The sequence below is a fragment of the Chinchilla lanigera genome, unplaced genomic scaffold (genome assembly GCF_000276665.1).
Source record: "Chinchilla lanigera isolate Chin_1 unplaced genomic scaffold, ChiLan1.0 scaffold00043, whole genome shotgun sequence".
NCBI lineage: Eukaryota > Metazoa > Chordata > Mammalia > Rodentia > Chinchillidae > Chinchilla > Chinchilla lanigera.
The window spans coordinates 5,644,344-5,716,432 of record NW_004955444.1 but is presented as its reverse complement, the minus strand read 5'-3'; the positions used below and the strand labels follow the sequence as shown (position 1 = coordinate 5,716,432).

The 72,089-nt window shown below is 37.6% G+C and overlaps 1 protein-coding gene across 1 annotated transcript; it reads left to right on the top strand.

The window, feature by feature from the left end:
• Positions 1 to 41,962: 41,962 nt before the first annotated feature.
• On the top strand, positions 41,963 to 68,571 carry Pi15 (peptidase inhibitor 15). The gene is made up of 6 exons (XM_005392074.2): positions 41,963 to 42,104; positions 42,632 to 42,938; positions 58,339 to 58,457; positions 59,451 to 59,583; positions 59,693 to 59,808; positions 62,997 to 68,571. Exons 2-6 carry the CDS (start codon positions 42,666 to 42,668, stop codon positions 63,130 to 63,132), a joined length of 777 nt encoding a protein of 258 aa, XP_005392131.1. The 5' UTR covers positions 41,963 to 42,104; positions 42,632 to 42,665; the 3' UTR covers positions 63,133 to 68,571.
• Positions 68,572 to 72,089: the final 3,518 nt, after the last annotated feature.

The window sequence follows — 72,089 nt, the reverse complement described above, 5'->3', positions numbered from 1 at the left end:
TCCTGCAGAGAAACATTTTATAAATGACCATCTTGTACTGGATGCATTGGCAAGTACTATTTTTCAATCCCCAGAAATATTTAACAGATTTATAGTATTTCTCAATTCTGAAGGACTAGCTTACTATGAGGATATCGTGTATCTTTCAAGTAAATTCTGAGCTCCGGTTTTTCTTTCCCTTTGCAAAGGTCATGAGAAGAAAAGATGACTTACAGAAGCTAGAGAGATGACCAAGGGCTGTCAGTGGTGGATCCCTAGACCAGAGAGTTGAAGAGTCTAGCTAATGCCATGTTTGGAGTCTTGTTCAAAATTGGTTTGCTTAGCAGTTTGTACTATTTTTCCAAGGACAGTGGCCTGGAGCATTGCTTTGCAGATGAAAGGGCAGACAGAGTTGAGTGTAACGCTCATTGTATTTTATCATGTAGGACATGAGTCCAGGATATGATTTAAAAAGTTTGAAATGAAGAATATTGCCTGATGATTTTTCTTACATGGCAACATACCAAATTTACACTGTAAATATTTAGAAAAAGGTTAACAAAAGAGATAAATTTAATGCCGCTAGAAATAAGAATAACTATTTGGATGTTCTCTGATGTTCTACATACAGAGAAAATAAAGATTTAAATGTTTAACATTTTTTGATAATATTAGGAATTAAAAATGCATTTCACATTTTGTAAGCATGTGTTATAGCAATAGTAGTAAAATGTTAATTTTATTTTATTGCTGTAAGTCTTCAAAAGAAAATTCAGTTCATTTTCTGATTATGAGTAAGAAAACACTACCCTATTTTATATTATTTGCCTTATTAAGAAGACTCTTTGTCATAACAATCATAAAAATAGCTAACAAAGCGAATTAACATTTATTGAACATTTACTAGGTGGAATGTACTATGGTAGGCTTTAAACATGAATCATTTTAACACTCTCAATAACATTGTGTGGTATGTATAATTATCACACAAGTTCAAAGAGTTTTGACGTCTTTTAAAAAGTCTCAGGCTACTAGGGTCTAACAAATTATGAAACTCTTTTGAAAGCTGAATTAAATCTTTTCTAATTAAATATGAATACAATTTTAAAATCATGTTAATACATAGGTGAAGTAATGACCAAACCATTCTCTATATTACACTAATTCCTCATGTAGCCTTTGAGGTAAAAACAAGTCTAACTGGTCTACCTTGTCTCTAGAACTAAGAAGCAGATGAAAAAGTAACAGGAAAAGAAAGCACTTGTCTGCAAGTGCCCCACGTAGCGTACAAGTTAGAGAACTAACTAGGTTACTCATCAGACATGAAGTGTATCCAGACCTTTTCATCCGCTGCTCCTATATCCCACCCTATTAAGATGGTTAATTTCTTCACTATAAAGGCACTAAGCAGTTTGACCCTGTGCTTTTGTTATTGTTTATTCCCCTCAAAAGCAGATTGATTTATTGCTATGAGAACAAATTTAATTAATCAATTTTTCCTGTTCAGCCAAGGTTTCCTTAATTACTAACTCATGGGCTAATCACGGAAAATAAGTAACAGATGTAGCAGTGCAGATTGCAATGCAAACCTCAGAAACCAATTTTTTTTTTGAAAATGAAACCATAGACACAGTAAATCTTGTCCTCTTCTGCCAACTATTTTATAAGTATTTAAGCTAATCTCTGATGACATTATAACTTACCAAAATCCACTGAAGTGGGATCACTGGAGTAATCTGATTTTTCAGAACATGGATAGGCCCACCCACCCACCTGTCATCAAAAGTAGCTTTAAGTCCCTTGACAATGTGAACTCCGTGATGACAGGGATTTAGTGTTGTTCACTACATGACCTTTAACACCCAGAAGAGAGCTCAAATATTTATTGAATTAGAAAAAAAATGAACATATAGTTTATAGTTATACTACTAGTTTCTCTTAGTTCACTGAAAAGAAACGTTTGTGCTAATGTCATTTGGACAATTATCATGCCTATATCTTGTAGTCTGAGTAACTACTTCAGAGATAACAATATGCAATATATTAACTACTCAATATGCAACATATTAACTATTAACTAACATATTTATTATTATTTGTCTACTATGTTGTTTTGAAATTTTGCTTCGTTCCATTAAATAAGAAAAAAAGAGTATGTCAGAAAAATAATTTTAAAACTGGAAAAAATGAATGAAAGGAAGAAAATTTGTTGTTTTAAAAATATGTGCTGAGTTTGTACCTGTGGTTAGACTGTGCAAAGCACTGAGGGTACATACTGTTGTGAAGGAGGTGGACACTGTTCCTCCCCTCCTGCAGCTTGCAGTCTAATCTCATTTCACACCATGGGAAGGTAATTTTATTGCCCATTTTCCACACCATACCGGATTTAAGCTAAACAGTTTACACTGGTTATCTTTATAGGGAGATTTTTGCTTTATTAATTATTTTGTAGACTCAACACCAGCACGCTGTCTTTCCTTTTCTGGAATATAGTAGGTGTTCATATGAAATAAAGGGAATATGGGACAGGAGCAAATATGCTGAAAATCAATTATACTAAATGCTTTATAGACGTATTCTCATCCTAGAATTGTCCCCAGTCTATTTTTGGATTGCTATTTCCATGTTACTAGTAGGGAATTAGACCGAGAGACTCTAAGTTAATTACCCAAAACCATGCACTGGCAAATGGTAAATGGCAAAGACTGATTTCAAATGTGCCCTGACGTGTACCCTCTGACCCATGTGCTCTCTTTAGCAAGTAAGCCACGCATCCTCAATCTTTGGCACATACCGCCTTTTGGTTTTCTACTTGAGCTTGTTTTCAAAGGGCTGATACCAAACTCATGTCTTTTGAATTTAGAGCTCTGGCATAAGCAACCCTGTTAATCAGAAGAATCTCCAATGCTGTGGTTATGGAGAACAGCACGATTTTTACAGTTTGCCCAAACAATGCTCATTTCTTGCTCAGATAAGGTTGAGTGTAGGACCAGGCGACTCTCCGGGTCAGCGGTTCACACAGTGCCGTGGAGGCCCAGGCTGAGTGACACGGCCGTCCAGGCGGCAGCACATCTACCACGGTCTCCACTTGCAGTGGAGTGTGCCCAGAGAACATGCAAGTCTGCACAGCAGGGCTGCGATGTATCTCAATGGCACAGGGCCTGTCTGGCAAGCGTGAGGTCGTGAGTTTGATTCCCGGTACCGAAAGAATTTGCACAGCAGCTCTGAAACGTTTCTACCTAAACTTGACACTCAATGCTTCTGTTCACCGTTCATTGGCCAGCACTAACTACATATCCATGGTTTATTTAAAAAAGGTAGGGAAACGTGATTCCTACACATCTGGGGAAATTGGACATGGGTATTGACAAGAGGTTAAGTCTGTCATACTGACCCTCTCTGCATATTTATGTCTATCCTGTGTTAATATTCTATATTTAAAGGATTGTGTCTATAGCACTGCCTTCCTCTTGATTAAGAATAGAATACACGTTATTTAACGGGGGGCGTGGGCCTCCACACAACAGGCCAACGTGAAGGATGAAGTGCATTTTGTTTCAGGCCTGGGGATTGAACCCGACGCCTTCATAGTGAGATATGTCCTCAGCTCCCCCTTTTTAAATTTTTTTTTTAAATTTTGAAACAAGTCTTTCTAAGTCACTAAGCTGTGCTAGTTGGGCTTGAACTTGTGACTCTCTTGCCTCAGCCTCCTAGAGGGCTGGGATTACAGACCTGTACCACAAAGCTTGTTTTTTTAAATAAATAATCTAATTAGTATTGGGAAATTAGAAATTATGGAAAATTTAAAAAATCACTTACAAACTTTCAATACTATCATTCTTTAGCAACAGTCTTCTCCAGCAAAAATTAAGGAAGATGCTATTTATCATGTTAGATTTTATCCCCTTCCCTGTGGGTCTATGCTTCCGGTTAGAATTGGAAATCCTGGTTGATTTTTCCAGGTGATTTCACAGTAAGAGGCCCCTTCAAGATTTTAAAACTGAAAAGTGATCTAAAATTTTATCCCAGAAATAGCAAATACTTTTAGTAAGCACACAGTTTATTTCTGATTTAGAAAAATAACTATCTTTGCTTTATGATGCATTTCCACTTAAATTTCATAATATCACTTTTTGTGTCATTTTCTAACATTCATTATTAAATTAAAAAACTTAAATTTTATTTTTTATTGTTTTCATGTAGTCTAAAACAAGAATAATTATACAATTAATTTTTTGAAAATTAGAATTGGGACCCAGGACTTCTGGTTTCATCCATTTTTCTGGTTTCCTATTTCCTTCATATAAAGGTTCCAAATGAAATTTTTGTCTTTCTAGAACTTGAGTATCAAAATGAAGCTGTCTTGATAATTGAGAGGTATATGTTGAGCATTTTCAATGAGAAAAATAATGTATTAGGGACTGGAAGAATAAAAATGAACTATGAAGTTTCTTTTTGAGAAATTTTTGAGGGGGCTGGGGATTTAGCTCAGCGGCAAAGCGCCTGCCTGGCAAGCGCAAGGTTGTGAGTTCAGTTCCTGGTACCGGAGAAAAACCAAAAAAAAAAAAAAAGAAAATTTTGAGAACTCCACAATCTGATGGAGAATTTATATATGGAATATAATCACAGTGAAAGAAATACTTATTGCTTTGTGTATAACTAAGAAATAGTCTTCAAATACACAGTAATAGTTTTTCATTCCCTTCCAGTCCTCTTCTGTGAACTGATCCTAAAATTTATAGCTATCTTTCTTTTGCAGTCATTTATCAAATATTCATTAATTTCAACTATGGGAAAATAATTTTAGGCATTTTCTGACTGTTTTGATCTGGTTAAGAATGTGTTTCAACATTTCCTTTTCTGTGGCATCTTCTAGAATCTTAATCCTGTTTCTGAGTGTGATTGATGTAACCATTGTCAGATACATTGATCTACCAAAGCAAATAGGACAGGAGTGAGTCTGTGGAATATAGGAAATATTTTTTGCAATGCCTTTGAGCAATTAAGTAATCAAACATTGTGGTGCTATTTTGTTTCATTGGTGACATAGTAGTACAAATTTTTAAAAAAAATTTCTATACTTTCTTGAAATTTATTTCTAAAATTACTATATTCTGGCTTTTTCTTTTTCAGCACTTTGAATTTGACTAAAAAGAAAATAACCCCGAGTGTGTTTGTCAAAGAGCTACTCAGGGCCTGCCAAACGCAGGAGGATTCCTGGATTTAGATGAAAGTTGAAGTCTCAAAATCAGATCTTGTTAACCAAAATTCATATTTGTAAAACATATCATTTCATTCTATTCTTTCTTTTGAAGAGATAACAGATAATTTGTGGAAAGTTAAGTCTGAAGCACAAATGCATTTATAAAATGATATTGCCTTAAGTCAGCAAAAATTTAGTAAAATCTTTTTAATGAAGCTTATTTTATATTGCACCCAACTACTGGATGAATTAAATATTTTGATTTCTTAATTCCTTTAAATTTCCTACATATCCTGGGAAACTGCCACATCAGAGAAAGGAAGATGAATACTTTCCCATTTGAGTTCCTTCCTTTCAAGTTCTTACACTGGGGTTTGGATACTCTGCCACTTATAATTTTGATTTCTTCTTAATAATTTAACTGTATTTAAAATTTCTCCTTTCCTTGTAGTTTTTGCTTCAGATTTTAGTTGTAGAGTCCCTTAGAGTGTAACTTAAACATTCAAATTAAATATTCAATTCAGTGAAACACCCTTAATATTGATAAACCCTAACTCATCTGTACAGGTACTAACCCTCAAGGGGGACTTGTAATCATGTAGGCAATGAAAGTGTCATTAAAAGATGCTTTATTTTAATAATCTTATTAGAATATGAACCAGTCAAAGTCCAGTAGTGTATTAAATACTATATTTAAAAATTATTATTTAAATTATTATTATTAAATTATTATTTTTAAACTATTCTTTCATTATAGGTAGTTATGTTTAGACTTTTAGAATATTATATTCTAGTTTGGCAACACATTTTAAAATGAACATGAAAAATTTAGAATTAAACTGATAAAAATGTATGGAAAGTCAGGTAAAGTAATAGATTAAAAAGTTGGGGTGCTGGGCTGGGGATATAGCTCAGCGGTGTGGTGCCTGCCTATCAGGTTAATAATATCCCTTAGTTATTGTGGGCTGATCAGGTCTGAAATCTCCCAAATGAGTGTAGTGTGAATGTTAAATAAAAAGAGGCAAATGGAGTGATTTCAGGGCTCCAGGAGGATCAAAGCCCTGTCACAGAATTTGAGATTCTCTCAGGGCTGAGACTAAGACCTTCTCTGGGTGGCCCATATTTATTTGGTTATCAGAAGAATGGAGGGGAGTAGTCAAGGAGGGCAGAACAAATGCAGAACTTCTCCAACTAAGTCACTGAATAATCCACCCAGGAGTGAGATACCTGAGGCTACAGTCTTTATCTAGTTGAGGTCAGATCCAGGTATTCTTGGCTGTGATCTTGTCTTGTCCTTTGAGGCGTCCAGCCTCATCCACCACTACAGGTTTTAGTAGGGACTAGTGACTCAGAGGTTCACTTACTATGAGTCTATCACTGACTTACAGAGAAGTGGCCTAGGCTTTTGACAGAATCACAAGTGAACATAAAAAGCCGATTGGTTAATTTAAGTCCTGCTTGGAGCTGCTTCATAGTGGTCTCCATCACCTGCCTGACAAGCGTGAGGTCCTGAGTTAGATTCCCAGTTTCCCCCCAAGAAATTAAAAAAATAAATGGGAGTGCTGAGCTTCGGAAGGAAGAGGTATGGGAACTCATCAGCAGTGTGCAGGAGGAGAGAAGATCGAGAAGGGAAGTGCACCCCACTGCATCAGTTACTATTTGTTTTTTCATCACTATGGATATTCAAACAAAATAAAAAGATCAAAATGTTACCAACAGAAAGTTTAGGTAGATACACGAACTTAATTCCTGTATAAGGCAAATGCACTGTTAAAGAACATCACAGCTCGCATCTTACTTCCTACCACCCCCATTTAGGGGGAAGAATACCTCCTTGTTGCTGTATGTAAAACTCTGGCAGGACTGTGACTTTTCTATAGAGCCCTAGGTAATAGGTAGCTGCACATACAACCTCGGAATACCACTTCCAAACAGATAATAAATCAAACCGCGAACTTGATGCTAAATCTCTCCTTCCCAGGGGGACCCTGCCTTGGCTGGAGACCCTTACCGGGAGCGGAAGTTGGATTGGCTTGTTTGTGTCCTCACTCGACATTTTGGTCTCCTGTTCTCTATTTCTTCAGCACTGACTGTGTTTGAAGCTAGGAGGAGAGAACGGGAATAAAGAGGTAAGACCGGTGTCATTCTTACTGGCGCAGTGGCAATAGAGCTTTGCACAACCTGTATTTGAAAACCTGACTTTTTCTGTTCGAAGACTCTGGCTCCTTCAGGAGTTCCCTGCGGCGCCACTCTCCCCCGCAGTTCCTGCAAAGCCCTCCAGTTCCCGGTCTCTCTGGCAGCCATGCGTAGCCGTTTCCCGCCTGCCCATCATCCTATTAGGTAGGAGACAGCACTGTTCCAGCCTCTTCCCTCCGATGTGGCCTGCTTCCTACCTGTGGGAAACGATCAGTCATCCTGTGTTGGAAACACTCCAGGGAGAGCCAGTTCTTAAACAGCAACCCTGGGGATGCGACTACTGCTGACCTAAGCCCGCCATTTCTATCACTCATCCTGGGTTGGATTGCACTTCATGGCCCTGACTTTGGGAAAGACATAGCTAACGTTCGGAGGGCCTTGCGAGGGCCCTTCCTTAGGTGTGGATAGTGAAACACTTACTCTGTTTCAGGGTGTGAAGATTCACACCCTGTCACCGCTTTCTCCAGGTGCAGTTGGAGAATTAGTAAATACCGAGCCACTGCTCCCCACAGGAAGTGCACGATTCGGGTCTTTCAACACCTGTCGCAGTTGTCCTCGACCCATCAGTACACACCCCTTCACGTGTGCTCACGTTTAAAGTCACCTTATCTAATAAATACTGTAGATTCATGGACGTTATGCTCACTGCCAACGACACTAGCTCAGGCCGGAGTATAGTTTATCTAACACAAGCGGTTTTCCAGCAAGGTCCTTCAGAGTCTTCTGAACATGTCAGCATTCTGCTTTGGGCCAGTTTAGTAGCAAAAATCACCAAAACAGCACAAAATAAGAAAAACCTAGCACTAAACATACCCCGAGAAAAAGCTTTAAGGATGAGAGTTGATATAAGAAGGTAGGCTGTCACCTCTTTAGACCTCAGCTGGCAAAATGCGCACCGGGTGACTTCAATTTCTCAGTGCTCTGCACATGTCCTGTGTGACCACAAAATTGCAATGAGCATTAATTTGAGAATTATACACAAATTTTAGTGAGTAGGCAAGTTTGAAAACGCAGGATCCATAAATAATGATGATTAGCTATTAATATTTTCAGTAATATCATCTCTTCTTTGTTTTTTTTTTATTTGTGTAGTTAATCTGGCTTGAGGCTCCCAAATTTACGAATGGGGTTTTGGGACCACTTTCTTAGAAAAACTGAAGATCGTAATTTTTTGGCTTCTTTTTGAGACAAGGTCTCACTATTCACTTCAGGCTGAAATTGAACTCACTGTGTAGCCAAAGCTGGACTCAAACTCGCAGCAATCCTCCTGCTCCAGCCTCCTGAGTGCTGGAATTAGAGGCATGTGACACCATGCCTGGCTGCTGATCATAATTAAGATCCTCACATGGAATTTGTATCTCAGTATTTCATAGAATTTTTAACATTAAGTTAAAATCACTTTAGAGTGCACCAATCAGGGTTTGTGCTGCAAAAAATAAAAAATAAATCTGGATAATTTAAGCCAAAAATACATTTATCAAGAAGACATTAGAGGAATACACAGAATTTAGGGGGCAAGCTGAAGGATTTATGCTAGAAAACAAGCAGGACTGAGGGAGGCTGGGCTGAAGCCAGGGCCATAATTGAAAGGGAGTACAAATAAGATCAGCACTGGTGCTGCCCTCCGAGCAGAGCTGCTGCCACAGCCCAGCTTACTGATTCCGGGGTGGATGGGGTCACCTGCTCCTAAAAGGCATCCCTTTCCCTCGTTAGCTCTTCATACAAAGTCCAGGGCAGGAAGCTCTGAACGACTGAACTAAGTTATGATTTCTATGTCCTTGATGCTAATGTGGCTATTTGGTACTTCAAGTTTCAGTCGTGGGAGGAAGGTCCTGTCTCCCAACAACTGGGAAAGTTAGAAATTTACCTCGTATAGAGAAAGGGTTCAGATATTTGGGAGCTAGAAATAAAAGAAAGGATCATGAGGCTTCATGTTTATAGATTTTTATGCCTATTAGAATTAGAAGATAATGCCAAACTCATTTGTGTGTTTGTCCTCCCTTCAGTTGAGAGATTTCCTTGGAGAGCACCTTGAACGGCCTCTACTTGAATTTTCAAATGATAGAGAGCTTTTCATATCTGAAAGTAATGCATCCTGATCTGCTGTCATTCTTGTCTGAAAGGTTTTATATTGCCAGGTCATGGCATCATATCATTTGGATTTTTATCAATGCACAGTTTGTGTTTATCTAGGTGCATTATAGTTAGTGCCATACTTCTGATAGGGCACTCTTATCTGAAGTGCAATGCTCTCCACATGGACTGCCAGACCTAGAAACTATTTATTACACTTGGTGAATGTCAGATTGTGTTAGCTCTTTTATGTAACCATGGCAAGATGATGGCTTGCATTAAGCTGAAACATTTAGGTGTTTTCCTAAGAACTGCTGCCAAAGTCAGCTCTACAACTGGGTCTCTAAACATAATTATTCAAAAGACCAAACTGGTGTTCCTACATGTGTCTTTTTTGTTTTTATCTATTTTAGTTTAGATTTGGTTTGTTGAGATCCTTTTGTATGTTTTTTATTTTCTCTGATGGTGCAGTTTCCTTACACGATCCTGCCACCTGTTAATTTATGTGCTTCACCCAAGTTATTAATAATTATTTATTAGGAGAATATTATAACAGAGAACTGTAACATTCCACCAAGACTTTAAGGCTCACACTGTATCGTTCAAATATACTTTTTAAAATCCTACTACTCATCTTTGTCTTAAAACAAAGGTGATTTTGTCAGTAGCCTTGTATAAAAACCATCAGTGGCTTTCTCTTGATTAATTGCAAGATAGATTATAGACCCTCATGTGATTCAAGAAGCACAGCATTGCCTGCTTTTTGATTTCTTCAGCATCATCTGTACCCCTTTCCCTGTCCTCTAAGTTCCGTGACAAGGTGCTGGAGGCAGGATATTCCTTCTCCTGCTCTTCACTGTGTTACTTCCTGTGTCCTCCTCTTGGACCTCAGATTAAGCACCATTGTCACAAGGAAGCTTTCTCTCCAAAATTCAGCACCATAAATTTTTCGAATTTCCTCTCTTAAATCTTGTCATAGAGTTGAATTCTGTTCCTCTCAATGTCTCTGCAATTGTATATACATTATTGTCATAATTGGATCTGACTCCCCCAGTAGGCATAAATTCCATAAGAGTGTGGACAAAGTCTGTGTTTGTTAATCATTATCTGATCAGCGCCTGCAACACTAAAGATCACTAAAACTTCTTGTTAAATAAGTGACAATCACTGAAGGAAGGACTTGACCAATGATCCTACTCAGACTATCGGCTTGCAAACAGGTGGGGTAAACCTGAAACGTGAATCTTCCCTGCCCTCCTTGATGGTTCCAAGTGTCTTCATCCTGACACTACTGAGGTCAACAGCAGGGATGGGGGAGCAGCTCCTCTGCACTGTGGGACGTTTCCTTCATTCTCATCACTCACTACTTAATCATGATGTGACATATATCTCTCTGGATATTTTACATGAATGGTCAGCATCGGATTTTAAGAAAGAGCCCACCGCCCCTTCTTATTGTGAGGCACAATATGTATTGCACATTGAGCATCAGGGAAGTATAGTCCTGAAATCTTAACCCTTGCTTCCATTTACTAACTGCCAGAAGCATCATACTTCCTAGCTGTGACAACAAAAGTGACTTCAGACATTGGTAAATATCTTAGGGACAGTAGGAGAAACCCCGACTGAGAAGCACTGCTGGAACTATAAGAACTTCAATCGATGAACAAATCGAGAAGCACATACCATTTGCCTAATTGTAATGACAGAAAAGCGTACATGAAAGGCCTGCACAGTTGTGGGAGTTAAGTGGTACATGTCAATACTCAGTAGACAACGGTCTGGGCAGAATGTCCATTCGTACTTCGTTACCACCAGAATAACTACGAAGTCTACAAAGATCTCCATCTCAACCTTTTGAAAGTCACTTAATTTAACAGTGAATAGGAAGTGTTTTACCCAAATCTTCTATCTATATTTCTCTAAATAAGCCGTATTTCTTAGGAAATTGTGTGAAGTCCAAGGCCTCTGTTCAGGGTCAGATAACTAATAATTTGCTAGTCTCTAAGCTGCAAGTTATAGGTTGTGGTAGACAGTCTTCAAAATGATTTCCAAGATCCCACCTTGACTTCTACTGTCGGAACACTGATCAGACTTCCTTGAAGAAAGAACAACTCTTCGAGTTCCCTGGATATCTTGTTTCCCTTAGTGGCTGTGGGAATGACCTGGTAAATGATCTAGGGTATGGAAAAAGTCACCATCACAAGGAAGATGCCCCTATTGCTAAAATATCCTTTTCCTCACTCTCACCACTAACTAGTCAGTGCAATCACGATATGAGAGAGCTCTCTGAATATTTCACATGAATGGACAGCACCTGATTTTAACAGAGTCCATCACCCCTTCTTACCCTGAGGTATAATATGATTAAACATTGAGCATCAAGGCAGTATTGTCTTGAAATCGTAGCGCATTCTGCATCATTCATTATGACACTACATCACTATGTAGAGGAAACGTTCCTTATATTACAAAAGAAGAACAAAAGAGTTGCCATCATTACCCAGTTGAAACAACTAAAAACCAGGAGCATTTTAATTATTGTTGTATTTTCTTGCCACTCCTGGAAGCATTTATTTTCAAGGGCAGCCTTTTTTTTTTTTTTTTTTGCTGAAATAACAGGACCAACAATGCTGGCAGCTTGCTTCACTATATCTAATATGTTCCGGAAGCTTATTCTTCCAGCAAAAATTCAGGGAGATAGGAAGTTTAGCGCTGCCATCAGAGCACGTCCAATCATAGTAACAAGGAGAAAATGTTATACATCACAAGCCTTAATGTTTGTGTTGATTGGCTGTAGAGCACTGGAGTAAAACATAGAGATGCCTGTGGTTTGAGGTACTTATTTGGAACTTGTAGGTTGAATTTAAAGTGGTGAACCGAAAGTGTCACCTTGAAAGCAATGGGACTCTTAGGTCTCCAAAGCACAGATGAGATGTGAGGCATTAGAAAATTTCATGAAGGACTACAATACAATGCAAACGTGGAGAGATCCATTGTCCTGGCAAGTATTTTACTTTTAATGGTGCTCATCAAACATTCCACAAGTTTAGAAAAAGATCTGTGCCAATGTGCTCTTCCCAAATGGGAAAGGCTAAAAAAACTTTTAGCCCCTTGTTGCTAAAACAAACTGGCAAGAACTTTCACACTGGGTAAAACAGTGTGATCGTCTTCAATTAAAACAGAACAGACCCAGTTTCTGTCAGAAAGGTACTGGGGACTCATGTTTGCGTGATATCACCATCATAATATTGCTAAAATCCCGTCATCAGCACACTGTGGACACTGAAATCATGATTCAGCGTTACTAGGAAACCAAAGTAGTGAAGAAAATAGTTCTTCATGCGTGTTGAATAAAAGGATGTTGTGTTTGTTTTGACAGCAAATGGCGGAGACACTCACTATAATTAAACCACACAGACTGTATCATTCTACTCCATTAATTGGTCTGGTGGGAGAGAAAGCCAATTTTGTAGAGCAGTGGAATTGATGGTTATAAAAACCGAATTGACTTGCTCATTAACAAGTTGCATTAAAAGGACTTTTTTTTTCACTGTATGAGTCGTTTGTAAAACAAAAGACAATGATACAGGGTGGAACAACACTGAGAAGAAAAAAGGGACCATTTAAGCAATAAAATGATGCTTATTCTCTTGGTATCCAGCTAACCAAACATCGTTTGCTTTGGAATGATATTGGCAGTGAGGACATTAACTCATGTCAGGGAGAGGGAAAGAAATAGAAGCGCCCATGTGGAAATCTACCAGGAAAGATCTTGTCTGCTTGTGGGTTGTGTCTAGGATAACCTTCATAGTGATCTTCTCAGATAAATGCGGGCACTTAGCAAAATCAGTAATATCATTGAGCTTGTGCTCTGACTTAAGCTCCTGCTAGATGACTTATGGATATTATTAAAATTTATCCTAACAAATAAAATCATGTAAACATCATTACTCAAATTTTACAGATCAGGAAGATAAAGGCTAAAAAGCTTGTTGAAGGTTAACTAGTAAGTAACAGAGTTAAGACAGTAGAAGATCTGTTTCGTTGTGCAAAAGCATATTGCACAAATAGATATAAATATAGGGAGAAAAAGAAAAATATAGGTATATACACATACACATATCCAGATATATATATGTTTACATGTGTATATCTAGATATATGTGTGTAGACATGTATACACATTTCACAGTAGCAATTAGGACACTGAAGTCAATATATATATATATATATATATATATTATAGCTGTATGGCACAATGTACAGATGTTGATTGAGTGCTCATCTAAGGACAGATGGACACTGCATCTCTAATTGTCCACATAATCTTTTCATATCTTTGGCTTTTATTTCCTTGGGTTTTCAAAATAGGAACAACTTGCCACCAAATAATGTTTCAAACTATTTGAGATTGTTGGCTTCGAATAACCGTCAAGCTGCAGAACAAGGCAAGGCCAAGGGAAAACACACCCCAGGAGAGAGAACAGGTTCCAAAAGCTGGGAAAAGATCTCCAGGAGGTTGTGCATGCCTCTCCAGCCATGGCAGAACCTTCGAATAGCGAGAAAAGGGTGTCTATGATTCATCTGTGTGTTCTGCATTGTTTATATAAACACAGTGGAGTTTGATGACAAAGATCTTGCTCTACCCTTCGTCCCTTCCTCTGCCAAATTTTTGGAGAACCAGTGTGTTGGACACAAGTCAAAGAAATTCACAGGCTCTACTTGAAACTAAGTGAGCATGGTCCCTAATTGTGCACAAAGAGCATTTATGAATGTGTTTATTTACAATGATACTTTCTAAAGACCTTTAGAAACCAACTCTTTACACTGAGATTTTTGAGATGCTTTACTTTTCTCAAAGCAAGCAGTCTTGGCATTTGTCTTTATTTCTCTTTCTCAATTGCTCCTCTAGGATTTTGTCACTAGCCTGGATCGCTGCCTCTTTTTCCCCACCCTGCGCTTTCACTCTGGGGCTGAAAAGCCAATATTATGAGTCAAGGGTACTTTCAGTAGAAATATCAGGAGAATATTCCTTCTAATGGTATGCAAAAGAGCAGGCAGCGTCAAGGTGAGTTGTGCGGGACTATCAAATCTAGACCTCAGAGAAAGGAAAGTGTAAGAGAGCTGAACACAGTGGGAAGAAAACTGCTGCTTTCCAATGGGAAAAGAATTAAGGTTATCTCTTGTCACATTTCATATTTTCAAGTAAACACCGCCAGAGGAACTTATCAGAAAGTACAGTCATGAGTAAGTACTTCAGGGTCTTAACATCTTTGTTAAAAATGTAGTTGCCAGTTGTCTGAGTATTGTGATGCACTTTCGCAGACGTAGCAGCTCATTCCTCTCTTTCTGCCCTGCAGAGATTTCACATTATTTGTCACAGCCTGTGTGCACATGCGGCTCTCCCATCAGGGCAGGAGAAGGTCCACTCCACTTTTGCTTTCTGTAACACAAGGCGTGTTCGGTGTGTCTAAAGCCTCAGATTCCAGGGCCTTACCATTGTGCCGGAGAGCTAAATGTCTGTGCTAATGAGCACACATCGGGTCATAAACTATTGAACCAGGAGAGGTGTGTGGCCAGTCTGTGTCCTTCTGGTTCACAGACGGCCAATGAGGTGGGAATGAGGATACCAGGAACTGTTCAGAAGGAAGTGATGGTGACAGTAAAGGTTCAGAGACAGGTAGAATAGGAATGAGTAGAAGGGCATGAAATATGCAGGATATACAAGAAGTGGGAAGCTAGCCCTGTTCTGTGAGCTTTCACGAAGTGCAAGCCTAAAGAGGAGTTTCAGTAGCACGTTACAGGGGAAAACCCGAACAAACAACAAACAAGTTTTTGAGTCAGACACGTACAGCTTCTTTGCTTGGTACTGCGTTTCACTGAGGGCTGCTCGCCACCTTAGCTGCTCTGCCTACCTCTGATGAATGTAGTATCTTCAGCTACAACACAGATCCTTACATCCACAGCTGCAACGGAAGACAATGGTACTGTGACAGTTAATTATAGTCCTATTACCTTGAGTATTGTTTTCTCAGAGACAAGGAGGTTAAAATATTTCATGAATGAATGCCTGCCAAAGTAATAGAAATGAAATAATATGGAAATGCTAAGTAAAAAGTATGTAGTGAATTTATTGGTTGTGGCTGCATGTGGTGGTGCATACTTATTATCCCAGCTACTTTGGAGGCTGAGGCAGGAGTACTCGAAGTTGGAGGCCAGCCCGGACAACTTAGCAATAGCCTGTCTCAAATAATAACTAAATAAAGAAGTGAGTAAGTAAAACTAACTAAATTAGTGATGTAACTCAGTGGTATATCACCTCTGGGTTCAACCCTTGGTGCACCCCACAATTGGTTCTTTAGTTGTCTTCCTTTTCATTTCCGTTCAGAAAATTACTGCTTTTTGCATTGCATAATCCAGCTTCTATTTGCCTTTCCAAATGTTTCCTGAATTATTTTTCTATAAACAACTTACACTACTACCAAGTATATTATACAGGTAATTGTAAGTTATCTATGGTCTGTGCCTTAATTTAACTATTTCCTTTTGTATCTTATTCTCTCTCCTTACTTCCAAACATGCCAAAATCCCCACCTCTTGTTTAAGACACAGGTCTGACTCTAGCATCACAAGATATTCCCTGATGTCTGATACTCAGAACTAGTCCTTCCTTTCTCTGAAATATCTCAGCAATGCACGTGCACTTTTCTTTGTGGCATGTCCTATTCACAAGTTTATGTTGTGTTTACTTACGCAAATACTTGGATCTTTTTCTCTTAAAACTTGTACTTCTTACAGATAGGGTTTGATTCATGAAGGGATCAGGGTTAATGTTTTGCACTGAAAATTATTTGAGGAGAAAATTAAAAGTTCTGGCAGAACTTTAAGCAATTGGAAGTATATTTTGACACTTAAGATGTATATTTTGAAATATTTTTCAAATACTGAAACAATTTATAATAAGAGAATAAAGGAGCATTAAAAGAAGAGCAAAACAAAAGTATAGCCAAATGGACATTTTGATATAATAAAAAATAATTACTGGTATGGTGCAGTAATTATTTGTAATGTCCTATATTCCCACAGAGATAGCCAATATCATCTAAAATACAGGTAAAATCTATATTAGCATCAGCACTGGAAAATAGGGCAGCATTCCACCACCTGTAAGAAATTGAAAACACAACCACCACTCTAGACATTTGCTATTTTACTTTATTTGTTATATGATCAGTTGAGGTTCTTTTCATGTTTATATATTTAAACACATATATCTATATATGCCTACACATATGTATGTGTGTCCATTAGTATAGATGTATGTCTCCATATGTATATGTGTATGTCTATAAATGAAATAGAATCATTTACACTATTAGTATCAGAATTGGCTCCTGTGATCAATTATGGAGGCCAAAAACCCCACCATCTGTCACCTGCAAGTTAGAGAACAGGGGAGCCATTAGTTAGTATGATTCAACCTGAGTCCTCTGGCCTGGTGGTGGGAATGGGCAGAGTGCTGGTTCTCTGCCTTTTTGTTTGACCCTGGATGACACCTATACACATTTGGTATGGATGCATATTTTTATCAGTTCACTGATTCAGATGCTAATTTCTTTTGGAAAAAATACTCAGGAATTTTATTAGCTACCTGGGATTCATTAGCCCAATTCAAGTTGACACATAAATTTAATGAAATTAATGGAGAGAGAGAAAGAGAGAGCCAGGCAGACAGACAGACTTATTTTAAAGAATTGGCCCATGTACTTATGGGGCTAGCAAGTCCAAAATCCATAGGCCAAGTTGGCAAGCTGGAAATTCAGGTAAGAGTTGACTTTGCGCTAAGTAGTTCAACATACTCAGGATAAGTTGGCAGGTTGGAAATTCAGGCAGAAATTAATCTTCACACAGAATTCCTTCTTCTCTAAAGCCTGCAGCTGATTGGACAAGACCCTCTTATATGATGGAGGTTAATCACTTTACATAAATTCAGATAATTATAAATGGTAATCATATCTGAAACAAGTCTAACCTCAGCAACGTCTAAACTAGAGTTTGACCAATCAACTGGCACCATAGCTGAGGCATGTTAATACAAAAAGTTAGCATCACGGATACCGCTGACCCATGGAAACCATCATCCTAGAAGACTTACATGACCCTGGCACTTCAGAAAATGAATGAGAGCTGAATTTGAGTTCTTGAAATTTGTTCTGAGTAAGAGGCAAATGTTAGAGGTGAAGGTGTACTGAGAATCAGAAAGGAGACCCCATCTAGCCAGCAGGGACTTGCAGACCTAGACCGCAGAGCAATTCATAAATGTCTTTAAAAATGCTGCTGGAATTTGTGACAACCCTGAGCAGAGAACTAGACTGTAGGAGACCTCTTTTTGAAGGAATTCTATTTTTATAAGATGCACATCCATAGTTACATTTCACTTAGTCATACTTAGAAAAGGAAGTCTGTCTATGATTCTTCAGCATGTACCTGAAATTTCACAGGAAACATGCTGAGTTCTTTTAAGTACTGTTGAAAATGCTAGCCAAAAATATGCAAGGAGGTACTTCCAGATTCAGAACAAAGGAATCCACAGTGTGCTCTGAGACACCCTTCGGAGACAGCGTGTGGAGGTACAGTGGGGAAAAAGGGAGGGAAAAACAACCCCAGCCTGGAGCTTTGGCACTGTGATGTTCGTGAAGTGTCAAAGGGCCTTGACTCCTGATCTTAGGTGACACTGGCTGCATCCCCTGTTAGAAATCGTTTTAAAGAACAAACAGTACAACTGCCATGAAACTGTAGAACTGTCTTCAAGAATATCAATAATGTAAAACAACAACAGACCAGGCTGGATATCAGGAGAGCTGAGATGCTCTTTATAGGAGTTACATTTTTATGTGTGTGTAGATGTATATAACATGGAAACAATCTCAACTAATATATTATCATAAAGTAAGATGGCAGTGTTCTAGTGTGATGGCAGTGTTTCAATTATTGATAATGCTCATTTTTACTCTCAAAGGGATTCTGTTTGAATGGCAACTTATCCAGTATTCTATTTCTATGGTCTACAAGGCTTAGGCTGTTTGGCCTCAAAATGCCTGCTAAGTTCGGTTCTAATTCTTCTTTGTGCTGCAGTCCTGCTGCTGGTCTTGTCTTAGACTCTTGCTTATGAGACTCTCTTCAGACAGCATGTGATTTGCGGGGGAGAGAGTGATATTGTGCGTTGTCTTATGGGGTAATGGCTAACTTGAGAACAAAAGAATGAGCTGGAGGGAATTGATTATTTTTTTCGTTACATTTAAGTCCCTTGGAGAGAAGATAGTGCAGAATTTGAAACTTCAGCAGAAGACAAGTTATGCAAGTTTCCTGATTACAGAGATAAAAGTAAGTGCTGTATCCCCGAGGATCAACGTGTATAGCTCTTTTGATGAGATTACATTCAAGACCAGTTACGCCAGGCCTCTGCAATCAAGTTGAAAGAGAGAGAAGGAAAGGAAGAAAATAATCTAGAGCAACAGGAGCTTGGGAAACTGACTTACCAAAGTGGCTGGTACAATAAGAACAGGATGGTCAATTGTGTAGGACACATGGAGTGGAGGACTTCAGACCTACATCAAGTTTCCCAGAATACAGGAAACAATCAGAGGCATTGAGAAAGCATACAGTTTACAAGGCAGGCTCATGGTGCACAGCATTCTGTAATGCTCCTTGCATTAACTCACAGTGCACAGAATTTGGCCCACAGGAGAAGGAGGCTAGCAGAGCTACAACCTGGGCTCTGGGTGAATTTTCATTCCTTAAGGAGGATGAGCTTTGCCAGGAGGAGCTGTTCCCCGGGCTGGACTGGAGTGGTGAGAAATCATCTAGAATCTTGAGTCCCTAGGAGAGACCTGATCACTAGAATTCACCATCGTGGGCAACAAGATCTAACTGCATGGCCTGTTAAATACAAAAATGCAAGGCTTCTGATGTACTAAGTGCCCAGTCTGGAAAACATCAAGGTCCACAGATAGAATGGAAACATAAATCCTACTGCGAGGGGAGAAATGGAAAGAAGTGAAAGAAAGGAGGTCACAGCTGCCAGTGACGAGCAGGGGGAAGAGGGAACAGAGCCCAGGAAACCCTAAGCTAAGGACAAGTGTGCAGCAAAGACAGCCGTCACCATAAGGCTTCCCAACGTGTTGAAATCAAGCAATTGACGAACTGCTGTAGGTTGTATATTCTCTTGCTTTATCACTGAAATGAAAAATTCTTTCCTATAAATGCAAAACATAAAACTGCACTCTTTTTCCCAGTACGACATGTCATAAGCATTTTTAAGCACAAAATTAGGAGATAGGATAAAATAAACAGTGTTTTTGAACAGATGTTTTGTGCTGCTCTGCCTGGGAACAGCTGATATATATGAGGGTCTAATCTTAAACTCGGTTCAAGAATAATATTATGGTTGGATGAAATACTTTGATGATTTACACCTAACATTGCCCTCAACTCTGACGAAAAGCCAAGTTTTAGTAACAAAAAGAAACCCAGTGTAATTTCCTGGTTCTGAGCAGCTTTGCAACGCTCACAGGGAAATGAATCCCACAGCCAAGCGAGAGTTCCCATCTTGTCGTCAGATGTTGCGGGTTGCTGCACTCCAGTTCTGACTCTTAAAATCTGCAGTTTCCCATGTTTATTGCTAGTCCATTTATGATAAGTACCCGAGTTAAGAGAATGAATCATGTACCTCTCTTCATAAATCTTGTTTCATTTGCAGTAATGCTCAGAAGTTGAGCAAGCCACAGTTTGAAAATGTTAAACAACTCAGTTTTTTTTACGAGTTCTCTCAATTCGTTCTGTGGGACGCTTTGCTGTAGTCTCCTGAAAAACTGCACGTCCTTGACCGGACTTTCCCTGCAGGGCTCCTCTTCGGCTCTCTCTCAATGCTTTCTCTGAGGACAGGACTCACTCTCCGGGAGTTTCTGCAGCCACCGCTGCATTCCATTTCTACATCCAACTCAGATGCGCAAAGTTACTGAATGGATTTTGGTGGGAAAAATCTGAATGCTGTATTCAGATTGGGCTACTCAAGTAGCCAGCATTGATTTTAGTTAATAAGCAAAGAAGAAATGAGAAAATAAAACTTTTACATTTAAAACAACATAAAATCTAATGCTGCTGGGCGTGGTGGTGCGTTCCTGGAATCCCAGCACTTGGGAGGCTGAGGCAAGAGAACCACTGAGAGTTCAAGGTCAGCCTGTACTGCATAGCCAGACCCTGTCTCAAAACAAAAACAAAAACACCGCATGCCAAGCTTGCTTTTGTTCTAGTCACTGGATTAACTATAATATTACATCTGGCTTCCATAATGTGAAAAATTCAGAATTAAATGTATTATCTATCAGCTTTACTTTCAAATGAATTAAATATAAGATTATCCCTGTTTGAAAATAGTGATATTTATCTTAAGTTTTTTACTAAGTAATATGCACTTAAGGAAAATACTTTTTAGATGGAGATATATTCCTAAAGTTTAATTGGCTCTAGAATAGGATGAATTTGGCCCTTCCCTCAAGAAATTTTTAAATGCAGTTTGATGAGAGAGTGCAAGGGAGGTAAGTCAACGGGAGAAAAAAAGGAAAAGAACCTGGTGGGACAGATTGGAAGAGCCAAATACAAGGCAGATTTCAGCACCCAAATAATGTGATGGTGCTGGCTTGTGTGGTTCCACCTCATGAGAAATGAGTTTACAACCAACGTGTGTTCCATTGGTGTTCGCGCAGTTTTTCTGTCATCTGGTTATGCAAGCATCAAGGAGGCTTTGAAAGCATGGTAGCACCCACTGGTCAAGTATTTATTTCCTTGTAGTCATGTTTTCCTGTAATCACTGAGTTGCATTTAAAAAAATTTTTTTTTTTCTTAACAGAATCTAGGAAAAAACAAATAAATTGATTAACTTGTCATCTTTGTCAACCTAAGGTAATTTTACTATGTTGTTTTTTAATGAATTTTGAGGTAAATTTAGTGCTTCAGGCATTATATTGCTTTTTAGGTCATTATCTTATTCTTAGAGCTCCTCTTGGTTGTAATGAAGATCAAGTTTTATTTTTTAAAAATTTTTTGTAGTTTTTTTTTTGTTTGTTTTGCTTTGTAATGCAGGCTGGCCTTGAACTCACTATGAAGCACAGGGGCCCTCAAACTTGCAACAGTCCTCCTGCCTCGGCCTCCCGAGTCCTGGTAGTACAAGTGTTGGCCACCACTCTTGGCTTGACCATCAGTTCTGAGTAAGGGCTCCAACTGACTGAATAGAGACTCACCTACATTCAGAAGAGCAATTTGCTTTTCTTGGTTCATGGCTTAAAATATTAATCTCATCTAGGAATACCATCACAGATAGACCTGGAGTATTGTTTGACCAAATGTCTGGGCACCATGTTGACTTATAGTCAAGTCAGCATATAAGATTAGCCAGTACACCAAGCAAAGTCATACATTTATTATCTCTGGGTAAACCAGACCTTTGTTACTCATTTATCTTCCTGTCCATCCTTTCTTACTTAAGCCTTTTGACATGGTCTTCCCATTTTTTCTTGGTTCTTCTAGCCCTGTGTGCTTTCCTTCCATATTATCGTGATTCCCTTCCATATTATTATTCTCCATAGTACAGTGATTTGGGATTTCTGAATCAGTTTGAGCAGCTACTTCTGGGCTGTGCACATCATCTTTAATGCCAGTCCAAATTATATTTACTTTTCAAGGCCAACCTTCATTAAGACTCACCTCCCTTTCAGTGAACTCTTTCTGTGATTATTTAGATTATCAGTCACATCTCAATTTTCCTAGCATTTATAGTCTTCCCACTGTAGTGCTCAATCATATCTTTCTATTGCATTATGTGTTCATCTTCTTTTGGCTTTGCACCTCTTAAATAAAATGTCTAGACAGTATACCTAATAGTACACTTCAATAATTTTATTAAGCATTGACTAACTGGTAAAGTTTTGTTTTTTACTTTTCAGTATTATAAAATATCTCAGACTGTTCTAAAGATATTTTCAGACATTTGGACTGCAATAGTTGTGTTTTTTAAGACCATTTAGCATTCTGCTCCCAGAATATAATATTAGAGCGGGAAATGACCTACAGTATCTGTGTATATAGCTCATGAGTCATGAAAGGCAAGGCATAATGTCCCAGTGGAGAGAGAGCAAGACTAAATACTCACATCTGGGATTTAGCTAGTAAATGAAAGAAAGAAGGAAGGTGGGAAAACCAAATGTGCACCTTTATACACCTTGCCTTCCCTCCATGTTGTCCGGGTGAAGCAGTTTAGCATATAACATACATATATCCTAACCAAATGCACACACTTGAAGAATTCATCCTATTTTTATACTCTAAAATGTTTCTAAATAAGTAGCTTATGACATGAATCATAAATATAAGCAGTTAAGAAAAAGAAGATTATGCGATCTTAATACACACATAAATAATCGGATCAAACTTGTGGGCCAAAGTAGAAGATTTCTCATTTAAAGGGAGGGAGTTAATTAGCAAATAAGCTGTGAGTTATTGAGGTAATCGCTGCATTATGAAAACCACCTTTCCTGATGGGTTTGCTTAATATAGTACTAAGAAGAGTGTTAGTCCCAGCAGTAACCTCTAAACAAAACCCACATACAGTATATAACTTTCCTATCCCTGTTAAAAGTGTATGGCTATGGTTTTCTTTCTCTTACATTTTAAGCATGTGTGTGTTTTAATTTTGATTACAGTTTTGGTTTCCAGTATCATGATTAATTCTCTAGTTAGATAACTAAGGAAGTATTGTGCTTTGGCATCTTTTAAAATTTATATGTGAGCCTCTGTAATTAAGGAAGTAGAGTATTTACCGAGTAGATTTTTCACTCCGTCTAAATGAAGCCGCAACATAAATTATGTTGATAAACACTATGTTTGCCACATAAATGTTCTATAATCTCCCCGTGCGATTAAGCTGTGTATGTGTGAGTTGCTTAGAACACATCTGCACTTCCTAACCGTCAACAGGAGGAGCTCAGTTTAGGATTGAGTAAATTAACATTTAGCTGGGAGGAAGTGGAGGGACTTGTTTTCAATGATAAGAAGCTCTTCAAATTCATCCTGAAAGCCATCTTTGGTAAATACTTCAAAGTAGGGATTGTTTCTGTCGTCCTTGCAATAGACCTGGGCTTTTTCCATGTAGTATTGATAGTCAGTTGAGTTAATTTTATTACTCCAAACTAGCAAAGAAGTTATTTTACAGTCCTTGACATCTATAAAATGTAGGGATTCCTTCTTATAGTCGCCTGATTCCTGTAAGATTTGAGTATCATTGAGAAGGCAACAGTTAGATCATCCTATAGCACAGTATTTTTTAATTTCTTAATCAATTTGATGAGCTTTTCTCAATCTGCATGGAAAGAAACATGGATTCACCATTCCATCTCTAACAGTTTGTATTTATTGTGTAGAATATCTGCATAGAAGTTATTAGTTATATCTTTCTTCATAAGAGAAATAGGTCCGACTCCTCTGACGCTAAGGAAGATCATTGTAAAATGTTATGATTTTTCTACCACTGGTTACCATAAGACCTTAGACTTCATCTAATAACACAGTATTCCACATTCTAAACTAGAGCAAATATTAGCGATTTATTACCTACCATTTATCATTTGTTTTCCAAATGAAAACATTTAGTTCTTCTCTCTATGGAATGTCCCTTTAATCTATTACTAAACCTTCCCTAATTCTTTAATCCTGACTCTATGCAAATTAACACACTTCCAAAAACACTTGGAGATTAAACTCCAACATCCGATGATGTCCAGCAAATTCCAGTTACTCATCCTTTAGCATCTTAATCTCCCATTCTCTCATATCACAGTTTTTGCTAAAGCATTCTTTGTGCCATTGTTTCTTCCATTCGTTAACATTTATTGAGCAGGAGTTGCATGCACATTTTCATAACGTGAAGAGGAACCGAATTGGGTAGAGCTGAGTGTTTTACTTAGTTTTCATGAATAAAATGAGATGGAGTAATTTTTAAGATAAGTGCCAGTGCCCACCTATAATTTTTTAAAGATGAAATAGATCTCCTCTCTCTTTCTCTGAAAGTATAGTTTCTTTTTTTTCTCTTTTTTTAGTAGTGGGTATGGAGCCTAGGGTTGTCACATTCAGCTATATCTCTAGCTCTTTTGTTTTTTCTTCATTTTAGAATTTTGAGACAAAGTCTTTCTAAGTTGCCCAGGCTAGACCCCTTATTGTTCTTCAATTACTGTCTTCTTACACTCATTATTACCTGCACTAATGTTGTCTGTTATATTTTCACTTTAACCCCATTTTCCTCATACATTCACACATAAACATTCCCACTCAGAAAAATTCTCTTTAAGACTATAAAAGACCATTTGACAGATGCAACAATGCGTTCCCAGCCAAGTACGCTGTACACCTCTGAGGAGAAGCTGCACCTACTGACTTTGCATTTTCCTGCTGACTTCTTGAACTCCCTGAAACTGTGTTTGTGTCCTACTAATTCATGGGTACTATTTTTAAAAGACTGTTAAATTTGTTCTAAGTTATGCGTTCCCGTTACAGACATCATCCAACATGATCCAAACAGAGTTTAGATTCCTTTGCCCAAGTGGTTTTTGTTCCTGCGTTTGACCTGACAAATCCTCTTCTCACTGTGTCCCTGAAGTCTTCCCTTTTCTTTCATTCGGACATTCAAGTGCCTTTTTTGTTAAACCAGCTCTATTTCAAGTGAAAATATTTAAGAATTTGTCTGCTGGTCAGAACATGATGGTTATTGTACTGATTAAGTCACTCACCATCTGCTCTCCGAACTATTACAATAATTCTTTGAAGTGTCTTGTTCATTTTTATATTGCGACAAAAGTTATCTTCCTTGAACGCAATTGTCACCATGTTGCTTATTTAATTAAAACTTTCTAGAGCTTCTCATTCAGTTAAAAATGTGATTAGGATTTCTTAGCAGAGCATTAAAGGGCCTCTGTAGTTCATGTGACACTACTTACCCCCTCCTCCATACGTTCTAGCTCCTCAGTTTATCATAATTTCTGTGCCATGAGCCGTCAGGTCCTACGAAGCCTCTTGCTTCCATTTATGCTATTGACCCATATTTTTTCCCTGTAGAACTCCTATTTTCTTCCAAATTCAAATAAAATGCTTCTTTCTCATAAAGCCGTTCTTTTTGTACTACTTAACAATGACCACTCATTGACTTGATACCTTTATGTTAATATTTTAAGATATTTCATTCATTACTTTCTGCTTGAACTGACTACTGTGTTTGTGTATCTTTTGCTCTACTGCCATATCAGTTATTTGAAGAAAGGGACTGAACTTCAGCATTTTCTCCAGATTTACCGTGAACAGGCTTGTCTTAATAAATGTTTGCTGGTGGGTTCCTGTTAATTGAAATACTTTTCTGAAGTATCATATCTTCAATATATATTAAACATTTTGGCTAGCAGTGTTTTTAGGAACACCTTCCCTATGGAATAAAAAGCTGTACAAATGATCTTGACTTTTGTAAAAAGCATCTCTGAAGAGTAGACCAATGTGTAGTGCTCACTTTACTATAAATAGGGCAATAGCAGCTCATGGTGTGATTTCTGAACTAGTTCCTCAGGTTCATAATTAGTCTTTGTGCAAAGCAACAATTTCAGCAAAAAAAATATGGAATACAGAACAAAAAAATTTTATACCCTGAAAAGTAATACTTAATGATTAGTAAAATTTCTAAATTATGGTATTTAGGAGAGATTAAAAATTACTGTAGATCCACATTGAATAAAGGAGATCATTATCATGCACTGTCTTTATGTAACACATAAAAAAATGCTTTTTGTAGCAGATTCTGGGAATGGGCCCTGGGAATTTCCCCACCCAATGAGAATCAAAGGTGGAACAGCATAAACAAGCACAAAAGAAGTCAATCCTTTTTTACCAATTTCCCCTAGTTATATTTCCAGATACGCAGACTCATTTATATAATTGCATCTGGCTAAAATCTTACTCGAGATCACTTTGGAGCTCAAGTCCAATGTCTTCCAGGGACTGTCTTATCACTTAAACAGTGAAGGAAGAGATACTGGGTGACCCGGTACCTGGGAACTCCTCCACATCCTTGAGCTCAGAATCTCAGAGCTTTTGGCTTAGCATCCCTGCCTGAGTGAAGCTGTGGTTCTCGAAGAGATGGGGTCATTGTTATTTTCCTTCCAGTCTCCAGGGCAAAATACATCATGTGACCAGGAACATGCATAATGCCAAAAACCATCTGGAAAAGACCCACTGTTGTCCAAGAGTCACATTGAAATGTGAATCATTGAAACTGCTGACCACTACAACAGCACGACAACCTTTTCACTCTCAGCCAGATGATGGTCAAATAAAAGGACCCAAAGTGAAGGCATTTAGAAGAATTCAACTTGCTAAAAGTGACATTTATTTTCTTCTGACTTACCATGGCCCACATGATGCTATTCTAACTGACCTATTTAGAAACATTTAAGAGTAATATAACAAGCAGTTGGTGGAGGATTGGCAATTTCCTTAAGCTGGTTCATGCGTCACTCTGCTTTTGTTTGTCCAGCTGCCAGTATAAATTATGATCTGTTGAAGTGGATCTTGCTTGGCATCCTCTGAACTTGGCCTGAACATTTGGAACGTCGCACGTATCTCTTTCTGAACAAGTGCATCATTCCATGGACAAATGTAGCTCAGATGATGCACATGTATTCTGCAAGGCAATGACAACGGGTGGGAAAGTGAAGCAAGGAAAGACCAAAGGACGTCTGAGTCTGTACTGTTCTAAATGTTACTCGGTGTGCGGGGACAGTGTGACATGGAGACCTCCGGGAGGGGACAGTGTGACATGGAGACCTCCGGGATGTGTCTAGCCATCCGGGATTCCACAGCTGTTAGTACTGAGTCCTTTTATTTCCCGTTACTGCCTGGAGAGCCTGCACATCCCTGTTCATCTTTGTTCACCTTTGCCAACGTCTGGCACGTGCCCCGTGTTAGTTTGACCACCTCAGGCCAAGGCTGACAATGGCATTCATGGAAGTTGCTAAAGAAGGCATTTCTTAATTGTAGCGGTCATTGTCTTTGAATCTTCCTTCCATCTTTCATTGCACTAAATTCACAGTTTCAAAAGCAACAGTTACTCTGTGACTACCTTTCTAAGTATATTTTTTAAATGAGAACAATTTTAAGAACATATTTTTCTTTTGTTTCATCAAGTATCTGGAGGGTCTTATTTCTCCCTCCTCTTATTCCACCATCTCCCCATTACCACCGCTTCTTTCCTCTTCTCAGAGTTCTTGGGCACAATCATAAATGCTTTAAATCTCTGTGTGGGCTTGTGTTTTTGTGTGTTGTGTTAACTGTGTGGTAAATGCTTTCAGTGGGATACATCTTCGAATTTTGACCTGTGAGGTAGATAGCTAACCTGTTATGTAGATAGCTAACATCTTCGAATTCTGACCGGTGAGGTAGATAGCAAACACCCTTTTAAAGAGAGAAAAAATATTTACCTTAAGAAAAATGGGTTGTTTGCCAACAACCTTGGAGCTGGTAGGCCATGGAACCTGAGGCATACAGATTACGGCTGGGGTTCCCAGAGGATGTGCTCCCAGCTGCCCTCTACGATAGCCCTTACCACCCCAACACAGGGCAACCAGGCAGATGTGTAGCCAGTCCTCTAACAAACCTGGGGCCTTTTAGAGCTAAGAATAAAGTAAAAGGAACACTTACAATATGCCTTGTGGCTTAATGGCTACCACTTTCTGCAAAAGAAAGTAGGTTGTTTCATGTGAAGAGGGTTTTCAGCTCTTGAGTACCACCTGCTACTTTTCAGATCCTTGAAAAATTGGCCTGAAGACGTGGCCCACAGCCAAAAGTACAAGCTCAGGGCGGTGACAGGACTGTTCTGCTGATGTCACACTGGAGTGGGAATATGTACACATCCAAAAGTTTTTTAAAAAGCCCTGCCTAATAAACAATTGACAATTATAAGAAAAGTGTGTAATGCGGGAAGACTTCCCCACCACAGTCTTAGGAAACTGTTCTCTTCTGCTTTAATTAATTGGAGATGGCGACTGCACACTGCCATTTGTGCAGGATGACTTGACTTCATGCATTAAAGAAACAGACACTTTTTAAAAGGGGATCTTTCATTTAAATTAAGGGCTGAGCTGCGGCTCAATGAGAGAATGCTTGCCTCACATACCTGAGGTCCAGAGTTTGTTCTCCAGCACCACAAATTAGAAATAATTTGTAAAGTAATTGTAAAAGTCTGTAAACATAAATGTACTCTTTTTTTTTTTTTTTTGGTTTTTCTCTGGTACGGAGAATCGAACTCACAACCTTGCGTTTGCCAGGCAGGTGCTTTGCCACTGAGCTAAATCCCCAGCCCAAATGTACTAATTAGAAACAAATGCAAGAATTGCAAATAAATGTAATTGTCAAAAGTTATAAATAATTCTAAAATAAATTGGATTTCTTTTTTTTGTTGTTGTTTTTTCTGGTACCGAGAATTGAACTCACGACCTTGCACTTGCCAGGCAGGCGCTGTGCTGCTGAGCTAAATCCCCAGCCCCTAAATCGGATTTCTGTTAATCATAACTCAAGCTTTTTGATGAATTTTCTCCCTTTCATATTACAATTATTACTTTTCGCTAAGCTACATGCTGTTTACATTTAGGTGTCTAAATAACCAAAAAAATTATTGCATTCATATTACATGCCAACTGCTTTTCTAGAGACCATCAGGCCTTAGAGGATTATAGTCTTTGTCCACAAAGAACACATGTTTATGTGAAAATTAAAGGATGAATCCACAAAAAAACAGAGAAAAATTAAAGCATTTAACCAAATATACAATTAAACAGAATTTGTAGGATAAAGCAGGGAAATAAAATGTAAATATTGGTTCCTACTTCTTCCACTTGCTCCTGAAAGGATTTGAGAAGAAAAACTTGAGTCTCTATAGAGTAATCTACACAGGGAAGGGAGTTTATAACACCTGGGAGACCTCCTGAGCAAAGCCCAGCGGCCAGGAGGAGGCCTGGCATCATCTCGAACTGAAACAAGTGACCTGGCTGGCTAACCTGCTGGCAATGGGAAATAGAAACAGATGGCATTATAGAGAAAGTAGGTTTTTCATGGAGTAGGAGTCTTTTGAAACTTCAAGCAGAGAAATAACAAGATGTAAGAGAGTTTAAGAACTTCTAGTAACAATGGGCTGGTTATACAGATATTAAGGAAAACTGAAGTCAAACAGTTCATTATGATTTTATTTCAGCATTCCATGCGATCAAGTATGTTTTAAAATGAGGTGATCAAGGTTCAGATGGTGAGGGATAAATACGTATGCAGCTATTCTAAAGTAGAATTGGAAGGGGCTCGCTATACTCTTTGTTTGGATCGAACGGGAGACGAATGCTGACACTAATAGAAACACAGAGGTTGTATTCTGATATTGTTGTTTTAGAAGCTTATTTTATTAGAAGTTCATTAAAAGGTGGTGTGGAACATGCAGTTGGGACTTGAGTGAGAGGTTTAGGAATGAAGAACTCTAGATGGGTTTCTTTGAGCGGTGCTGATGAAAGATAAGGGACCAAAGGTCTGAGGTTTAAAGCATATCCCAAATCGTAACGTAACGTAAGACAAAATTATAATGTGATGTAACGACTCGGACTGAAGTGCGAGGAAACAATATTTAAAAATTGTCCTGAAAATAAGAGAATATGTACAAAATTTGATTTAGAGAAAAAGTTTTAAAAAGTAGAAGAAAAATACTGAAAATCCTGGAGAGGGAAGGCGTAGCTGTGGAAAGGGTATGCATCTAGCTTCCATAATTAGCTCTGCCATAAATGCAAAAATCAAGGGTGCAAGTTTAAAGATCTAGCTTTAAGAGAAGTGACAATACTTCCTCTAAGAGTAGGGGGATGGAGAGAGTAAATTACATGATGGACACACGCGTGCACACACACACACACACACACACACACACACACACTGTGTGTGTTGAGATAGAAATAAAGGTCAATTCATTCACTTATGCATTCATTTGGCCCATGTTCATTATTATATCGAGTAGTGTTTCAGGTCAGTGAGACTTCAGAGATGGCAAGAAGTAGTCTTTATCCTACCTGATTACTTAATGAAGGAGATAAACACGAAATTAACCTGTAGGTATAACTATACAACTAGCTACCTACTCCTCCAAGGCAGTCATTCTCATAGCTCCCAGATCTATAGTATCTGGGAATAAATTTATAACCTGAGAACAAATTTATAAAGGTAAATTCCTGATTCCATTCCAGTGCTGCTAAGTCAGAAATGCAGGACTGACAATCTATTAATGATTCCTCCAGGTGACTCTGAAAAATGCTAAAGTGTGAAAAACTCTGGTCTAAGAGAAGCAGGGGGGAAGGCCAGCTGCGAAGGAGTGGAGTAGGAATTGAGAGCCCGTAACAGCAGGTTATCCAAGCTTTCAAGGTGTACACAGGCAGAATCAGCTTATGATATCAGCACGCTGACGATAAAAGAAGTTAAAAGTTGTTTTTTGGTCTTATAAATGCATTTTAATGGCCTTTTGCACAAATTTGCCTTTGACTTGTTGCCTATTTTACAAGGGACTCTTTGCTTTTAATTACTGTTTGCTGTGCATAACAATTACGTTCATTTGGGTGTTCCACTGTAGGTAGGGGAAGAGTAAGTGGTTAGTAGAGTCTTGATATTCTTTAAAACACAAATTTTAAGCAGTCACCCTATATTCACAGAATATCAGCCCAAAGGAATGACGTCTTTAAGATATTGTCAAGACTTTTATTTTCTAGCGTATCACACTCCATAACTCAAGATATTATAGTTACTTATGCTCATACAACCTTTAAATTCAGATAAGATAGGGTGAAACATAATGTGTAGAGCCATAGTTCCAAGAATCCCAGCATCGTGTCTTCTCCCTCAGTCATTCCTTCGTCTGCTTCCCTTGCTTGTTTTTTGTTTACTTCGTAGCTCTTCTCATTTTTGAAGGACAGTGCCTTGCCCTGAATGCGTCTTCCTTCTATACTATCACTACTTTAAATGTCTAGTACAATTTCAAGAACTGTACTAGCGTTTCGATTTTCAATAGTATCAATATCTATTTATAGTTTTCCAAGAATAGTTTTGAAAGTCCAGCGCTCTTTGTTGTAACCACAGCCTAGTAAACGTCATGGGGTTTAGTCTTTGTTTTCTCTGCCAAATGCATACACTTTCATCTAACCACTCGCATATAGCTAGCAACTAGGGCGTCGATGCGATCGTGTGTTCTGATTTTGCTGTCTTTGCCCTCGTTTCCTCCAGTTTCCACCTCCTATCCGCGTAGACTTCAGTTGCGCACCTGCTTCTCTCCGTGGCCTCGGATGTATTGACTTATTTATTCACACTGACTGATTCACTGGTGTTGATTAGTTTTTGGACAGAACTTCACTTGCAGTATGTTCTGGGTCCTTGCCTCATCCGTCCCAGTGTAATAAATCCTGACCGCGACCCAATTCCCACTGCAGTGTCTCTAGCTCTACAACTTGACATTTCCAATTGGATATCATGTCACACTCACCACATGCAAATTAAGCTCCTCATTTTATTGCTCAAACGTATTTCTTTGCAAATTCTTGATCCAAAATATTGTTTGAAGACTTTAGGCTTAGAACTTCTGAGACAAGTAAACCTTATTATTGACATACTTATTAAATCCTATTCCTGGATGCAAGTCATCATTGTTCCACAAAAGTACTCTTTTATTTTTGTCTCCGTGTTTGATTTCTATTTCTCTTATGTGATAGGCTCTGTTTTCACCTCTATCAATTATTCTCAGCATCGTTCAGATTGATTTTAAATCTTACATCCTGAGAAGAAATTCCCAGCTAATTCAGTATTCATAGATTTTCTTTCCCTTTAAATTTTACAGATTACTTTTTTGTACTACTTATTATGGAAATATATCTAGCAATGAGTTCTTTTCTATAATGTTAATAGTTCACTATATTTGTATTATTTCCACAGCTGATAGACTTGTGATTATTACTACTGTTATATCCTTGGTCCTCAACAGAGGGCTGAAAATCAACGGTCTAATATTTGCTTGATAATGATGATTTATTTGTGTAAAACTCACCGTGTTCCATATTGGTGGTATATTACAGCAACTAGGAAGTCAGGCTTTGCTCTCAGATAGATGTAGCTCAAGCATGTCTCAGCTTTGTGAACGTAAGTAAACTGCATACTCTCACTAAGCCTCAGTTTTGTTAAATAGTAAAATGAGGATGTATGGAAACTTTCTCATATATTCTGGAATATTGTGAGATGAAATTTCATATTAGAAGAGTTCATATCATAAGAAGTCTAAATATGCCATGGCAACTATTATTTTTATAATTATTTGTTATCCTTAAAGTACATGGAGTAATATACACAAAGAAAAAGCAATAGGTTGAAATCATAACCATTGCAATACCAATAGATCAAAAGCCTGATGAGTGTAAAATTATGGAACCCTTGAGTCAATAGTAGACACTAAAGTTGGCTGTAAGATTTTTTTTTACTGATGTAGAAAAGGAAATTACCAAGTTTACAATTCTTATAAGAGAAAAGTTACAAACTGTAGGAGACACATCTTCTGCAGGAGAAACAAAACTTTTCGTATTTTCTACAGAAAATAAATTCATGCTGAGACATCTGTTGGAAACACTGAATGCTTGACGGCACCCTCATCAATATCTCTTGACTCACTGCGAGACAGAACTTTTCCCCCTTCAGATAGCATGCTACAAGTTAGGCACCATACCAGTGTCTAAGTCAGTGAGAGTCATTTTGAAAAAAGACTCAAACAAATGTGATTCAAAAGTGGGACCCTGTGTTGGTTTGGCTTCATTCGGAGATTACCTCTAAACAGTTTCGATATGGCCTTTTGAAAGTTTATGCATCATAAATTCAAGATTGCCTCAAAAACCTTTTAGCTCTAATTTTCCCCTATAATCTATTACGTAGTCAAGGAGGATTTGAGAACAAACATAAACTAAAATTTTCCAAAGGATGGAATCTCAGATTCTCACAGGTTGACTCAATTTTTGGGGGCAAATACTCAGTCCTTCAAGGTATCACCTCCATCCTCCTACCCAACGTGGAGTTTGAGGGTAAATTCTCCATATCCTCTCTTTGGGGCTACAGTGGTAGACAGGCTTTGTGAGACTATGATGGATAGGAAGAATAATAATCATTTCAGTTTTTTGTTTTCAAAATGTTAACTAATTATGTATAATTCTACTTAGCAAATTTTTTCAGATATTATTCAGATTACCAAATAGTCAGATGTTACTATCAAATACCTACAGAATGGCACTTTTCCATGAGATTTTAATGCTTCTCTCAGTACCCTTCACAAGAGCCACTTGATTGTACACTTTAAGCATGGTATTTGTGATATAGAATTTGTCTGGTGGCATAAGGACCCTAACAACACCATCCCATGTGTTCACTTCTAAGTTTTTACTGGGCAGCTAAGGGGACTTTCCCACAAGGTCTTTCCAGACTTTCTTCATGGTGAAAGGACTGGAGAGAATTGATGACTCTGGCCCGAGCGCAGATGGCTTTTGGAAAGCCCAAGTTTATTCTGGCTGTGAGTCCAGGTCCTAGATTAGCAAAAAAGTCTATGCTGTTATAGTGTTTGTTTATCAAATCTAACAAACATCTCTTGGTGGCTACTATAGGTACAGTCTGAAATGATTCCACAAATAAATGCATCAAAAATCTCTCGGTCTTCTTGACCACTGCATAGAGATCCTTTGGGATTTGCTTGATATATTCTTGGCACATAGAGAATAAATTTCCTACTCTTGCATCATGATTGTGCTGTTCTTTTCTAGCACTGACTTTATCCTAAATATAAACTAGAGTAGAAGTTTAGAGTTTTCTGACTCTATAGGGCAGCAGATGATTTCTGGATGCTTCTAATGTCCAAATTTTTTCCACTCATTATATAACCAAAAATTATACCCCACTTCCAACTCCGTGCTTTTTAAAGTGCTTCATCAAGAATTTGTAATGCTTTTAGTGAAGACCAACACAACTCTCCAATCAGCTATTTTATTGACAACAACATAAATGTAGTAGCAGTTTAAAGAGTTTCTTCATGTTTGTCCTTCTTCTGGGCTGGCAAAGTCTGTAGATTAAACAAGTCTGGTTCAGCTTTGTGGTTCTATTTGATTCACTAGACACTCTGGACTTTTATTACCTAAAGTTTATTACCTAAGATTTCTGAAGGATATCTGTGGAGACAAAGTATGTACCCATTGTAATGACTGATAGGAAAACTATGGAGTTACAGCTCTTTTCTCTTTCTCAAGGGTCATGAAGTATTTGTGCGCCAGCTGCTACAGACCTATTAAATCAAAATGGATTTTCTCCATTGAAATTGAAGATGAAAACATAGCCTCAAACTCAGTAGGACCAAGAAGCCAGACAGAAATTATATAGAAGGATTATTCTAGAAGTGAATTTGTTGAATTATTAAGATTAAAGGCTTCAGTGAGAAACTTCTGCAATAAAACCAAATACAGTGGGAGAGATAATAAACTTAAATGAGTTTTAGTTTTATCCACCTCTCCAGTTCTATCACTTATTTGTGTGCTAAGTAAATATACTTTAATGTGCACTGCTTAACATTTTTTTTGCTAGCTAATTATTTTAATTTTAATTAAATTGAAATTATATAATTTTAAAAGTTGTTCCATAAAGTTAAAGTAAAAACAGTAATTTCACGTTATTCAAGCCTCTGTACTTGCTTGCTCCCAAGAAATAACTTTTACCTCTCTCAGTCACTTCTTTTCAGTTCTTAACTTTATATTTTCAAGTAATTTACATATTCCTTGACCTTTTAAAATCTCATTTTCCAAAGATTTCCTGAGGTAGCCAGCCCAGAAGGTGGCCCTCCGTAATTCTGTTATGGACCCGTGGTCTTGTGTAATCCTCTGCCTGTAAGGCTTGTGTGGCTAACGGGATGTTGTGGAAACCCTGATGTGTGGCTTCCACTACTGGGCAATACAACATGCTGTAGCTGTAGTTTGCTTGCTGTGTGACCGTGCTCTCCGAGGGAAGCCAACTTCGCTGCTCTTTGGGACATCATGCAGCTCTATGGAGCAATCCATGGATCTACAATCCATTTAGCGAAGGACAAGACAACTCTTCATCTGGCTATTTTACAAGCTCAGCAGCTGTGTGAAGAGTATCTTCTGGCCAGTCAGTGGATAAGTCATCTTGGAGGCTACGGCTCCATCCAACATACACACTGGACTGCATGTTGACTACATCTTTATGAGAGACCCTGAAACAAAAGAGTTTTCTGAACTGCTTCTGAGGTCATGACACACAGAGGTCATGTAAGATAATATTTATTGTTTCCATCTCCAAGATGAGGATGATTTGTTATGTAGTAGTCAATAACTTACATAGTCTTATACTAGAAGGAGGGTATGCAGTTCTCCTTCAAGCCCCACTCCAATAAATAAACAAATTTACACTTCTTTTTTTCATCCTGCTTACAGAGCAATTTCATATCTTTAGGTTATGACACTATTTGTTGTTTGTGTCCTCGGTATTTATGTATAAAAATTCATAGAGCTACATAGCATTCTGTAATTACAGTTTCATTCCATGGCACCTTGTATGTACAATCTGAATGCGTTAAAAATGTCATGAAATCTGCCAATTGCTCCCTTTTTCCTTGGAAGCCCTGTATGAGACGTCATTGTGCTTCTGTTGCGCTCTGCACCAGCTGCTCTCTGTGCCGCTAGAAAGCTCTTGGCTCGAATGTTGTTTTCACCATCATCACGCTTTTTTGGGTAAAACAGTTTTATCTTCTCTTACATTAAATATGTCATTGAGCAATTGTTCTTTATTATTTTATGTTATGGGTTATTTATTTAGAATTAAGCTGTGTCAGGGACTTAAAAGGCTGCTTTGGAACTATGTTTTTCACAGCTATTTTCAATGAGAAAGCTCAGGATTGATCACATGCAGAATTGTCAGTGTTTTTTTAATGCTTTTCTAGTATGGAGCTACCACAAGTGTTTTTTCATGAGAGGGAAAACAAGTATGTAGAAATTAGAATAATTACACAAGTCTCATTATGTGATATTTACTTCCTAATCAACTTTAATAAGATAATAATGAGTTAAAAGACAGATATTTGAGTCCTACTTCACAGTGGTAGGTAACACAATACAATAAATAGGTGCTGGGGAGATAGCTCAGTGGTGCTAGCACCTGCGTAGCAAGCATAAGGTCTTGAGTTAGATTCCTGATACCAGAAAGAAGATGCACAATGCAATAAATTATATGGATAGATAATATTTCATATATATTTTATTTGTCTCAAATATTTTGAAAAATCCACATTTTAGTATTCATAATTATATATTATAGTATACATAAAACATGTACAGTTCTTTATTGTATACTTCATTTATAAAGCTTACTAAATAATAATATTTTAAATATTGGTATAACATGCCATATTATATTCTATAATTATATATTATGCATGGCATATAATATTAATTAGGAGCTCAAAATTTGAAACTATTTTTAAGTTTATTTTAATTTTCTGAATCTAATAAATTCAATATCATTACAAATGGAAGTATTTAATGCATTAGATATTAAAACATTTTATCATTCATTTTTCTGTTATAAGGAAATAAAAAAATTGTATTAATTTAACTTTTACTTGGCAATAATCTCCAGATTATAAGGTTACAAGAATAATTCAGATAATTCCCACACACCATTAACCCAGATATACCTATCATCACCTGTTTGCTTTATCATTTGCTTTATTTCTTTACCCACTTCATCTGAACAATTTCAGAATAAACTGACATATCCTGTTTTTTGTTTTGCAAAATGTCCACTTTGCATCAAATTACCTGCTAAGTCTCTATTTGATTGAGTAGTAATTATTAAACTAGAGAGGTAAAAGATATTAGGAAATCTGCTGGATCTGTAGATGTCCATGATCCTAGATGCTGTGAGACTTGTAATTAAATAAAAAAGTAATTTGCTAAAGGGAACTTAATACACCACGCATGTAGCATCATCTGCTTGCTAAACTCTTTTCACAAATGGCACGTGTAATTGTACTAATTACACCATTAGAAACAAGAAGGCTGCCATTTGCCCAGTGAATAAGCACACTGGCTTATAGTGAAGGAAGTAGAGAGTGAGTAGGGGTAATTAGACGGTGTTCTCCAGAGAAACAGAATCCGTAAGATGTAGACAGAAACATCTGTGGAGGGATTTATTAGAGGGATTGGTTTACTTGATTATGAAAGCTGAGATGTCCCCTGATAGGCTGGGTGACCATGGAAGTTGAGAATATGGTTCTATAAAAGTCTGAATAAGTTCTGGATAAGCCTGAAGAGCTGAGAACCAAGGGTCCATGGTACACCTCTCTGTCCAAAGCTGAAGGCCCCAAATCATGGGGTTGGGGAGGTGCTGCTGGTGTGATTCTTGGAGTCCCAAGGCTAGCCAACCTGCAGTTCTGATGTCCAAGGACAGAAGAAGAATCCCTACATTGTAGAGAGCAAGAATTCACCTTTCCTTTGTCTTTTTGTTCTATCTGGTCCCCCAGCCAATTAGATGGTGTCTGCCCACACTGAAGACAGAATGGCCCCTCTCAGCCACCAACTCACACACCAATCTCTTCTGAAAACAATCTCAGACCCACCGCAGCAGCCTAAGCATTCTGACCAGACCCCAGACCACATAGACTTCCCTATCAGTAAAATAACTGTCTCCGTCCCATTAAAGCACTGAGAATAATGAATGCAAAGATGGGAGGTAAGTAAATAAACGCCTTACCAGGCATCTAGTGTCCTTGACTCAGTCAGTTTGATTCCCAGCGTCAACCATTACCGAAGGCAACTACAGGAAATGTTCATAGATGAGACAAGAGACACACACATTACAATATCAGCTGCAAAGTGATTGCGCTAACCTGAGGAAAAGATACGAGGTTATCTTGAAGCAGTCACAGTAACGTGAAAGAAAAAGGAGTAGACTGATAAGATATTTCAGATAGAAAATGTCACATGCTTTCCCTGCAACAAAGCAAGAAAGAGTGAGGAACAGAGAGTGATTCGAGTCTCTGGGAGTGACAGAATAAAAGAATGGATTCTATTCACATGACATGCCCCAGTTTATAAACCCTTCCACATAAACTAAGTTCCGTTGTTTCCATGACCTTTGAAAATGAATAGATATTAAATAGAAAATAGAGTTTATACAGTGATTTGCTCACCAATGCTAAACGATTTCTTTGAGGAGATTATATGTGCATACCATTCTGAGTCTTTTTTTCTTTTATACAATAGACCCTGACTTATGTCTGCCACCTCAAAGATATTTATATATACCTATACTGTCTTATTTCTCCCTGTATCACCAGGTAACGGACTTATACCATAGCTTATTCAACAGAGTAGGCTGTGTCTCTGTGTTTCTGAAAATTGAGTCAGGGGATACATCTCAAACTTTCATGTGAGTAAGGATCATTTGAGGACTCTGACACAGTGAAGATTCTGATGCAGTGGGTCTTGAGTGGTACCTGAAATTTTGTATTCCTAACAGAAGATATTGGTACTGCTAGCTCATACCATACATTTTATTTGGAAAGACTGTAGTTACGACATCACATGCACATATGTACACACAAGTGCAAACACACAGAGACACACACACCCAAAGTATCTTGGCAAATGTGCCATTCTGAGACAGTAGCAGTGTCTCTGATTTCAATTTTTAAGTCCCATCCCCCATTTTCTCATAAGTTTCATGGTGCTGCCAACTATATACGGATTTCTGCTCAGTAATACAACTGCATCCCACTTCTGTCTTTGCTGGCAGGCAGTCCTCAAGATTTCAAAGCACATCAGTGGTCTTTCTCAAGAAGAGCTTTCATAAAGAACCACCTCATTGTTAGTTGTTCATTAATAGCTCTCGTACTGACAACTTGGACGCATGCCTCTTAATTTTGCAAGTATTTTAAAACTAAGATTCCAAAGCATTTCACAGACTTTTCTGGTAATAGTGTCTGCTTGGGAGCAGAACTCTTAACTCTCCTCCCACAGGTCTTTTCTCTTATAATTCCGTAGCCTTGTGGGTTTCCTTAATAGTCTGAAATTCCACAATATAATCCATATGTGTCGAAAGACATCTGAAATCATTGACCTGCCTCTGGGCTTTAGGATTAAGCAATTTTCAGATCTGCCTCTCTGAAACTGGGCTCAAAGAGGTGATCTCCTATGTAAGTCCTTCTTTTAAAATTCCTTCTTTTTCTTTCTCTTTCTCCATTCCTCCTTAGAGGAAATCCATTTATGGTTTGGACATGTTTCGCAAGGACCATATTTTCCTCCTGGTGGAAATCCCCCAACTAAATCTCCAAGAGGTAGACAATGTATCTTTTTGTACATGACAAAGGAGGCACTCTTGAATGCAATGTTGATTTTCATGAGGATCTAGAAGACAACTTAGCAACCCTTTAGGGAGAAAAGGTCATTCCTGGTGTTCAGTCATTGAAAGCCGTTCAGTTCTCTGCTGCTGGGCAGCTGTTTGAGATATGCAGAATGTATAGACTCACTTAGGCCAACAGTAATCTTTCAAAAAGTCCAGTGATCATAGAACAGGGAGTGTGTCATCATTCTTCATATATGTCATACATGAGATTCATTCAGCTACCATGAGTAGGTTTAGAAGGGCTGAGACCCTAGTTGGACAGCTCCAGTTAAAAATCTGCAGCTGTGAGCAACCAGGAGCATTCCCTTCAGCTGCTCTAATGTTTCATGCTATTCCTGCTCATCTCTTTCTTGCCTGTCAGTTTCACTGTGTTCAGTAATTCTTTGCTTAAAGCTTTCCGTGTGACAACTTGAGCTCTTCTAAAATGATTTCACTTTAGTTGGGAGCTTAATGTTCATCTAAATGTGGCAAAACCTGTGTTCTGAAACCTAATTTTGCTATCCAAGTGTGTGGTTCATCAATGTAGTTTGAACATCAGTGGAGTTTGGGTTTCAAACGCCTTACTGCCCTCTGAAGGAATCTGATTAAATCTGGTTCCCCGCAGAACACATACCTTTCCCCTCCATTTTCAAATGCACCCATGAAGAGTTTAAAAGTATGCTTTAGGCACCACGTAGTGCTGTGATTTCACTGAGCCTGAACACTAGGAAGCTGGTTCTCAGGCCGGTGTGTCGCAGGATCATCATTCCTGATGACTGTAAATCTGCATAGTGCTTCTGCTGAGATTGCAGAAGACAATCCCATTACTAAACAGAACAAGCCAATCTTTGCTATTTCTACATTGAGTACATAGCAGTTCCTCCAGGTCCTCTGCTGCACCTGACTGTCAGTGGTCCACATTTTGTTAATATTGCAACTTGTAACAGCGTTGAGGGTCTGTTCATTGATGTTACACTGGTATTTGCATGCTGAATTCTTACTTTGTGTTCTTACTTTGGCTTTTGCTTCAATAGCATTCTCCTAATAGGCGCTTCTCACAGGTGTTGGCTGCTCCTGCTGCTGTGAAATTCTTCATGGTCCCTGAGCTGTGCCCTCCAATACTCTGCCTAGAAAATTTAGCTATGTTCTGCTTTAACATTTCAACTATATGCTTCTAAACCTGAAACAGATGTTGTCTTGGCTGCCGTCACTCATTGTGAGCTTCCCGCTCCACGTTCACACAGGGCAGGTAAAGAGCAAGTAACTCACTGACCTCACTCTGGTAGAGGAAGGAAAACAAAAGGAAGGGAAGATGAAGTGAGAGAGAAAAAAACAAGTACATAAATTAGAGGCATAAAGCCACACAGAGACAGAGAGAGAGAGCAACCATTTGAACAGCTATTACCCTAATATCATATGCTATAGTCTGGCTATACCGATTTGCCTGGCATTCCTCTTGAATCATACTTGTGGCCACCCAGATGAACTATGTGAGCTGATCTCTTGATTTAATATCAGCTTGCTCTTTTCAGCTCCCATGTCATTTACTGTCCTTAAAAAATGTAGTGCTTATTACTCAGCCATCTGTGTTTTCAAGAACCCACGGTCTTTTTTCCCTTTCTTTCTTTCTTTTTTTTTTTTTTTGTCTTGTATGGGAACCAGACTAGAAAACATTAAATGAGAAAAATTAACCACTCAGAGACAAGGTGGAAACCCAGAAAAAAAAGGGATTTGTCTTTTATGGTTTGTACTTTGTAAGCTGTGGGTGTGACTCAATTTCCTCACCACCCACATGAAAAGGTTGCCACCCAATCACTGTTTTTTTTCTATCTAAAACCCCTCCCCTTTGTTTTTGGCTAAGAGACCCTAAGAAAGACAGCCCTTTCTGGACGCTGCATGCTGTGACATATAAAAGCTGTTAGCTGCTCCCGTAACCAGCAGCACTCAAACCTTGCAGGCTTTTGCCCTCTGGAGCTTGTACTAACACACACTCCTCTTACGAGAGTTCATGCTACAACTTAGCACAGAACTGTACATTTTTGGAAGAACAGTGTATTCATTTTGGCATTGTGCAGAGGTAAGCTATTTGGCTCAACCAGCTTATATTGCATGTATTGATTTAAAGTAGCTGACATTTTTTAAGAAGTGAGATTGGATTACTATACTTTTTTTGTATGTGTTCTATCAAGTTGTGTACATATATATATGCCTGGGAGACATTATCAGAAGATTCTCTGTTGTAACCTGCAGGGGATTTTTTTCTTCTTCATTCTCAAGGTGAACTTCAATTCTTAAAGATTTCCCACTGAAAATAAACTGACAGCAATGCACTTGCTAGTTTAGGTATTTGGGGCAACTGTTCACATTTATGTTAGGGCTAGTGGTCATGCTGTTTAGTTTTCTCTAGCTTTAGGAAGTTCCTCTTAGGGATCTGCCACATAAATCAGCAAAATGAATAGAGATTCTACTCTAAATTGTAAAACATTTGTTTGGATTTTTTTGCAGAAAGTCAAATCAAGTAATTCTCCCTAACGAATCTGTAGATTCAGACCCCGTGGCCCCGTCTGTTTTCAAAGACCCTAACTCTACCTTTCTGCTTTGAAGCAAAGTAAGCTCGGTGGCCTCTTCACTCCTCAAAATGATAGCAATCTCTGCCGTCAGCAGTGCGCTCCTGTTCTCCCTTCTCTGTGAAGCAAGTACTGTCGTCTTACTCAATTCCACTGACTCATCTCCGCCAACCAATAATTTCGCTGATATTGAAGCAACTCTAAACGCACCACTAGATTCAACGGATATTCCCAAAGCCAGGCGGAAGCGCTACATTTCGCAGAATGATATGATCGCCATTCTTGATTATCATAATCAAGTTCGGGGCAAAGTATTCCCACCGGCAGCAAATATGGAATATATGGTAAGAGGAATACTTTTTTTTTTGAGTTCTGAGTGAGAAAGCTTTTATTTGTGTATTGGAAGGACCTAAAAGACCAGAAGTGTCTATATGTTGAATGATATGGACTTTTTACATTTTAGCATAGTAAAATTTTAGGTGCCTAATAATGTTAAATGCTATCCCATCATAGACTCTGTGTGTGTGTGTGTGTGTGTGTGTGTGTGTTTGTGTATCTCCATAAATTCCTCTTCTGTGAATCTCCTAACTATTGATGAAACACATCTCAAGGAGCAGAGATCAAGAGTTGACTGATCACATTTGGAAGGACTCCTTAAAAAAAAAATCATATGGAATCTTTTCTGGGCTTTCTGTATCCAGTAGTCACATTTATCAACTCAAACATTTCTTGAAAATATTTCTTGAAATTATAGGTTTCGTGTGCCCGATTTATGCGTGGGTAGGTGTCTCTTCCCTTTCTTGGACAAAGCTCGTATTAGCACTAATCTATTTGCATTCTAAGAGAACATGCTGACTTTTCTTCCTTGTGATTTAATGCTTTGTCATTGAGATAACAGCAAAGCCAGTGCAATTGTGCACTGTTCCAACTTGCCATGAACGCATTCTTTGCCCTGTCTTAAAAATAGACTCTCTGTGTTTAGACCACTTTTTTCAGTAAAAAAATTAAGTTGGTATTAAAACGAGTCTTGTTAGAGTTTGTTTTTAGTTTGGAATTTGTGCAAGGTTATGTGTGAAAGTACTGCAGCTTCAAAAGTACACAGTGAAGCCTGTGCTGAGGCAGTGGAGACCCCCAAAGGGTTTTTCCACACTGGCTTGGGGCATGGGCACCACTAGCTAAAATTTGAGATTCCTATCAGATTCTAGATTCATCTATTTTCTGTAAATACATTTTTAAAGTCTAATTATAGGTACCCATATCACAGGAAAAACAAAGACCTGTCATATTATGTCATAGGTCATAGAAGTCCAATTTAGACTGTGAAAATGCATTTTTCTGGAATGTTTTAAAGGAAGAGGAAACGTAATCAGTCCTGCTGAGTGATAAGCAGTATGCTCTCACGATTACATTTATAGGCTCTGGAATTTAAATGCTTGCATTCAGATCCTACTTCTGGATTACAAGCTGTGTGAACTCTGTACCTCATTTCTAAGAGGAGGATAAAGGTAGTGTCTACCACATAGTTTTGTAAGGAATATACAAATAGAGGAGTAATCCATCAGAGTCTCTGACAGAGAGATGTTTAATAAACATGAGCTTTTATGGGTTTCTTTGAACTTTTTGTGAAAGATGTACAGTGAACACCCATTCAAGATCCCAAAATAGGAAAGTTATCTTTATAGAAGTTTTTCTAGTAGATAAGTAAAGAGAAGAGGAGCAAATGAGTTTATTAAAATTGTATGGGTTATGAAAGAAATACACATTAGGCTCTGTGTGGGCTCAGAAAGGGGTAATACCCTGACTGTTTAGGGATAACTTTCTGACAGAGATGGTGTGGCTGTGCTGACAGGTAAGGACCAAGAGCACTAAACTGGCTTTGGAAGCAAACTCATCTAGGTTACCCTCTGCTTAATTTATGGGCTTGCACATGTTACCTAACACGTGCAAGGCTCAGTTTTCCTATCCCTTTCCCTAAAATAGGAATAGTAGTATTCATAAACATCAACCAATCACAAATGCAATTTACTATTTTAAAGATATTGAGGACAGAGGTCTTACCATGAGCAAAAGCACAGATGGCTAAAATACTGTAGAGATAGGTGGGCATGCCACATTTTTTGTAGTTCTATTTTCTTCCACTTTGCAAGAATCAGTCCTTTCCATGTGCATTTATTTCATTTCTCCTGTGTGCCAGGGCCTTTGCATAGTTTCCACGGGTGATCTTGTTTGGTAGCTCATGCTCTCCAGGAGAGGAGAAGACTGTGATCTTTATTTTACAAATGGAGTCACTTGACCCTGAAAAGTTAACAACTAAGACGAGGCGATATGGATAATGCGTGGTGTTCCTGGGATGAGAATTTAGGTGTTCATAATTCCAAAGCTGTATTCAGACTGGGAGCATGCCACACTCAGGGAGCCCGCTCACAGTGTCAGGCTATCTTTGTTTCCTCCCTTAAAATGCCAAACAAAATCATGGAGTCCTCATTTTCTACCTGTTATTCTCTCATTATTTTCTTCTCAACTCTCAAAACTCTCTTATTTTTCAAGAACCAGAGAAGTGCTAATTACACGGTAGGTATTTATAAATTTTCCTTAATTCTGTGAAAGTAATGAGAAATAGTAGCCAGAACAGTAAGTTCTATCAGTCAATATACAGATATCTGAAATATTTATGTAAATACTTGACATATAGATCACTCACACATATATTTATAAAGCGAACATTTATTAAGCATTTACTGCATATTATCTTTATTCCAGTCATTGGGGGTATAATGAGGATGTAGAGACTGGTGTGGGGATGGTGAAGGAGGGGGCCCCGCCGCTAGGAGAGGGTGGAGTAAACAGAAGGGGATCAGAAGTGGAAGAAAGTTGATTAGCTCTAGGAAAACATGCTCCCTTTAGTGAAATCCTTAGCTGGAAGGACTCAGCTCTGAACAATCTGACCAATGGATGTGCTTCATCCAGACCTCTCATAAGGAAACTCGGTGGGAAGCGTAACAGGTAGATTTTAGGTCACAGTAGCACAGTACGTGGTTTAATTCTCTAAGCTAGGTGAAAACTACAGATCTCTGTTGGATACAGTTTGCTTTATTTTAACTTGCTCAGCACGGATTTGGATCGAAAGAAGCTGGCAAGCTAGCTCAGTTCCTAATCTGTACCAAGGATCTCGTAGCAAGCCCTGCTGTGACCACCTCACAAACATCTGTGCTGAGTCAGCAGCCCTGGGTCCATGTTATCCTCGGAGAGAGCTTCGCAGAAGACTGCCTTTGGTGCAGGGCTTTTTCTAATCACCCTCGCCTGATTTGTAACCTCTCGTCTGCAGCTCTCTGAGCCTTCCTGTTCCACGTTCTCTCCCTCGAGCATCTTATATACGCATTTATCTTCTTATCTTTCAAGCCTTTGATATCAGAATCTTGGAACTTTTAATGGTATTTCTTATGCCCACCTGTGATTTCTCCTTTGAAAATCCTGGCTATCATTGCTGTCATTACAATCCAACATAGTTACAATTATTTGTGCTTTTCTTGCTAACTTCTCAGCTTTAAGCTTCCAGGGTGCTAAGTTTTTGACTTTGTGTCTCTCTTTTCTTGGGCAATTACTTAAGTATACATAATGAACAGCCTTTATTTGTTGCATTGAGTTGAAATTCTTACTGTTATATGTTTATAAACTGCAGGAATTTTGATACTATTCTAAGCAGTCTAATAGCTTCTTCATTATGATAGCTTATCCCACACACCTGAAATAAAAGCAAATTTCATGAATTCTAAAATATCTCTTCAAATTAACTTGATCTTCCTTAAATACTTTGCTATGTACAATTGACCGAATAAAACAAAGGCAATCTGAATACCAGCATGTTGGCAATAATATTTTCTTTGTATATATGGTCCATGATTGTAATGAAAAAGCACATTGTTCGAAATATTTCACTTTGTACAGCAGTGTCTTTTCACATAAGTAGTAATATAGCTAGGGCTTTAACCGTGCAAGTACAACTGCTTTATTCTTGGCTTCTGTTCTACAATTAGTTTATTGACTAATTTCCAGAACTCCTTGGACACCAGCTGTTTTTCATTCTTCTAAGGGCAGCTTAAACTATGACTCTAAACCGCAAACCACACTAGTTTCTTAGAATGAGAATTATCACCAAAAGAATGGAATTGTAAGACTCACACATAGAGTAAAATTTGTTGGCTATTCCTCTGAATTCAAGTCAACTGAGTAAATTAATTCTTAAAATGTTGAGGTCCCTGCATGAGAGAGGCAATCCAGAGATTGAAGGCTTTGTCCTTAGAGTATAAACAACGCTGTAAAAACAAAACAAATAAAGGGAAAAACCACTAAGCGTATAATTCAGCATAATACACTGGTGCATAAGATTTACGTAATAAAAGAGGGACAGATAAATGCTGTGGATGAATCAAAGAAGAAAGCGATAATCTCCAGCTGGCACAGCATGAAAGGCTCCTTGGAGGAGGAACATTTGAGAGATGCTCAGGAAGGGGTGGGTGGCTGTTACAGGAGGCAGAGTGAATGCATGAGCAAAGTCACCAGCAGAGAAAAACCTTAACACTTTAGCCTTAGTTGTTTTTTGAAGAGTTTGAGAAAAGCTTTGTACTGCTTGAGACAAAAGCAGTTAGGGAGACTGAGAAGTTTAATCCTTCCCTCATTTTCTTTTCAGTACTGGATATTGAATCCAGAGCCTTTTAGGCACTAGGCAAGTGCTTCAGAGGTATAGTTTAGAAAGATGACACCGGCAGCTGAAGGAGCTCAGGTGGGTCAGTGAATGTGACCAGGTGGTAACTGCTGAGTAGGCGATGCTGCGTAAGCGATATTTAGGAACAACACCGCTCTGCCCACTCAGAGTGAGAAGTAGGGACAAGCTTCAGTTTCCAAGATGGCGTCTTCAGAGGGTGGTGAAAATGGTGGAGAAGAAGGTGAGGCTCGATGTGAAAGTACTGATGGAAATTAACTGAAAAATAAAAATATATATAGTGTGATTTTAAGAAGGCATTGTATTGGTAATATGGAGACCTTTTTTTAGCACATAAAGTATTATTTGTACGGCTCAAGAATAAGGTTTCCTATACTTTTTTGGAAAAGAAAAAAATATTAGTTACTAAATTGCAGCGGTAGTAAAGTAAAAGCGTGATTTGAATGAAGGAATGGACAACAGATTAATTCATCCTCAGAGAGAGCCAATAAGCTAACTGCGTATGGTAATTTAGGAATAAAGAAAAACGCTGACTTTGCTTATTTGGGCTTTATGTGGGAGCAAAGGTGGAAAAACTACACTACTTTGTTTGCTTTCTTCAGGAGTTGATTACCTGCTCATAATGTCTATCCTTGTCTTTCTTTTTCCTTTAATGAAGTCATATTTTGTCCCATATGGCATAGTTCCTCTCATTTGGGAAGGGTAGCTCAGCTTTCGTGTTATAAACATAGGAAATTTGATGAGTCCAACCCAAGTCTCTTGAGTGAGTGCTTTAAGGGCCACTTGCAAGCCTCCTGAGGACAGCTGCCAGGAAGCAGTGAAATGAGAACGATTGCTGACAGGACGGCATTGCTCCAGCACACTCGGAACTCTGCATTCCTGTTCCCCTGGATGTAGAACACTTTACGTGTCTTGGCTTCCAACCGAGACGGCGATTTTGCAGGAATTTTCATCCAAGGTGCATATTGAATACTACTTGTATACAAACAAAGAAAGTAGTAGCCTTGAGGTTCTTTCTCTGTGCTTGGCTGTCCATGTAGGGAGCCAGCTGAAGGCAAAAATCCTTTGCCACCATTGTCAGTACACACTGTAAGAAGTGCAGAAGTACAAACTTTAATGTCATGTGATTCAGCAGCTCACCGTCAGGTGACAGACTGAAAAGCTATGACTTACACATGCGCCACATAGTGACTATGTGTGCTACTATTCCGTATTGCTTATTTTGGTGACAAATGATAATTGGTCACATACGCTAATGTAGAAAAGTGGTTCTATTGTGCTTCTTCGGAGTATTTATAGAACCTAGCATTATATTTGTCCTACAGCAAACTCCTAGCAAATATTTGTGGACTATGGTGCTACGGTGGGCAAGAGTGATTCAATATTCTTTTTTTTTCTTTTCTTTTTTTTTTTTTTTGTACTAGGAACAGAACTCAGGACCTTGCACTTGCCAGGCAGGTGCTGTGCCGCTGAGCTATAGCCCCAGCCCTGATTGAATATTCAGTCATTCATTCCACAGTGTTTATTTGTGCACCTGGCACTGTGAGAAAGGATCAACAGGGAATGGATACACTGACAGGAAGTACTGTGGACAGACAAATAAGTCTGCAGGGCAGTGTGCTAAGGATTAAACCAGAGCAAATATGGCACACTTTGAGATCACATGCAGAGCTCTAGTCTAGATAGGACAGCAGGAAAGACTTCCAGAAGGAATGATTTTAAATATTAAGTATTAAAATATAAACATGTACAGGAGGGAGTGAAGGGCAGTGGAACTATGTAGTCTATATAACTGTGTAGTCTTTATAGAAGTAGTCCATACAGAAAGCAGTCTATGTAGAAAGTCTCTGTAGTAGATGTTATAGTAGTCCATGTGGAAAGGTGCTCTAAGAAGGTACACGGTACATTGAAGGCATAGATAAAGATTTAGTGTGGCTTAGATAGTGTTTGAAAATGAAAGAGTGAAGTGTGATGAAGTTGGGCTGGACACCAAAAAACTTGTTTGAATTTTATTCTAAGGTAAGGGAAGTTGTTGGAGGTTCTAGGTGGGGAGTTAGAGACCCACCTTTGCATCTCACAAAGGTCACTTTGGCCATAGGAGAGAGGGCTATGTGAAGACAGGACACGTAGTCAAGAGGCTGCCATGAGAGTCCGGGTGAGAGATCATTGAAACCTGAACTCAGTTTGAGGCAATAAGGATGCAGCAAAGTGAATCAGAGCTGTGAAATACTTGGGACTCAAGTTAATAGGGGGCAGCAATCCACATGATGAAATAGAATGAGGATTTAAGTCGTGAGCAGACAAGGAGGATGAGTCCGTCTCTGACTAGGACAACGGGGTTCTTCTGAGTTAGGGAACACAGAATAAAGAACAGAGCTGAGGAAGCCAGTAAGGGGTAATGGCATATCCCCCAGGGCACACATCTGTGGAGGTTAAAGCATGTAGCTAGTGCGCTGGGGAGGAATATTCTCCTACTGCTGAGAATTTTGGATGAGAGCATGCCGTGTTAATGAAAATGGGCCACTCTGAATGGTGGAGGTAGGGTAGTGTCACAGGGACAGCATGGGTGGATGAAAGTTAGGTGGGAATGGGAAAATTAGATGGGAATCTATTTTTGGCAAGAAAATGACACATTTTTTTAAACTTTTTTTGAACAACAGCCAAGATGTAAACCACCTCTACCCCAAATCTGTTTCAGGGGCCTGGGAATCACTGGGCCTGCCTAGTCCTCCCAAGATGCTTAGAGTGAGGTGCACCTGGAGACTCGTCAGAGGACTTTGGAGCTGACTAGTCCAGCTAGTCTGGTGTTGTGATTTAAAATATCTGAAAACCATTCTATAAGCAGCCGGTAAACATGCACCAGTGATGAACTTGGGACATTTGGTGGTCTATGAGAATCTTTGCAAAATGGCATGGAAAGAAGGCATGGAAGATAAAAACTAATGGCTGAAGCCAGTCAAGAAAATATTTGACATAAAACACATCCTGAACTGAGGTTTGAAAGAAAGTCTGGGACTGAATGCTTCCAGGCTATTATCTATAAGGTTAAAGGTCAGGTATGAGTACCTTTTAATACGAATATAGAGGAGTGCCCAACAAGTTGTGTTTTTAAACTCAACTTTTTATGAAATCTTTTACAATTTCTCACCATATACTTGAAACCATACTAGTCCAAAGATACTTTTTAAGGACACAACTTTTCTTATTAAAAAGTGTATCATATTCATATTTCATAAGTTAGTTAAATATGGACATTCTACCCAATTTGTCTTTTTGTGTTCTAGGGAGATTGTGTGTTTAGCAAGCTGTAGGTAGGAGGAAAGGCATTTGAATTTCTAAGTGGGCAGAGTAAGATATGGGGTTTGTGTGTGTATTACAAGATAGTTTGTCAAGAAGTCCATTTTAGAACATTTTAACCCTGAGTTAGTTTGAAAAAATTAACCACACATGAAAATGCCTTCCTGATTTATAACTGCAGTATTAAATTATGGCTGGTGAGTATTTTATTTCTCTGGAAGAAAGCACCCCTTGTTAAAACCCATCAACAATTTAAAGACATCAAATGGTCTTAAAACTTAAAAGTTCAAAACATATACTAAATAGTGATTTAATGAAGTAATGAGTGTTTTAAAACTTTTAAAGTGTTCTTAAAGGTATCTTCCACAGTTTAATGTTATTTTCCCTGTAAGCAAGCTCCCTGTTATTTCTACACAATTCTGGATGTTTCAAAAAAATTTTTTAGTTACTCCTAGGTTTCTGCTGTCACTTCACCTGATCGCTTGCTTAGCAGAGGTTAATGCTGAGTGAGGGGATAAAGAATGTACTGAATTCTACTTTCCATTGCAGGTGTCCCACTAGCTGATACCATGACCCCTCTCAAAACTGCCTTAGTCAAAACTCCTGCCCCTCAGTAGATCCTTGCTCTGCTAAACACTCTTCACTTTCCCCTACATCTCACCACAGTCTGAAAGATGGGAATGGTTTTTTTCATTTAAAGATAGATAACCTGAAGCTTGAAGAGTGTAGCTTATTCAGAATCATACAGCAAGTTAATCTAAACAGTGAGGACATGGTTCTATGTGACAACAATTCTTTAAGTAACAGCTCAGTAGATTGTGTTTTCTGTGTTTATTTTTCCTGTCCTTGAGCCATTGGATAAGAATTTCCCTACATGCATTTAGTCTGAGGATATCATTGAATAGTAGAAAGAATTTTCTCATGTGGAGTCAAGTCTCTGTCCCTCTACTCCCTCTACCTTTGGAAAACTTTGCACTGTCACAGCACGACAAGTATTTGAATGGCGATTAGAAGAAATCTCTCCTATTGACCCCTGACTCCTAGTCACCAAGCTCTTTCTCGACCACTAGGATTTTGGTGTCAAGTAGCTAGACACACCATTTCTCCCTTCCAGAGTGCTGCTGACACAGCCTGTTGGGGAAGATTAAACAAAGATATTTGATTTCTGAGAATACTGGAGAAGACAAGAAGTTGTATCAGTAAGGAAATGGGAAGTTGAGGTACCACCCTCACATTCTTCTTGTACATCCGCATGGGCAACGCCTCTTAGACCCTCTAGGGAACCGGAAGCCCTGTGCCTCTGCCCTAAGGCTATCCTTCCCTAGGGTGCCCCGGCTGAGTCCAACATGTGTAGGTGATTCTGACAGTGAGCCTGACCTGGGCCTGACCAATGCAAAGTAGGTATTGGGTTAGCAGATTTGATGGCCACATTCTCCTGCTGGTTCATATGCTCAGAAGCTAAGTTGATTATAGGTCAAATGAGTGTTTTGAATCCAGAGTTGTTAAAAAAAGATTGCTCTATTTTCAAGATTTATCTTTAAGATTTTGGTTTTGAGAAAGTTATGCTCCTACTTCGCTGACAAGTTACATCTGATATCTCAGTTAACAAAGCCACTGAACATTCTCATGAGTAAAGAACCACTTTATGAGTACACTTTCAAGGTCTCTGAAAGTGTACCCCTGAAGTTTTGATCCAGTAGGTCCATGACTGGGCTAAGCATTGCCTACTCAAAATCCATCAGAATGTTCTGGAGAACCAGGCATGTTGGCTCACGCCTGTAATCCCAGCACTCGGGAGGCTGAGGCAGGAGGATCATTGCAAGTTTGAGACCAGCCTGGGCTACAAAGTGAGCTCAAGGCCAGCCTGAGCTGCATACCGAGACCCTGTCTCAAAAAGACAAAAACACCCCAGAATATTCTGGAGATATTTCCCGAATATCTGAGGAGAATTCTCAAATGTGTTTTCAGAACTGCCATAGATATGGCTCAAGACCTAAAACTTAACTGAAAATCATGGTGTCTGACTCAAATAGCCACTGATTTGTCAAGTCTACTAGAACAATGAATAGGTTAAACCAAATGAAGAGTCATTCCCGGGGTAAATTCCATATTATCTCTTAATTTTATCTCAGTGTCCATTTTGCACTTGCTTTTAGAAAACGTGTTGGCACCATAGTTGAGCTACAGATGTCTGCAACTTGAAATGACCCTTACTGGGGAATATGTTTTGTTTTCTAAGAAAATTTGAAGAGAAGCAAAGTTTTAAGTGGTGTATTATCACTGTTTGGGAGCTTCTTTAGGCAATACATTTATGCAATGTGTTGCAGTTCCCAGTCACTCACTTGCTTGAGTGGTTTTACTCTGTCTCCCCCCTGAACCGTACGTCCATGCCAGTCCTTCTGTTCGCAGTATCCAGTGCCTCTCAGTGATCAGTCAGTTATACAGTGCCTGAAAGTGTGAATCAGCAAAGGGCATTTTGGTTAATATGGAAATTTTCACTCAGTACATTTTCTTTTTTTTTTGGTTTTTCTCCAGTACCGGGAACCGAACTCACGACCTTGCGCTTGCCAGGCAGGCGCTTTTGCCGCTGAGCTAAATCCCCAGCCCCTCAGTACATTTTCATTGTGGAGGACAAAGCAGCAATCGCTGCTTGGTATGTCTGTAAGGGGAGTCACTTTCTTGCTCCCACCTATGGACACTAATTGGGAAGGAAACCCTTCTAAGTAAGCATGCTGATAATGGTAATCATCTTTACAACACAGGTACAAATGCTGGCAGTGATTCAGTTTGAAGTCCCTAAAAACAGTGTATCTATTTAAAGATTTTTGAGAAAACCTACACGGACTTAGTATTATCATAAGGAGAACTCTGTTATCTTCTTTTAAACATGTACTAAACCCTTGGTATCCCACCTTGATTTTTTTATGTAATGGAACCTCATTTTTGTAGTTACGGTTGAGGCTGGAAAGAATGCTGTTTTAATCAAGTTCTTCTAACCTTCTCCTTTCCCCCCGTTACAAAGTAGAGCTTCCCTAGAGGAAAGCTCTAGGGAAGCTTTCCTTCTCTGGATGACACTTCCTCTCCCTCAATCTAAACCAGGCTCGCTGCTGCCCACCTGTCTGTTTAACAAGATTCTTGCATATTCATCTCGGTTTCCTTCATCTGCAAATTTCACAGATTTTTCATTCTAAGAGGATAAGCCAACCAGCTTTAAGACAGTATTGCAGTAATGTCCAACACGTGTCTTCAAGCTTGTGGCTACCCTGGGGGAAACAATGTTGTCATCATTTAGTGTGTTAGTGACTGGTTCTAACCTCTTCAGGTCGGCACTCTTTTCATAATCTAACAAAAATATCAAATAGCGCTATGTACGCTGTTAAAAACAAAACCAAAAAATTGTATAAAATGTATTTAATTTTATTGGAGTATGTGAAAAGTGACCACATAAATGTCTAAGAAAACGAATGTCTCTGGAACACACGATACTGTCTCCAATGTCATTCCTATCACATGGCATACTCAGAAATGCAAAGATGACTATATTTGCCTTTAACATTTCATATCTTAGAAGATGGTTCCCAAGTGCAGATAGATGTTACATAGTTCACTTTAATTTCCAAATTAACATTCTTGTTTCTTCCTTAAATTTTAGCTTCAATTTGTGAATAGTTTTGTGTTTCATAAACATTGCAAATTTTGACAGTGATATTTACTGTCTATATTTACAAATTAAAAATTTAAACTATAACTTTAGTATTTTTGACTTACTTTTTAATATTTCAATAGATTCCTTGATGATTATTCTTTCCATATATTTAGATAAGTCATATTAGCCAAGAAATACAGGTACTTCTAATTTTTCCTAAATCTTGCAGCAGTGTTTCAAGAATGTAAAATCTTTCTGATAATTTTAACCTAAAATGCACAAATTGAAGTAATTATATACTTGTATACTTTATATTGCAAGATATAAGACTACCTACTTACTACAATAAATCATGTTTCTTAATCATATTAATAGCAAGTAAGGACAAATTTCTTCTTTTTTTAAGAAATTTAAACTTTATCCTTAGTAACTTTCTGTACTTATTTTTTCTCTTTGAAATTAAAAGATGTTACCTACTTAAGGAAAAAAATGAGCTTATAAATAGGAAATGCCACTCAATAAAATACCACTCAAGTAAATTTAGAGTTACAGTCCCAAGTAATGTTTAGTGACGCTTTTCATTTTGAACACATTTCTGATGTGTTCATCAGATATACAAGATAGGATTATACAAGCTAGATATACAAGCTAGGATTATAAGAAGGGGTGTCAGATGTCATTTTGTTTTCATGGTCCTGGTTTTCACTGTGTTGTGAATTTCAAAATCTAATGAGAGTTGACAAGACACTTTTTAGCTGGGTTGGATTCATACTGTATTCTTTGCCTAGCTGTGAGAGCTGGTTATCTCATACATGTGGCAATGATCCTTGACTGAACTGCGTATTTCTTCAGCCCAAGCTTGAACGAGTTCTGAATTTAAGGAGAATACTGAATTCTCTACATATTTCTCTTCTCTTAGAGTTGCAACTCTTCTAGGTAGTTAAACAACATCAGATTGTATTCTGGATCTTTTTCATTTCTCAGTAGAAGTGGTTTAAACTTCTTGTGATTTATAGACAAGGTACTCTGTCCAATACAAGTTACCTCTAACTATTAACAAGCAGAGTAGCTCATAGTGAATATTTGACTGTCAAGCTAATCTAACCAATTTGCAAAATGACCAACTAAATGGGTCTTTGTAACAAAGACTAAAGGAAGAGCATGTGGGACAATTGGGAGATCTACAAGCCTAGGCATACTCTAACACCACAGTAGGCCATTTTTATTTGATGAATTACCTACTTTAATCATAACAGTAAGCTCTAATGGGTCCTGTAAATATTTTTCCACATTGATGCATAATATTCTTAAGTTTTGCCTCATCCTTACAAGGTAAGATTAGAAGCATTTATAACAAAATTATCTATGACAGTATCTTGTTTATTTAGAGAGGAAAGAGCTATTAAAAAATGTTGAAGCTCTTTGAATAAAAGCTAAGTTATTACCAGATGTATAGTTTGTCCAAGAAAAGATGGTAGCACTTTGGTATTTACTGTGTGTTCCATAGAAATAAGTGCACACTTCTCTTTTCTTTCCTCTGTTGATACATCTATAGGGTATAAAATTAAGATTATTTGAAATAAATACTCAGAAAAAATGTTCAGAGGTACTCAACAGATATTGTCATTCAAGAAAACAGACATTTACAAATGGAGTTAAATACATAGGCAATTCACAACTTAATTCCTTGAAAATCTATAAATTGTATAATTCTTTCACATTATTATCCTGGGCAATATTCATTCCATCTTAGAGCTGAATAAGAAAGAATCTATCACAGAGGGCCACTGCTCCAGACTATAAATCTTTTGTTAAAAATTTTTATAGTTATTGAAATTATGATTGCCTGTTCTTTTCAAAACTCAAAGGTCTTTCCTATCCACGAATTTAAATATCACTGAACATTACAAGCATAAATCATGTACTTATCTTCCTGTGGGAGATATAAACAAGAGAGAAAGGCAGAGACAAAAATAAAACTATCAACTGTACCAGGGGATAAGATGTAATTTCTGCATATCAGATCTCCTTATATGCAGTAGACCTGCTCCTCTCTTTACAAGGTGTGTGTGAGTGAAACATGCAAAAAAGACCACAGTGCCTCTGACATCCTCTGCGGCAAGCTTTAGAGGGAAAGTCAATTATATCTTCACCGTGGAGGGCCTACCACTTCTTCGTGTAGGCACTGGCTTGTGTCTGGCGGGCTTTCCAGAATCTTCCTTTGAGGACATGGAGAAGACAGAAATTGTTCCCTTCAGTTCCCAGACAGCAAACAGGTGGGGAAAGAAAGCAGTTGTCTTCCTTCCCTGAGCAAGACTCGTGAACATTTTACTTATGATGCTTTTCCATAGAGACATCTCAAACATGTCAGTGCCAGTAATGCTGGGAAAGAGAAGTATCTTTAGATCTGAGGGCAAACTTTAATATGCAAATAATGGGTACAAAATTTGCCAACTACAATTAGTAAGTAACCTTTCAGGAGGCACATTTTGTTAATGGTAAGTTTCAGATAGAAATCGTCTCAAATCTCTTCATGAATTAGTCATGTTTTTTTAAATAAAAAACATGATCCATATTTTGGAAATTTATATTTTATTAAAATTTTGTCAATGAACAAATATACATAAATCTGTTAACAGATGAAAAGAATGTTTTATAAAGTTCATTTGAGTCCTAGCAAAGTAGGATAGTATTTGACCTTTGTGATCATTTTTATGTAGACTTAGCAATTCTATATCAACTTATGGAAGATAACTCTGGTTTGTAAGCTTTCGTAACGCTTGCTTGTAGCACACAGCCCAATGAGGTGAAAAGTACCAGCTTCTCATGTGAAGCTTCGTGTGAATTTTAGTAACTCTGGAATGAGCCCTTTCTTCTTCATACAAGGTCTTACTTTCTAAATATGTTACTAACCATTGTCTAGTCCTAATAGGAACACACATTTTTCAGGTTGAGTAGCATATAAATATTATAATTTCAGAAATCATGTCATGACTTGGAACTAAAAATTCAATTTGAAAGTCATCGTTTTCAACAGATAAGTCCATCACTAAATTATTTCTATGTTGAGGAGAAATTTTCTAAGACATTTTTTGTGGAGAATATATATATATGTATATTTGTATATATATGTATATACAAATATACATATATATATATTCTCTTGTTTTATATGTTTGTACCTTGTAACTTACTAAAAAGTAGGCTACCACTTTATAGTTTTTTTGTTGATAGATCCACAAAGTTTTGGTTTGGTATCACTGTGCAGCTACGGATATATGCATGTCAATCTATGTGGTAATTAATGTCATTGTATTAATCAAAATAGCACTCAAATTTTCTTTTACAATTTTCTCAATTAACTAAAGTTTTCTGTATGTGAGTAGCATCCTTTTTTAACTTCATAACAAGTTATTTTTTTGAGTTTATTTAATTAAACCATAATGTATTTTTTTTAATACTCTAGGTATTATTGTGAAGTTAATTTTATGTTTTATTTCTACTTCATTCACCTAAAAATATAAATCACCATAATATCACTACTACTACTAAAGATTGAAATGACATAAAATATGAAGGTTCTATGAAATGTATTATACTGTGATACAGTCAGGCCTTTGAAATTTGCAATATAGTGCTAGACGTGTTAACTTTGTTAAATCAGTTTGAATAAATTTGGTCATACTCGTTTCTAAAATATACTGGTAACATGACTCCTTATTGCTGTGAAGATGACCTCTGGGAAAATCGGTTGACTTTGCCGGACACAAATTTCAGTGCTTAGTAATATGTCCCCTAGTTATAATCAGATATGGTATTTTTGCTAACCTATTCCTTACACAAACTAATGTCTAGATGTTGGCTGTACATGTCATTGTAAAGACAATAATTCTTGTTTGTTCAACATATTGTTTCATAGAACTGTGAATATCAATGTGGTCTGAATTTGCTTTCTTTTAGTTAAAATAGTCTCAGGACCTGGAATTGAAAGATCTCCAGGAGACAGTAGCACCACTTCTGTCTTCTTACTTTTGTTTGCTGTAGAAAATCCATCAAAGCTGAAGGTTTTTCATCTTTACAGGTTTGGGATGAAAATCTTGCAAAATCTGCAGAGGCTTGGGCAGCTACTTGCATTTGGGACCATGGACCTTCTTACTTGCTGAGATTTTTGGGCCAAAATCTATCCGTAAGAACTGGAAGGTAGGAGACAATTTCACACTACGGCAGTTTATCTATGTGACTATTTATAGGATTCCGAGAAAGAATGACATCTATTTCAAGTAGTACCAGAAAATACTTGATTGAGGGCTCACTGTGTGTCAGGCAGTGAGTGATCTTGGGCCCAGTGGATGTCTTAGATGGCTTCAAGAGTTATATAACTAGCTAAAATGTCCTAGTGAGAATAGTTTCCTCTTTCACCCTTGGAACAAAGTCCCTTAGTTACTGACTTCATAGAACCTAAGGAAGAATCAAACATGTGCTATATACTGTCTCTGTCCTCAGGAAAAGCTCCACGACCATGGAAAAAGCCATTTGTATTGTATGCGTATGTACATACATGCATGGCCACACGTGTGTGCACAATTTCCCATATTGTATATAATTGTATATTAATTAATAGACAAGTACAGTAGAATTTTTTATATTTACTTTTATGTATATAAACACATTCATACATATGCAGGTAAATGCAACTATGGTAAAGTATGTTTCCACTGATCAGGTAATTTTTCTACTTCTGTAGAATATCATTACGCAAACTTCCAAAGACCCATGCTCTTCCATATAGAGGGGGAAGATTAGATGTGCTATTATTTAAATTACAGTTGTCTATATTTATGGGAAAATGCACTCAGTGCTAGTACTGTGACCACTTTTATAGTCTAAATCTGAGTTGTTTATAAAATTCTGATGGAAAAAATTTTTAATATGGATTGATGAGACTTCGATGGTTCCTGAATATTTTCTTTTTTCAAAATAATCTGACATACACTTAGACAAATATAGAATAATTTGCTCCAGTCTTAGAGAAGTTAGGAAATACTACTACATGTTGGTGGTAATTGTGAGAGGTGAATATACTCCTAGAGTTCCATAATGATCTTTAAAAAATTAATTTACAGTGTAACATGAGCCCACCAAAAGCTACCACTGCTGTACTTCAAGGTCTTTGTTTTTCCTCTTAACATTTAGGTACCGCTCTATTCTCCAGCTGGTCAAGCCGTGGTACGATGAAGTGAAAGATTACGCCTTTCCATACCCTCAGGATTGCAACCCCAGGTGTCCTATGAGGTGTTTCGGTCCCATGTGCACACATTATACGCAGGTTATTTCAATGTCTTTGTTATTTTATGATTCATACTTTACAAATGTTCTTATTTTGGTATATCATCATTTTCTTGGCGATATTAGGAAATATTTGTGTATTTTCACAGATGGTTTGGGCCACTTCTAATCGCATAGGATGCGCACTTCACACTTGCCAGAACATGAATGTTTGGGGATCAGTATGGCACCGAGCAGTATACTTGGTATGCAACTATGCCCCAAAGTGAGTACCGGTGTGGGTTCTATTTGCCGGGTCTTGAGTGATGTTAAATATGCTCACCCTGATAGACATGCTTAATGAAAGACTAAAACTTAGCATTGTGGCCTCTACTCCTCAGAGTTATCGTCATTCCTGTATTTCTGGAAAACAATTAGGTGAAGAGTTTCTTTTCACCAAGGCAAGGATTCTGGGCTAAAATTGTAAGCAGAACAGTTTGAAACATCTGGACTCACTAAATTCTCCTCACCCTCTTTTCTCTCTTGTGGAAACTGTGAACACTGCACTGCACTTCACTAGTTTAATAACCATATAGAAGCCCCCCAAACAATCTCATAAGGAATTTATCAATACCACCATATTTTCATTTACCAGTATTAGGACACTGGCTCATTTTTTTTCACTAGGAAAGCAAGATCTTTGAGATGAATCCTTTATTTCTGTTCTTAGGTTTTAGATTAAAAATATTCAGTAATACCATCTATGGTCTACATAAAATGTGTGATAGAAACATCAAAACCCACAAAATATAGACATATTTATGAAGATTTTTATAGTATAAGGATCAAAAAACATTTGCCAATATCTGATAACATGCCTTCTTGATAACAATAATTCTTTATATGATCAAATGTTCCAGTATTTATGCACTGGTATGTTCTCACTTGGAATAAATTCCAAAATGTGCAAAGGATTTATGATAGTCTTCATGTCTTCCAAAGTAAGTCCCAAACAAAGATTTTCTCGAGCTATTCCAGCCTGAGGAGGGAGTGAGAAAATGTGTCCCAAATAAGTGCATTACTCATTGATATGGCGGCGTGCCAGTGGCAGTGTTTTTGCAAAGTTAGAAAAATAGTGATTTTCCGATGGCTCCCGCTTCATAATTATGAGGATGGAGAGATTTGGAAAATAGAATGTGTCTGTATTATTTTTAGAAAGTATTAAATTTGTGCATTTGTTTGATATTTTTATTTCCACATTTTATATTTTCCTATTAAGCCTTTACCCTTTCTCCTTGACATACATAGTCCAGGTAAGTAAATAACCAAATGGGCAATGGTATTTTTGTCTCATTCACTTAGCTACTCTGCTTTTGGTCCATGATGACAGTTTTTCTCCTGTTATTGATGAGGTACACTGTTGCTTTACAGATCCAAGAAATTAAGATTTAGCACGAATATGCTACATTTCAGTTTTAATAAAAACTTTTTTTCCTGAAACCTAAATAATAAAAAAATTTCACATGTTAGCTGGTAGGCAAATGTAATTCTTTCATTGCCATATAAAGTTATCTCTAGTCAGTTTTTTAATGAGAATAAAATTAGAGGAGAGAAAAAAGGAGACAGGGACAGAGAGAATTTAATCAGATAAAATGGGGGAAAAAGGTGAATAATGTGAATAAAAGGTGAATAATGTGAAAAAAAGGTGAATAATCTGACTTCCTGTTGAATACCATTATTCTCTATTTAGTAAAATCTGTGGTAAACCTGGGCACTGTGGCACATGCCTATAATCCCAGTGCTCGGGAGGCTGAGGCAGGAGGATTGTTGCGAGTTCAAGACCAACCTGAGCTACAACTTGAGCTCAAGTCTAGCCTGAACTGCATAGCAAGACCCTGTCTCAAAAAGACCAAAAAAAATGTGGTTTATATAAAATTTATAATATAACACATAATATTTTTACTTACAATAAAATTTTATTTCTAAGCTTTTGTTACAAAAATATGTATTCTGTGATTTCAAAAAACTGTGTAGATAGAAAAACTATAAAATTTAAATAGTACAGGCTCTATGTACTTTTATGGCTTTGAGTAAATATATAGAGGACATTACAATTATTAATGCAGAACGAGAGGAGGAGGAGAAAGCGGTGAACACTCACAAACAAATAGATCTTGAATGTTTCTGGGCAAGCATGTGACATCATCAAAATTATTCTCCAAGAATATTATATGGAAGACCAGGTATAGAAGAAGTTAGGTATAAAAAATAGCTTAAAATTGTATGTTATTTTGTAATGTTAATTAGCAAATGTTCCACTTTGTGGATAAATTTTCCCACTGAGATATTTTGTGAATAAAAGTCTAGATTTTTAGGTGACTAGCTTTACTAGAAATTTTCAGATTCCTTGTAGTCATTGATTGGTCTTATTTCAGCTTAAAGAAGACTAGGACAACCTGCTTCACATTTTGCCCTTTCATGGGTCTTATCTTCCATTCTGGCTTTTTAGCATTGATGAACACAATTTTCTCCTGTTCATCCACTTTTCTTTACGTCACTTTCTATACTAGTATTTCTTAATATTCAAGTTATCAGTCTCCAGGCTACTCAACATACGTTCATTACTTTTACCTTCATAATTAAAAGAGTCACATTACAGAAAGGTATCACAGCTATTCTTTAACTGTCATGAATGCTGACTTTGATTTATTATTATGATCATGGCCATCAAACAGTGAAAGAGAAGTCTTGATAGTACAAAGTAATTCAATGAAGTGTATTCAACAGTAGCAAACCCTAACACCATTAACTAAAAAAGTAAGTAGCCATGGATTTATATATTGGCAAATGGCTGGAATTATTCTTAATTACTCCTCTATTTTTCTTTTACTATATCCATACAGTGGGCTGGGTGCATATGTGGTTCAGTAGAATGCTTATTTTATGAAGATTGGAATTTAAAATGTCTTACCACTTTATAAACAAATCCTGTGAAAAAATTTAATGTATTTTTTTGTATGTGTGGTGCATTCTCACTCATTTTATCATTTCTAAGCCTTCCAGAAAATGCTGGTGTTTTTTTAATCAGCCTTGAAAATCATTAGTATGAATTTGGGAGATAAAGGCCTAAGTAATCATGACCTAATCATGTACCCTAGAAAGTTGCTACAGGAGACAGAGCAGGGTGCACTAAACTCAGCATGCCAAGACTTAATGATGTTATCATATATTGCAAGGCCTCGCTTTGTATCTGTAGATTCAGATGCTTAATGTTAATTCACTCAGATGAAAAGCACTTAAAAGGCAAGATATGCAGGGTGGATTATAGAAATGAAAAAAATGGATGTAACTTTCAGTGCTTTTCCAAACAAACCTTCTCAAAAGATGATCACCTGTCACATGAGAGTCTATACGTAAGGACAATCTAATCTTTTACAGAGGAGTTGCACTAATGCAATCTCTTTTCCTTTCCAGGGGCAACTGGATTGGGGAGGCTCCATACAAAGTGGGAGTGCCATGTTCATCCTGCCCTCCGAGTTATGGAGGCTCGTGTACCGACAATCTGTGTTTTCCAGGAGTAACATCAAACTACCTGTACTGGTTTAAATAAGCCTACTTTTTTCTCCCCAGAAAATATAATACTTTCTGGGAATCATAGGCATATATGTATATTTAATTTTGCACATATTATACATATTTTATGATAATCATGTTTTCAGGTTAGTATTCATTTGTATAGTGTTTGTCTAGTATGTTGTTTAACCATTAGATACAATCAAAATATCAATTTCTATTTTCTGACCTCTTAAGTCTAAATTAAAATATTGTATATGTAGTGATAACATAGTTCTTACATCCAATTCCAAAATTTGCATTAAAAGGAGTTATAGTATTATGTTCCTAGGGAATATAATACATGTTCAATCATAATGTATGCATATGTATGTGTCCATATATACATATGGATACACACAAACACATACTATATCTTGTAACATATAAATCCTATGGTACTACAGTTGAAGGAAATTGAAAACTATTCTAAAGTACATTTGAGGTGGTGGGGCATGTTCAACGCCATTTCTGTGTTACTCACAAGATGATACTTTGCAAAACAACACTGAATAATATTTGCAACTGATAATTTCATTGAGTAATTATAAATTTCATTCTGGAGACATTTTATCTCATTTGGGTCCATTGAAGTGTATGGTCAATTTATACCTGTATTTAGTTTCATTGTATTCAGTCAATAGTCACATGTTGAACGCTTACCTTATACAAGGGACTCTGTTGATTATAATCTGATAATGCAAATATAGACATAGTTTTGGCCCTGAGGAAGCTCACAAAGATATTCGGGGAATAAAGAAGCCTCGTGATTTTTCACTAACTTAATTTTTAACAAATTGATTTTTATGTGGTTTTGAGGAAGCAAACACAGTAACAGACCACACCTGTAGGTGGAGTAAGTCCCAGGAAAATTTAGTTCAGGTTCTTGGAACAAGAAGAAGAAGGGAGAAATGAGAAGCTGCCCACAGGTTTCTGGAGCAGAGTAGATAGTGAAGACTTTGGAAAGCTGAAAGCAAGATGCTCAAAAACCTGATGAAGTCCAAGAAAAATAAGATTTGGGGGACAGATGATAAACCTCAGAAGTAGGGTGATTGCACCAGAAGACAGGTGGAGGGTGTCAGAAGGTCGTATTCTGACAGTGTGGTCCATCCTCAGGCCCATTAACAAGTGGTGGAGATCTCAGAGATGTGGGGCCCTCAAGGACTCCTCTCTCCCTCACTGCCTGTGTGTGTTGAGACTCAATCTACTTATCATCTTGGTCCCTTGAATATTATATTAAAGATCTTTCATTCATGCTTCATGGAGACAGGATTTTGTTACCTTTTGGGACATTTTTCTAAGTCTTGACTACCAAACTTTATTTCCATGCTTCTGTAGAAGAAAAATGTTCAGTTCTTTATTACCTTTGATTATGAAAATCATTTGCCATTATGAAAATTTCACTTATGTGATATGGAAATACAACATTTCCTCCTTCATGAAGTTCTTTTCAGAGAGGAAAATGCAACATTTTGGTCAAGGTAACTTAACATGTCACGTTTTAATTGCTTGTGTTTTGTTTAGTGTAGTGCTTCTATAGGATCACAGAGCAAGTAAACAAAGTTCTGGAATGCAAGTAACAGAAGGAAGCTAGTAGTTTAAATTCTGTACACACTTGCAGTTTCTTAGGGTGGATACATTAAAAGATGACAGATAACTAATTAGATCCATTCAACGGGAAAAGAATCCAACATCTGGAGACTGGGTCTATTTGATGACTAACAACTGGCCCAATTATGTTTATAAATTGAATATGTTGACCAAATGTTTTGCTTCCCTACCACCCTGCCTTTGTGGGCACACATGTGGATGCTATTAAAAATAAACATTTTGAGTAGTAAAATGAAGTAATTCTATGATTTAGGCCCCAATCCAATTTCACATACAATACCTAGGCAATTGGAGGGAAACTCCATGACTGGGCTATTTGCTTGATATATCTAGAAAACATATTCATCTTTAACAATGTTGTAGTATTCTATGAAAACTTCAATAAATATTAATAATCAATTTGACTTCCAAATTCCAGCTCCCTTGCCAGTTTACTTGAATAGCTTGATTTCTTAGTTCTACACATTTCAGAGGCTCCTATGAAGGTAAATTTCGCATATTAATACAAATTTATGAAAATTAAAATTTTCCTTAATAGAGCTCCTTTTGGGCACAAACTTTGTCTAATGCTTTGTATTTATCCTAACTTTTTATATAGTAGCTGCAATGTAATATATGTTTATTTGAATGGACTTTTAGTGTTAGCTGAAAAGCTTAGAATTGCAACAATTTAGCGGAATGTCACCTCATCCTTTTTTTAAATCACAAATATCTCTTAAATATAAAGCTTTGAATGTGACAGAAATCCAAAAACATTGTCAAACAATTCTGATTAAGACTAGAATCTACACACTTATAAGTTATGGTTGCATAACAGTTCTTTCTAAGATGCAAGAGGAACAGTAAGCTTATTTATAATTTAACAACTAAACTGAAATAGAGTGGGCATATTTGTTATTCTGTCTTTACTTTTTAAAGTTAGTAAGATAAAACAGCCATGTGAAGTATTTTATTTTCTAGGTTCAAGTAAATGAAAATTTACTAGAATCAGCACAGCCTTTCATATTTTTCATAGCATACAATGGTGGTGCTAGGATAACTATTTTGCACTGTAATCCCAGAGACAGAAAGGGCCTGGGTATAAGCTATTTCATAAGAGCAGCTCTTAAAGAGTCAGTACTGAGGTTTTTACTTGGAAATGTTTCACTTAAAAGAAATGGTAATTGGCATATATATTCTACAGTATTGATTTTTCTTTCTAACCATTCTTTATTCAATGGAAAACTCAGAATATTATGTTCCAATGTAGGTTCTTGGCCTCTATATCAAAGAAAGAATGAAAAATACCATTTTAGCTCTTAAATAGATGGATTTCTTTATAAAATTGTCTCCAAGTTGTGTAGGCACAGTCTTAATATTCTTGGTTATGACAAATCAGCGTGCTTTGGAAGCATGGAAGAAATAGTGGTTGCTATTGCTTTGGATATTGCTCAGTAGTGTAAACATCAAATCTCTGTGGCCCGTCAGAGCTTCCCTAGCAACTTCATTTGGTGGTGCTGACATCTCCCATCTGAAACCTTTGTGAAAACATTCACTTCCAAGTTTCATGCAGCTGTAGGACAGAGTTGACCACATGGCAGCTCAAGTCAACTAACACAGTTTTCTCAGAATCTTTGAATTGAAATAATATCTATTTCCCCATTTCCACATAGTTGTGTTAAGTCAGTTTACAACATCTGTATAAGTAACCTTAATACATCTATGCCAGTTTGAATATTTTAGGTTCATGTCCTGTCTATTAAATAAATGCAGAATCCAGACTGATATGTTTAATGTTTCCACAAAGGCACAGTAACTCTGAGACTTTGGTCTTTGCTTTTCACCAGTGTAACAATATACACTGGGCTCTTCACAGCACAAGAGGCAAATCTTGACAGAGATAGAAGTCTTTACCTGCTCAAGTATTTAGGGAGGATAAAATTACATTTCTATTAATATTTAATATTATCTTTATTATTATTTTATATTGTCATATGTGTGAGTGAAGACATTTAAACGTATGCAAAATGATTTTTTAAATTATGTCATGGTCTAATTTTGACTTATGAAAGGTCAATTAAAAACTTAGAATGTTTAATAATTCACTGGTTAATGGTGCTAAAAACACATTACAATCACCATAGTCTTGTTTCAATTTTGAGGGTTTTTTTTCAATTGAAATTATTAAGTATGAGCTGTCACTATCTATTCTGGTGCTAAACATATGGTGCTAAGTAAATTGTTAATGTTAATGGCTTTAGGGATGTTTCTTTGTTCATTCAATTTTTGATTCAGAAATGTTAATAAAAAACCTATGTCAAATTAATCTTCACCAAAAATAGGCCAGTTAAATCTGTTTTATTTAATAATCAACATTATTTAAGTGCTGCAGAATGCAAATGTGTTTCTTTAGCAGTTACCACTTTTCTTCTTTAAAGCATTTTTTTTTAGCTTGGCAATGTCCAAACTCAAGAATCACCTGAAGTTTGATGATTTCACCCTGTTATTAACCATACTGCAGACCCTAGCGCCCTCTGCTGGTCATGGAAACAAATTATGGGTGGCTTCTTGTCCAGAGCAAAAGTCATTTGCTTTCGGCAAAATTTTGAGTTGCATAATATTAGAATTCTTGACTATGCCCCAGTCACACAGCATCTAAAACGCTTGACTCCAGTGATATCCTTTATGAAAAGGGTAAGAGAGAGTTAATGTATCCTGGCACCTACTTTCCTAAATATTATTATTTTTACATGATTTTCCATTTCTAAGGGTACTTATTAAAGTGTTTTTGCTTTTTCTCTTTTGAAACAGGTACTGCTAAAACTTATTTTTCCTTGGTTTATGTCATAAGTACAATTATAATTACAATTAGTAAAAAGGATTGTGGTGTCTCATTTTCAGGAATAATTATTTTTATTTAGAGCAGTACATAAGATTAAAAGGAGATGTAATAAATAACTGGTACATACATAAAAGATCTCTCCATCCTTAAATGTTGGTGTATAATTCAGCAAATTATAAAATTTTAATATTCCATTCAAAGTCCTTCTACCTTGTAAGTGTACATTTCTTACCTACTGGTGAGAATTATGTTTCCAATAACTAGTAAAGGCAATGATATTCTCAGGTAAATATTTTCTAAATATTTTCAATAGAATCTTTTCTATGCTCTAAATTTTATGTAAAGCCCCAAAGTAGAGTCCCCATGAAATGTATCTTCTCTTTCTCCACATCTTCCTTAGTGCCAGGGAATAGTTTTCTGTGAGCCCTAGGATTTCACTAAATGGAAAACATCTACCTAAATTATGCAATAGTTCCTATTTTTTCTTAAACAATCTGCTAAGGAGAAAAGGAAAAAACCTAAGGCCTAAGACATTTGAGGGCTTAAAGTACTTCAGTGGTTCTTTCAACTCCTCAGTTCACTTTGCATGTGCTAGCAGTCCATTCGTTTGGGGGAAAATCAAATGATGGGCTAAACTGGTGCTTGGTTGCCTATGACAGCGTCTTGTGTTGTGTTATGTTATGCAGAATGTTGGTATCATACTATCAATTAGAGGTGATTGCAATTCATATATGAAAACAGTACATCTTAAAAACACATAATATGTTTTGGATATTTGTATAGCCTTAAAATGTATTGTATCATTTTGGGATTTTTAAAGATGAATTTGGTAAGCTCGATTCCATACTTAAAACTATACTGGTGCCTTTGATGTCATGATATCATGTCATAAGTGTGTACATATCTAACACCTATGTAAACCTCTGTCCTGATGAATCATAACCAATGTAGCAGTCTGAGTCCACCGTATTATTTTTTATTTTAATAAAAGATTATGATGAGTTATTTTGTTTAAAGCACATTTTATTTCTTATTTCAATACAAACTTAGACTCAGAATTAAGCAACATGATAGTTTTGTTAAATGACCTTTTTTCTAAAGTAGCAGTGATCATAATTTTAGTTCATCACTGAAATATACCAATTTTTCTATTTTCCCCTGTCTTTCCCTTTTCTACCCGTTGATCTCCTGCCCTTCTTTGTCCACTAAATTTTAGAAAACGTTTTGACGCATCGATATAAAAGACATCTCCATGGAGAGGGGCAGACATTCTGCCTGCAAAAACCTGCAGCAGCTGACCCTGAGTATCTTCCCGCCTCCCCACACAGAGGGCCGGGGAGACACTGTGGACGTTTCTGGGAGGAAGGGCCCTTCCCGGGCCACTGGTCCGCTAGTGATTTCCAGGGTGGCTCATCTCTTTCATAAAATGGTAGATTTCTCAGGCCTGTTGCCCTGAAATGCAACAGAATCTAGGATTTTACTTAAATATCTCCTAGATGTAGTATAGGACTAGAAAACTTCTCTGACTGTGACTTTTCAAGGAGGGCTCCCCACTGCGGTCCTTCGGGCTCTCTCCACTCCTCTTCCTACGCCTTGTCCCTGTCATTTCCTCATGTTTCAAGCCTCCCGTTACACTGACACCTTTGGGAAGCTCTTTCCATCTCTAGAGGCATTGGGATTCCGCTCGATCCGTGTGTGCGTGTGCGTGCGTGCGTGCGTGTGTGCGTGTGTGTGTGTGTGTGTTGCTGCAGGTTCTAGGCCCACAGGCTAGGCCTGACTGATATAAACAGAAGCTTACCCCGCCAGTCTTGCACCGGGCAGGCCTAGTTGGTGGGAAAGAATTCATTCCTCACGCAGCAGAATAATGCTTCTGTCAGCACCGCCTCTGCCTGCTGCGCCTGACTCACCCAGTTCCTCTTGACGTACTGCAGGAGGGACACGCCTGTCTCAGCGCTCTGGAGGGGCGGCAGCCATCCCTGTCGAACCCCTTTGATCCCAGTGCTCTTCCTTCAGGAAAGGCTAATGAGATCCTGGCATATTCCCTCCACTGACAGCCTACTAACGGGGGTGGGTAACATGCCAGCTTTTGAAGGGATGTGTGAGTTTTACTAAACCTGAGTACAGACAAGAATTTACTCTTCGAATTTCTCTACAATACACTGAGCAATGAATCTAATATTTCAAAAGTAAAAACATGGTATAAACTTGTTTCATTCTAAAAATTAAGACACACATCTCTACAAACCCCAGAATGTGTCAACCACAAACCATAGAATTTGTGAATATCTTTAAAAATTACATATTCATTTACTGTTTGAACTAGCAATTCCTCTTCTACAAATCCTTACTGAAGATACATTGGCAAAAATATGAAATGACACGTGCACAATGTTATAAAGCATTCTAGCATTATTTGTAATAACATGATAGCAAAATCCCAGACATAAGTCCAAAGTACATCAGAAATGGATTGACTACATGGTAGGTTCACATGAAGGAGGCTGCTATCTTATTCCTTCCGGGTTGTTATAATGAGCTAGTGCAGGCAGGGTGCTCATAAACTGTAGACATTTGTCTCTTACATGTTGGAGCTGGAGGCCTGAGATGAGGACACAGGGTCCAGCTCTGGGGAGGGTGTTCTAACGGGTGCCCTCCTCTTCCATCCTCATGTGGCAGAAAGAGGGTGAAGTTGCTCCCTGAGGCTTCTTTTGTAAGGACAGTATTCCCATTCATGGCTTGACTCCCATGACCAAATACTTCCCAAAGGCCTCACTTCCTCACACTACAATATGGGGGGTTAGAGTTTCCACACGTGAAATTTATGGGGACACAAACATTCAATCCCTGGCTATTACAGTTGGAAAACAGTGAAAAAATTTTCTCTAAAGGTGGTCTCCCAGGATACATTGCTAGGGAAAAAGGATGTACATGACAATATAACCAGTAAGCTACATCGTAGGAAAAATCAAGGGGGAGTGTATATGCATTTGTAGCCAGACTCGGTTTTACTTGCAAATATAAAAGTAAAATAATGTATTTTAAAAGAATAAAATTGAAGATTTCTGGGGATAACCAGGTAAACAAGACGCATGGTCAAATATATTTCAAATAATCTTGAAGGGCAATATTCTGAGAGTGCATCCTTAGTGGAGGATGATGTAAAAGGAGGGTTGCAAAGAAATATTGAAGTTTATTCAATAGTCTAATGGTAAATTATTAGTTGGGAAAGAAGGAAAGAAACAAGAATAATGAGTTTAAGTAATTAAGACTATTTTTTCAGGAAACAACCTTTTTCAATGTAAATGAAAAGAGGTAAAATTTCCAAAATAAGTTCAATACCCACTAAAATAGTATGTATGAATGTGGAGTCTTAATATTCAGTCATGATATTTTCTCTGGGAAGAGTAATTTTAAAAGTGCCCTAAGGGTGAAAAGTCCTAGAAGCCCTCGTAATCCACTGGGAACCAGTGAGTTCAGCGCGCTGATTATTGCTCCTAAAACAATTTCCCTTGAAGTAATGACCAGCCTCACCTCTGCCTGCTCCACCGCTTCTCCCATGGGCTGGTGGTGCACAGGGTGGGATGTGTGTTTCCCCAAAACTGCGCTAGACAGCCAGTGAGAGGAGTGCTTACAAATAGGAGTTTCTATTTTTATTTAATTGTATCTTTAAAACAAAGCAAGCAATTAGGATTTCCTCCAGAATAATGGATGGGCAGCAATTGTTCTCTGTTGGTTAATGCATCTTGTGACAGGTGGGGTGTCTGAAGGGAAGACCCGTGTGTGGTCTAAGGTTCCTCTATGCCTTCAGGTGCCTGTTTAATTACTCTTCAAGCTTTTTCACACTACACTTTCCTGAACCACGTAGGATTAACTACTTAGAAATCCAACTTTGCCATAACATTGACAAATATTCTCAGAAAAGTCCTGCGGAACTAAGATTGAAAATAATAGCAAATCAACGCGCTAACACTGAGGAAATTTAACAGCTGATAATTACCTTGCCTATGACAACACGCTTTCTGTCTGTCACGTTATGAGGTAAAATCATGATGACCTAATCAGAAATGACAGACTGGCCAAAGAATTCAAAATTTCCAAGACTATGTGAAATAATAACCATGTTCTTAATGATTACACTTGCCTTGATTGATTTGTTGATGACAGTTGAATTATCACGATTAACAGGTGTTTTTAGAGCCAAAATAAATGTAAAATGATTCTTGAAGTTAGATACCAAGAAAACTTTTCAAAATATTTGATCATAGGGGCTGGGGGTTTAGCTCAGCGGCAAAGCGCCTGCCTGGCAAGTCAAGGTCGTGAGCTCAGTTCCCGGTACCAGAAAACAAAACAAAACAAAACAAAAAAAAACAAAAACAAACAAACAAAAAAAAAATTGATCATATTGCTCTAAAAAATGCTAAGTACTAATAAAGTGAAAACCTAAAGTTATAGTAACAGAAATGTCAAAATAGTATTTTGGTAAAGCAAAATATTTTTACAACTGATAATAACCTATGTTAAAA

Excerpts from the sequence above, each read along its gene's own strand:
- Pi15 (XM_005392074.2), top strand. The coding sequence starts at position 42,666 with ATGATAGCAATCTCTGCCGTCAGCAGTGCGCTCCTGTTCTCCCTTCTC. Across the intron at positions 58,458-59,450 it reads CTATCCGTAAGAACTGGAAG|GTACCGCTCTATTCTCCAGC; the intron begins GTAGGAGACAAT and ends CTTAACATTTAG. Across the intron at positions 59,584-59,692 it reads TGTGCACACATTATACGCAG|ATGGTTTGGGCCACTTCTAA; the intron begins GTTATTTCAATG and ends GTATTTTCACAG.